Source organism: Prunus mume, linkage group LG3 (assembly GCF_029339155.1).
Source record: "Prunus mume cultivar Tortuosa linkage group LG3, ASM2933915v1, whole genome shotgun sequence".
NCBI lineage: Eukaryota > Viridiplantae > Streptophyta > Magnoliopsida > Rosales > Rosaceae > Prunus > Prunus mume.
The window spans coordinates 22,137,340-22,209,428 of NC_142700.1; the positions used below are offsets into that span (position 1 = coordinate 22,137,340).

A 72,089-nucleotide genomic window follows, 5' to 3' on the forward strand; every position below is an offset into this window, starting at 1 on the left:
CAAACGAAAACCTCAAATTATCTCAGAGAAGACAAGGTATAGTTTTTTATCCTCACCAAACTATCAGTTACGTAGCACTAACTAATTTAGTTTGATGATATTTGTCTCCACTTAATTGAACAAAATTTCATGTTCGTTATATATTTAATTGTGGCAAGTTCATTGTGGTGTTTTTGTAACTTTATTTCGGGTATGAGGAATTCTCAAATTATCACTCTCTTTTATTTCAATCTTTATTTCGGGTATGAAGAATTCTAAAAAAAAGTTAATTTTGTTGTTTTCATTTAATATATCATCCTCTTTAAAATAAATTCTTCAAATTTTAAATTTTTAAATAAAATAAATAAAAAAGAACAAAGGATACTTTAGAGTTTTCACAAATTTCACTAAAACCTGAAGTTGTTGCTCTTTATCGGCGCAGATAAGATGACGTGAGCCATGTCATGTGCCATCTTGTTAAAACGGCAAACATTGTCGCAATCTTACAAGAAAGCAGAAGAATTCTTTCGAAATTGCATTATGTCCTGAAAACCAATATCAATTGAAACTGCAAATAGCTAATGCCCCACTGCAACTGCTTATAAATACCACCACCTTCCTTCGTAACTCCACACAACTCTCTCTCTCTCTCTCTCTCTCTCTCTCATCAGCTCAACCTGCGCTTTTGAACTTCAATCCAAATTTCAAGACAAAGAAAATGGCTTTTAAGTTAAGCATTTTCATGCTCTGTGTAGCAGCTTTGATGCTTGTTTTACTACAAGCAAACCAGGTAACCCACCACTGCAGCTCTCTCTCTCTCTCTCTCTCTCTCTCTCTCTCTCTCTCTCTCTCTCCTTGCTATAATGTGTTTTCCATTGAATTTTGCAGGCCTCTACTGTGGAAACATCAGCATTGCAACAACAGGAGAATTACCAACCAGTGAGACCCTTTATATATATAAATATTATTTTTCTTTGTCATCAGTTCAGAATAAGTTGAAGCTTAATTTCTATGGTTAATTAAAAAAATATTAATTATTCTTTGTAATTTTGCAGTATGGTACTACCCAAGGCAGCCTTCGTCCTCAAGGTGGGTTATACATTTATTTAACTCTTATATTCTAATTTTGGAAAAAGAGGAGCTATTACAATTTACAAGGCCAAAAAAGTCTATACAAAATATATTCAACCATAAGTAATTAAGAAGGTATAACGTGGGCTTAAATTGGCCATGGGAATAAAATGTTTAAAATGTTACATTTTTTTTCTCTGGCCTTTACTATTTATCTGACAACCCAGCTCCCATGGTGGCCCACAAAATTAAAATAAGAAGGGCAATCTTATGACAAAAAAAATGGGAATTGGGGACAGGTTTGGGAGAGTAGGGACGGAGATGGTATTGTCATACTCAGTCTTAAACCGGCCGTTGCCATCATCATTGCTGGTTTTTTTTTCCTTTCCCTAAAATACTTTATTATTTTTATCACTACACTAATATATACCTATAAAATATGTGAATATATTCATAATTTAATCTTAATATCTACCTGCATATGCATGTTCATAACTTAACTACAAATGTATAATGTCAAAACAGTAAAATAAACATTCAATCTAGCATGCTTTTGAGTAATAGAAAAATCAAATCGTATTAAAAAATGACAATCTGATTTTCCAAATGATGTTTTTGTTTCCGTTGAGCTTTGAAGGCTTAATGTGACTAATTAACCTTAAACTTACGTGTTTAGAGTGCGGACCGCGGTGCACTACTCGGTGCTCGGCCACAGCATACAAGAAGCCTTGTCTGTTTTTCTGCCAAAAGTGTTGTGCAAAGTGCTTGTGTGTGCCTCCTGGAACATATGGAAACAAGCAAGTTTGCCCTTGCTACAACAACTGGAAGACCAAGAGAGGAGGACCAAAATGCCCCTAATTAAAATGATACCTACTCCAATTTCTGCATTATATTGATAATATATATATATAGTTATAGCCAAGTTTTCTTAATATGTAATGACCTTCGAAAGCAATGATCAAAAGGTCAAGGTTTAGGGGTTCAACTTATGTAGCTATGCTATAAATTTATAGTATCTTATATTTGGATAATGCAAGGAATAATTATAAATGCAGACGTGGGTTAGATTATTTCATCGGTGTAGTAAGCGTTGCACTCAAGTTCAAGCTCTGCTATCTATAAATTATGTTAATTTAAAGTAGTTTAGAGTTTTACTTTCAATTAAAAAAAAGAGATTATGAATTGATGAGCTAACCTATTGTACACGCATCCAAACTGAAAGCAATCATTTCAATCTATTGTACACACACAAGGACACAATAACCAACCATGTTACACTAAACTTTGTCTATCTTGAGGTGGCCATGATTTCAATCTTGAGTGGCCCTCCCAAAAATATAAAACTTTTCTCGGTGCCCTCTCAATATTCTTCCCAAGGAAACAATTATTTTTTTATAACACAAACGATATATTGTTTCCATATGTTCTAGGGACACTGCTTCCCTTCTTGTCTGGAAGGAGGCATTTCTACTTTTTGCAAATCAAGCATTGACACATATACAAAACTAATTTATCAAAAATACAAAAAGAAGAATCTCAACACACATGTCACTATTTATAAAGAGTCTGATTGCTATTTTTTTTTTTATATATAAAGGAAAATGCTAGGCGTATTGGTGGGCTCCACTCTATAGAAGATGTGATACATAATGTGATATATAAATGTGATAAGCCTAGTATTACCCAAAAAATAATTGAGGGGGCAAAGTTTAAAGGGAAACCGCAATACCCTTTTCTTAAATAAATTTATAAAAATAAAAAACATGGTGACATAATTATTTATTTATTTGTTTAGGGGCTGTTCAGTGACATTTTCAAGGCCCTATTTTCATTTTCTACCAAAAACGCGTTTGGTATATCGTTTTCATTTTGATATGCTTTTTGAAAACAAATTCAAACTGATGTACAAAAACTAAAAAAACCAAATTATCGTTTTCTTTTTCTACCCAATGTATTGGTCTGATTGCTTTTTTTTTTTCTTTCTTTTTTTTTTGGTTGGTATGATTTTTCTTTTTACAAATTTATAAATAAACCCAACCCTAGACATGTATTTATAAAAAAACCTAAACACTATTTAAACATAGAAACACACCCAAAATCAACCCCAAAGTCAACAATTGTATATTTTTTGGGTGTGTTTATAAATGAGTTTTGAATGTGTGTAATGATGGGCTTTTGGTGTGTTTATAAAGTGTTTTGGGTGTTGGGTTTTTTTATAATTTCAGCTCCCATTTTGGGTGTTTTAGTGAAACTCCCTTTTCTTTTTTCTTTTTCATGTCATTTTTTTTTCAATTTTCAATTTTTTTGGTTCCAATTCATTATTTTATTTTGCTACACTAGTATATATTAATTTTATGATAAAACTATCATACGTTATTCAATTTCATATTTATTTTAAACTAAAGATAATATTATTTTATTATCTGGGGTTTTCTAATATTAGGCTTTTATTATTATTTTCATTATACATGATTATTCTCAAAGTATACATTTTTCATTGTTTGTAATAATTTTAACCTTTAAAATATCATAATTTAAAAATATATATTTTTAGGACATAAATTAGCAAAACATATACTTGAAAAATAACTCACAAATTATTATTCACAAATTGTCCTACCGGACACATTTTCACTATTTTTGTTTTCTGAATATGTTTTCTAATTAATCTACCAGACGCATTTTCGAATCTTAAAAATGCAAATTCGTTTTTTTATTTTCATTCTCATAAAATATTCTCAGAAAACATTCTTCGAAAACCTTATCGAATGGGCCCTTAATTTTTGGTATAAGGTTGGGCCTAAAAATGAAAGCCTGTTCCTCCAAATTACTACCCTCTACCGAACCAAACGGCCCACACCACAACGATGGGAAGGTGGGTTTCCGAGAAGAGGACTTAGGTCCCAATTATTCAACTTTAATCTTATATTGACCAAACACCAGACCACATCTTTATGTCACATGGCGATTCAACATTTCTTTTTCTCTCCCTTTCGTTCTCACTTTTGTCCTTTTGGTCAATTTATTTCTCAAGTTGCATACCTTTTTTCAATTCAAGCTACATCCTCTATTGCATTAAAGTACTTCCACCCCTATGGACAAAGACAAGATAAGAACACGGTAAGGGCTGTCATTATTTATGTGAATAGTGGCAACCTTTACAATTTTATTTCCACCTCCTATGTAGAAGGGCAATTACTATTCATATGAGTATGAGGAGATGAATTTGTATAGAGTTTTTGGTGTGAGAAGTACAGAATATGGCTAGGTATTTATTTTTATAAATAATAAAAAATATGAAATTTTTGGTATTTTTTCAATTTTTTGTAGTTGTTGACATCATTAGGACACCAGCATTGTGTCATTTTGCCCAAGCAGCAACTCGGTCTGAACTTGCCTATGGGTTTGCCCAAGTTGCTGGGACCCACTGTTTGCTAGGGTGGACTCTTGCACTGGAGTTGCCTTTAGTTACTTAGGCCCCATTTTGCTAGGGCACCCCCTCAGCGGTGGAAGTGCTCTTATTGATATTAATTGGCATTATCTCTTAATTAGTTAATTATATATGCCTTCCACGACAGATTGATATAAACACATAGGTTTACATTTCATATATCTACATGTACTGAACCTTTTTTACTCCAACTGCATATAGAGTTTGTTTGTATAAAATGTCGTAAAAGAAAGAATTTATGGCATGTTTACTAGTTTGTAATTGGATTATGATGAATTGAATTGAGGAGGAATTGGATTGAGAAGAATTAGATTCCAGATTCCTATTGAAGTTGTTTACTAAACCATATGGATTGAGGACAATTAGATTCCGAATTCCTATTGGAGTTGTTTACTAAACCATGTGGAATTGGAGTAGGAGTGGTAATAATAACTAAAATGTTCTCGTTGTTGGGTTAAAGTAGATGATAAATTTATAAATTTTAAAATTGTGTGATGATAAAATAGGTAAAAAAGATGAATTCCTAATGATTTAGTTCTTTAAGAATTAGAATACCACCTCCCACCTAAGAATTGAATTCCTCCAAAATCAGGAATTCAATTCCTAATTTTTTTATGGGCCCCACTTGCATTTTAATTCTTTCATGTGAAGTAAACACAGGAATCCTCCATAAATGAATTTAATTCCTAATGAAAATTCCAATTGCTGATTAGTAAGGACACCATTAGATTTGATCACACATAAAACATTAGATAGAATGTATGCACTTAAAATACAACATTAGATAGAATGTATGCACTTAAAATACATAGTACTGTATTCTTCCATATAGGTATAATAATAGTCGAATTAAGCAATTTAATTATACAATGTTCTTTTGTTACAAAGAATGCCATATGGAAAAGGAGATTCGAACCATAGTCTTAAATGTGAAGCTAAGTATCCTCACTCTCGCTAGAGCTATAAGGACTCGTTTGTTACACATGACTGCCTTGGCATAGACTATGCTTAGGGACTGTCTTGACTTGGTGTAATGTATATGTGTATATATGTGTGTATATGTATATTATATACATGGGTATAATATATATACACATATAAGTATTATAATATATAATATATGATATATATTACATATATACATGTATACTATTATTATAATATTAATATGTATATGTATATATGTCTATATGGTATATAATTATAATAATCATAATAATAATAATATACGTATATATAAATTAAAGTTTGACACATATACTAAAATAATTAGACAAAAATAAGAATCTCAACACACATGTCAAACTATGATTAGCAGAAAAGTAGGAGTTCCTACTTTTAGGGAAGGAGGCAAGTAATTTCCACAGTGAAAAGTGTGAGGTAAAACACCACTATTGGCAGAAAAACAAACAAGATGACATTGTGTACCATCTCTTTAATAGAGGTGCGTCCCATTGTATTGGTGAGCTCTGCCTCTATAAAAGATGTGATACACAATATGATATATAAATGTAGTAAGTCTAGTATTATTCAAAAAATAATTAAGGGTGATTTACTCTTTTCTTAAATAAATAATTTTAAAAAAAAGGCATGGTGACAGAATTATTTATTTATTTGTTTAGTTTTTGGTACAAGGTTGGGCCTAATAATGAAAGCATGTCCCTCCAAATATAATGCTGTACCAAACCAAACGGCCCACACTACAAAGGTGGGAGGGTGGGAAGGTGGGTTTCCAAGAAGAAGACGTAGGTCCCACTTATTCAACTTTAATCTTATATTGACCAAACACTAGATCATGTCTTTATGTCCTATGGCGATTCAGCCTTTCTTTTTCTCTCTTTCGTTCTCACTTTTGTCCTTTTTGTCAATTTATTTCTTAAGTTTTATACCTTTTTTCAATTCAAGTCACATCCTCTATTGCATTATTGATATTAATTGGCATATGCTTTCCACGACAGATTGATATAGACAGACACGTAGGTTTGCATTTTATATATCCAACATGTATTGAACCTTTTTTACTCCGACTGCATGTAGGGTTTGTTTGTATGAAATGCCGTAAAAGAAAGAATTTAGATTTGATAATATATAAAACATTAGATAGATTGTATGCACTTAAAATATATAGGACTATATGTTATATTTTTCTAAATTAAGTGTCTATGATCTTTCACACAATTTGAAATATATAAAAGACATACCTCGTGTCATTTTACTTGAGTACACGATCTTTGAAGACATGAACTGCTCAAAACTTCTGCTCTTTCTTAAAAATGGTTTCAGCTCTTTCTTTATGATGAGATTAGGGCTAGAAAACATGTCTGACGAGAACAGGATCTTAAGCTTATATAGGACTAAGTTAAGTTGTCTCACTCTCGCTATAGCCTTCACTGTAAAGCTATAAATTCGCCAAACTAAAAAGGAGATTCGAACTATATAGCCTTAACTGTAAAGCTGAGTATCCTCACTCTCGCTAGAGCTATAAATTTCCTAGAGGATACGGTTTAGGACATCGTGACTTCGGCCATTTTTTATTTCCCATGTGCATGCATCAGTCATGAGGACACAGTGAAAGTACACAGGACAAGAGCTGCTGCCTTTTGAATATAAATTTGGTATTTTCTCCAAATCCAATTCCGTGAATGTGATTTTGGACAATTGCATTTGTCTTCTTGTTTATATATTCCACCATGTTGCCTTCCTTTTGACCTGCTTTTCCTTGGTGTGTGTCTACTAGGCATAATTTTTCTTAACAAAAGATAAGATATTTACAGGAAGTATAGTATACAAGCATTGATTTGTACTGGATTAGGTGAATGTTTTTGTTGCTTTGCTTGGATGATTGCCCCAAAATTAAAAACCAGAAGGATCAAAGAATAAAGAAAGAAAAGTAGCCAGGCCTAATATATATCAAGTTGCAGTATGTACTAGTCTTGTCAACTTCTGCCTCAGAATTCAAGTCCTATAAATATAAGCACTCACTCCATTACACTCTCAGCATCTCAGAGTTCACTACAATAATGGAGCACTTTCGTTTAATTTTCCTTTCTTCTTTCCTCTATGTAAGTTTTCAATGCAATAAGGTCCACAAACAAAATCTTAAATAGTAATTAGTCTCGTGTGTGTTTCTGTGTGTACTTAACCTAAGTTAACGGTTGATGCAGGTCATATTGCTGGTTGGAGTCTTTGCTTCTGAAGATGTATCCTGGGAGACTTACTGGCAGTCAGCTTTGCCAAAAACTCCAATACCCCAAGCTGTGCAGGAACTTTTACACCCTGGTTAGCTTCAAATACACCCCAAAAAAAAAACCCATTCTTTTTTGTAGCTATATATTTTCGTCACAGTTGGTAAGGATGTAATTTATGGCACAAGTTTGAGCTTCGTAGTTTCATTATTCCAGGCTAGGCTCATTGGTAAACTTTAGCTATTGCAAACAAGTAATAAACCAGAGCTCCTGTCCTCTGTGTGTGTGTGGGTGCTTTCTTTTTAATTTTCTGGTTCTTTTTGTTTTTGGGTTTTTAACATATGCTCCTGTATTAAGGAAATCAACCAGAAGTTCTGGTCCAGAACTGATACTGGCTACACAAAATTTATAGACTTCCAGTAGCTTTGAGCAAGCTTTTCTACTAATTGTACCATGTAGTTTACAAGCAAGACTTATAGCAATCAGACAACAGACAGAAGAATCAACTTAAAATTATGTACAACTTTTGTAGCTGCATATTTAAACTTTTTTAAATGTTTCTTATTGCTTATACAGAGAACTGGCCAGGGACAGAAGGCAAAAGCACATACACTGGGATCAGCAAGGATGCTTTGAACATCAATACCATTCAATCCGGGTCTGCATTTACAACTGCAGGTCCAGAAAGCTATGCCAAAGCCGCCACAGGAAAAATCCCAGTTGAGCAAGGTGTTACTACTTTCTTCTTTGAAAAAGATCTGCATTTGGGGAAGAAAATGACCTTACACTTTCCCAAAACCACAAACAACGCTAAACTTTTGCCGCTTCGAGTTGCAAAGTCCCTACCCTTTTCAAGCAGCAAGCTACCCGAGATTCTAAACCGCTTTTTGCTGAAACCTGAATCAGCAGAAGCAGAGATAGTGAAACAAACAATCGAAGAATGCGAGGAACCAAGCATAGAAGGGGAAGACAAGTACTGCGCGACGTCCTTAGAATCTTTAGTCGATTTCAGTGTTTCGAAGCTCGGGAAATATGCTGAGGTGTTCTCAACAAAAGTGGACGTAGAAAACAAGCAGGAATATAGGATTGCGAGGAGAGTGGAGAAAATTGGAGAGAGGTCGGTGGTCTGCCATAAGCAGAAGTATGTGTATGCTGTGTTTTACTGCCATGAAATCCGTTCAACAAGGGCTTACAAGGTTTCTTTGGTGGGAGCTGATGGAACAAAAGCAGAAGCGGTTGCTGTTTGCCACAGCGATACAAGAAAATGGAACATTAAGCTTTTGGCTTTCCAGCTTCTCAAAATTAAGCCAGGAACTGTCCCTGTCTGCCATTTCTTGCCTAGTGGGAACCTTCTTTGGGTTCCAAACTAGAAAAGATTAGAACCTCATCTTGTGAAAACAATCATGTTTCTCAATCATGTTTGTGGCAGAAACAAATGTGAGGGAATTATATATATGTATGTGTACTTAACCTAAGTTAACGGTTGATGTAGCTAATTATATATATATATGTATGTGTGTGTACTTAAGTTAACGGTTGATGTAGCTAATTATGCTTGGATAATGTGTAACGTGTTGTTGGGCGATTAAAACATGGCGTCAATCACATTTCATGTCTGCCTGCCTACAATAGTGCTAGCTATGTGGAGTTTGATAGTCCATGTGTGTATAAGCAGAAGAAAACATGGCGTCAATCACATTTCATCTCTCTGTCTGTCTCTGTTTAGTTTTTTTTTTTTTCCGGTTGGCTAAGCCCCCTGACTGGACGAAAATGGTTACTAAAATCGAAACACTTGAGATAAAAATTTCCAGGCCAAGATAGACTTTTTCAACTCAAATATTCTAGACATAAACTCACCTATTTTTCAACTTCGTCTAAACATAACCCAAAATTTGAATAGGATGTCATGTAGGATAAAAGTTGTCCTAATATTATCAAATATTTACATTCTTTGCCATCACACCTCAAATGTCAACGTTTTTTCCCTTCCAAATTTTATGGGTTTTAGTCTTTCATCGTGTTGCATTCTCATACAATATATATGTACCTAAATTATGCAATATGAGTAAATTATAGATAATAGGTAGATTATCCACTATGCCAAAAAAGGCCTTTAGCAACGGATAAAAAATCCATTGCCTATTACCCATAAATATTGTGGTATTCAAGCCTGTTGCCTATTACTATGTAATAGGCAACGGATATTATCCGTGGCCTTTTTATAGTTACAACATCGGATATTTGGTAAAATCCAATGCATAAATGATTTTCGTGTGCCAAAAAAAGGTTGACTTCTGATGCCGAAACCTGAAACAACATCAGTAGTTTCAAAAGGGAGGAGGCTAAAGAGGTATTTGTTGGGGTCTTTTTCGTCTGAAGCCTCATCCAGGTTTTGTTGATTCTTGAATCGCTGTAGAGTAATGAATGAAGACTTCGTTGCCCCTTTGTCTGAGTTAGCGAGAACTAGGCTCAAAGTATCCCGAGGGAGAAGCAAGTCCTGGGGGAGTACTTTGTTCTTCTTCCAGCGGCTGCGTGTTTTGTGTTGATATTTCCAGCAGCTCGACGAAGAGTTGAAGATGACTTGCTGATGTTGATATGAGATTATATGGGTTTGGCATGAGAGCTTGGAGTGTGGGAGATAAAGACCCACAAGTTTAGCAAATGAGAATGCATGTGCTTGGCTTGGTGTTGGATATATTTGAGTTTGGTATTGATAATTTGTTGTATGTGGCTATAGCTATGGGGATTTAAGAGTTTCAAGAGAATGAGGATGGAAGGAAAAACTGGAGGTTTGAAGGCTATGGTGTCTAAAGCTTGGAAGGAATGAAAAGCTTGGAGTTATGCTTGGTGAGGCTTTATGGAGAAGATAATGGATTTCAAGGGTGAGAAAGTAGAAGACATGGTTGTGATGGCTGAGGAATGACTATGAAGGCTACTGGAATACTTGCAACAACTAAGGAAAGGTGAGTTCTCACGGTTGCTGAGAAACTTGCAACAACTAAGATGGGTTGATGGCTGTTGGGATGCTTGCAGCAGCCAAGTGAGGAGTGTTGGCTGAAGAAAAATTGGTGCCCTTTGCTTGAGCCATGAATGCCAATTTATAGAGGGTGAGGGTTTTCTTTTATTTCCAATAGGTAAAGGGAGGTGCTGGAACCAGCCTATTTCCAGTGGTTAAAAGGGAGCACTGGGGCATACTATTTTCCAGCATGTAAATCTAGGTACCATAAACTGATTATTTCCTATGGGTAAAAGGAAGCACTGGAAACTGCTTGTTTCCAGTGGGTAATAGGAAGTGCTGGAAAATGCTTGTTTCCAATGGGTAAAGCTAGGTATTTGGAAAATGACTATTTCCTATGGGTAAAAGGAAGTGCTTAAAAAATATCTCATTTGCTCACCCATATTGGAGAACTCTAAGTAATGGGCTTAGACTTTGGTGCTCCCAAGTAGCTAGCCCAAAGTCTTCATTATCCGAGAGCTTCCGTGGCCTTTGTGGACCTCTGAAACCTTCCACACCACAATCCCTCATGCAAGCCCCGTAAACCACATTACATGGGTTCATGTGAGCTTGAAGGTGATCGGCATGGAAAAATGTATTATTAGTTTGGCATGGCATGTACGCTATTTCTATATTTATTTAATGAATTAAATCCCAAAATACAACTTGGATTAACACATGACTGACATTATATGTTATATTGGGCTTTAAATGTCTTTGGGCTTCCCGTGACTTTTTTGGGCCTTAACATTAGCCCCTTGATTATTCGGGCTAAGAAGTGGCAGCGAGATGGGCCAAATAATCAATTTCAGCCCAAAATAATTGGCAGTGGCATGACATGGCTGGTTCTTCAATATGCATGAAATATCCATGCTTGCTTGCTTGACCATAGTTGTTTTGTTTTTCTTGGCATGAAGATTAGCATGGTTTTGGCAACTATTAACTTGGTCATATATATATATATATATATGAGTTTAACTAGTTTGACTCATCTTACAGTAAACTGAGAAACTAAAATGAATTAAAAACCTTAACTAAAGAGAAATGGGTAAAAACACATCAATCCGAAGTTGTCTCTAGTCACCCCCCGGTAGAAACTATTCTTATTAACCATGGAACGTCAAAAGTTATTGCAAGTCCTTTTAAAATTGTTGACCAAACAGATGATAAGAATAAGAAATTGATTGACCAAAATAATTATGCCAATTAAAGTCTAGTTGTCATAGGAAAACAATTAGATAAAATAGAAACCAAAATTGACAAGCTTCTTCCTTCTGAACCTAAACTTAATTCAAAAGAAAAACCTTTAGTTTAGTTTCAAGAATTACAGCCCAATCACTCACTAAAGACTTCATCTACTATGAAAGAGATAGAAGGTATGCTTGAGCAGTTAACTCCAGTCAAACCTGAGAAATCTGGTCTTAAAGTCTTAGGATCTTCCTCAGCCTTAGTTGTCCAGTCAGGTACTAATTCTGACGAAAGTATGGAAACCATTGAGTCTAGTAATATTTCAAAAATTGAAAATGCGTTCAAAAATTTAGAATTAGAATCTGAGTTAAAAGTAAAAAGATTAACTAATAGAGTTAACCCCACTAGTTTAACTAAAAATTGGTATCCTAAGCCTACACCACCTGATATCCAGTTTGAAGAAAGAAATAATTTGACCAAGTTTTATGTTTCCTCTGATAAGTTGTATGAGTGGAATATAGATGGTTTGTCTAAGCAAGAAATAATGAACAAATTAACTCATATGTCTATGATAGCCAATAGTTATATCACTAATCATAATTCGTCAATCTGAGATAGTCCCTTTATTAGAAACCGGTTTTACTGGAACCTTACGTTCCTGGTGGGCTAAACACTTAACTGATGAGTCTAGAAGAAATATAATACATGCAATCAAACTTAATGAAGAAGGTGTCCCCATATTTGATGAGAATATAGGCCGCAGTGTAGAAGACGGAGTCAATACCCTCCTTTACACAATAGTCGATCATTTCATAGGAACCCCTAGTCATACCCAAGCCAGAATACATGATCAACTGAGTAATTTAAGATGTCCTCAATTAAGTGATTTTAGATTGTATAAAGATGTTTTTATTTCCCGAGTAATGCTACGAGAAGATAGTAATCAAGCTTTTTGGAAAGAAAAATTTATTAATTGATTACCCAATTTATTCGCCCACATAATTCAAACAGTTTTAAGTAATAAGTTAGGGCATATAGATTATGACAATTTAACCTATGGTAATATAATTAGTACGATTAATCAAGAAGGTATGAAAATGTGTATCGATATGAAAATTAGTAGACAAATTCAATCTAAAAGAAAATCTGCTAAATATGAGTTAGGTAATTTCTGTGAACAATATGGTTTAATTGCTATCCCTCCTTCCAGGAAAAACAAGCCCAAATTCCCTAGTCTTATCCGTAAGAAAAGACATTATGATAGAAAGAGACAATCCTTCCAACGTAATAACGAGCATAATGAATTCTATAAGAAAAGAAAGTTTCACTCTAGGAAAAATTGGTCAAAAGTGCCAAAAGATAATAATCACTTTAAGAAAAGTACTGATAAAAGAAAAGTAAGATGCTATAAATGTCAAAAGTTCGGTCACTATGCTAATAAGTGTAAAGTAAAAGATGCTATCCGACAATTAAAAATAACAGATGAGGAAAAAGCCAATTTAATTAAAGTTCTTGAGATACGCAATTCTGAGTCTAGTGAAATTGAAACATCGGTTAATGACCCTGAGTCAACTAACTATGAGTCGTCAGATTCCCAATTAAGTTCACCTAGAATCCAATTAGGATGGAGAGATAAATGCTGCAATACTTTAAAATCTATTTCTGTTTTAACTAAGCTAAGCAAGAAGAAAAGGAAGAATTATTAATAGATTTGATTAGCAAGATAGAAAATCTTGAATTAAAATATGAGTATTTAAAGAAACTTAGAAAGATCATCACTCAAGAAACTAATAGAAGTCATCCGAGTCCTCCAACAATAAGTCTTAATACTACTCTAGAAAGATTTCATAAGAAAAAAGAAGTTTCTTTACAAGATCTACATTCTTAAGTAAAAATAATCAAAGAAGAAATAATTGAGTTAAAACAATTAAGTCACAAGTTACAAACTGAGAATTATGAAATTAAGCAAGATTTTTATTCCCTTCTAGAAAAAGAATCTTCTGAGTCTGATAGTCAACCCAGCAGTCCCGCTAATTCTGAGACAGCTTTACAGGAAGAACAAACTATTAATTTAATCAAACAAGTCCATTTTAGGAAATGGTATTCTAAAATTACTATAGTTGTTAAAAATTTTGAATTCAACACGATTGCCTTATTTGATTCAGAAGCTGATCTTAATTGTATAAATGAAGGTTTAATTCCCACTAATTGTTATAAGAAATTTAGAGAATCCTTAAGCACCGCTTCAGGAAAGTTACTTCAATTAAGCTATGAGATCCCAAGAGCCCATGTCTGTTAGAAGAAAATTTGTTTTAAAACTTCTTTTGTTTTAGTAAAAAATATAACTGATGAAGTCATTCTAGGTTTACCTTTTATAAGCCTTCTTTACCCTTTTCAAGTTGAGTTTGATGGTGTGGTATCAAGTCATTTAGATGAGAAAGTTAAATTTGAATTTTTAACCAAACCCGGGTTACATAAGTTAAAATCTTTACAAAAAAATGATATTGCCAAGACAATTACTTTAATAAAAGACAAAAGTCACCAAGTCTGCCACCTTCAAGAAGAAGTAAAAACTAAGAGAATTGAGTCTTAACTAATTAGCCAGTCTTTCCAACAACAGGTCTTAGAATTTGAGAAAAAATTAGTATCTGAAATATGTTCAGATCTACCCATTGCTTTTTGGCATAGAAAAAATCATGTTGTAAGTTTGCCTTATGTTAAGAATTTTTCTGAGAAAACTATCCCTACTAAAGCTAGACCAATCCAGATGAGTCAAGAAATGATGGAATTTTGCAAAACTGAGATTAATGAGTTATTACAAAAAAATATAATTAGAAAAAGCAAGTCACCATGGTCGTGTCCTGCTTTTTATGTCCAAAAGAATGTTGAATTAGAACGAGGATCTCCAAGATTAGTCATTAATTATAAACCACTTAATACTGTGCTAGAATGGATTAGATACCCTATTCCTAATAAGAGAGATTTAATTAATCGCTTAAGCAAAGCTGTTATTTTTTCCAAATTTGATATGAAGAGTGAATTCTGGCAAATCCAAATCACTGAGTCTGATAGATACAAGACTGCTTTTTTCATTCCCTTTGGCCATTATGAATGGAATGTTATGCCTTTTGGTCTTAAAAATGCGCCTAATGAGTTTCAAAATATAATGAATGAGATTTTTAATCCTTATAGTCATTTCTCTATTGTTTATATTGATGATGTTCTTATTTCCTCCCAATCTATAGAACAACATTGGAAGCCCTTGTGTAAAATTTTTCAAATAGTCAAGTCAAATGGATTAGTTGTCTCTGCCCCTAAGATTAAGTTATTCCAAACCAATATTAGATTCCTTGGCTTTAATATTAACCAGTCGCAAATCCGTCCAATCGATAGAGTTATCCAATTTGCAGATAAGTTTCTTGATCAAATAATTGACAAAAATCAGTTGCAGAGATTTTTAGGTTCTCTTAATTATGTTTCTGACTTCTATCAAAATCTGAGAAAACTGTGTAAGCCTTTGTTTGACAGATTACAGAGTAATCCTCCTCCTTGGTCATCCATTCATATCGAGATCGTCAAACAAATCAAGAGTTATGTTAAGACACTTCCTTGTCTTGGCATTCGTACAATAGATTCCTTTAAAATAGTTGAAACAGATGCTTCTGAGATAGGATATGGTGGGATCCTTAAACAAAAAATTACTTCTTGAAGGTGGCAGACTTGGTTACTTTTGTCTTTTATTAAAGTAATTGTCTTGGCAATATCATTTTTTTTTTTTGTAAAGATTTTAACTTATGTAACTCGGGTTTGGTTAAAAATTCAAATTTAACTTTCTCACCTAAATGACTTGATACCACACCATCAAACTCAACTTGAAAAGGGTAAAGAAGGCTTATAAAAGGTAAACCTAGAATGACTTCATCAGTTATATTTTTTTATTAAAACAAAAGAAGTTTTAAAACAAATTTTATTCTGACAAACATGGGCTCTTGGGACCTCATAGCTTAATTGAAGTAACTTTCCTGAAGCGGGGAATTAAACCTTCTTTTATACAATTAAGATCAGCTCCTGAATCAAATAAGGCAATCGTGTTGAATTCAAAATTTTTAACAACTATAGTAATTTTAGAATACCATTTCCTAAAATGGACTTGTTTGATTAAATTAATAGTTTGTTCTTCCTGTAAAGCTGTCTCAGAATTAGCGGGACTGCTGGAAAAATCCTAAAAATATACTATTTCTATATTTATTTAATGAATTAAATCCTAAAATGTATTATTAGTTTGGCATGGCATGTACGCTATTTCTATATTTATTTAATGAATTAAATCCTAAAATACAGCTTGGATTAACGCATGACCGACATTATATGTTATATTGGGCTTTAAATGTCTCTGGGCTTACTATGACTTTTTTGGGCCTCAACAGATGGTAATATACAAACTTTTTTTTTTTGGTCGAAGTATATACGAAACTATGGTCTAACATGAATCTTGCCAATGTTGGGTTGGTTTTTTATTTTTTCGCCAAAGTTAGAAAGGGGGAGGGGGGAAACTCACACACACGGATACTACGGGGATTTGAATCTATGACCAGTTGGGAGCACACAAAAGGTCTGGGTCAATCCAACTAACACCCCATTGGTCGATGTTGGGTTGGTTTAGTGTCAATGAATCTGGTCATGAGAAGAAGTCACTTAATTATAGATTGCCTCTCACAAAACCACAAAAAGTCCAAAAATTTAATTCAATCAAGCTATCAAAATATAAACTGCAAAATTCATCATTATTTACCTCAATTTGTCTTCACATAAAATGGGAATGAATGGTCTAGGGATTTTATTCAAGAGCCGCCATTGGCTCTTAGTCATACTGAATGGTTTCGAGTGTTTACCTTGGCCATACCTTAGTTCTAGTAATGAATTTATTCTTATGTGAATTTAATTTAGCATTGGGATTTTATTTAATTTACCAATTTATAGTAGCATTGTTTGCAATGTGCTCAAGCTTTCCTTGATGGGTGAAGGCTTTTTTCTCCCTTACCTAGGAAACTTATTATTGTATGTTCAAATTTCAAAACTTTCTCAGGTGCAACCAAAACTTCCTTGATGGCTCACAGAGATCTTTTTGTTTTTGTTGAAGAAAAATATGAACCTCCCAACATAAGCTCACCACCACTAATTAATTAATGGGGTTTTATTATTTTATGTTTGACCCATTCGAGACATAGTGTCTTTTGATTACAATCCCTTACTTTAAGAGAACACCCTTTGATTCAATAATAAAGAAACAGAACGTGTGTATTTGGTTTTGCGGCTGCCCCTAAGTCGAACCTCAGGGTGCCTACGTATCCCCTGCGGGAATCAAGCCACTCATAGTTCAAAGAATCGCAATGAATGAATGACTTATTGTGAGGGAAGTTTGATTTGAATTGTATTGAGAAGTGTTTGAGTGAACTTAGTTTTAAAAAAACTAGGGATTCGATATGGAATTGTGTTTTGGACAGTTGCATCTAGATTGCCTATGTAACCTTTCAAAGGGATCAAACCAACGTAGTTCAGATTTATGATTTGGAAATTAGCGGGTAAGTGTGGCCCACTAATTAAGAATTCGTGTATTTGAGACAATTTTGGAGATTTTAAGATTTTCACAGATAAATAACCCAATCGAAAAATTGGAAATTAATAGGTAAGTGTGACCCACTAATTGAGAATTTGTGTTTGAGAGATTTGGATATAATTTCATTGAAATTTGCATGGGTAGATGACCCATGAAAAATTGGATGGTTTTGAACCACTTTTCTTGTTGTCAATGTCCAAGAAAAACAATGAGTAATTTTGATTGTCCTATTAATTTTTCTAAAAATTGACAATTGCACTTGGGAAAGTGTACTGGCAAAATTTGGTTAAGACAAACCATGGATTTAAATTTGGTTGCAGTTGAGTCTATTGGGATGTTAGACTGCCTACGTACTCTTGACGGAATCAAACTGACGTAGTTCCAAGAAAATTGTTTAATTTGTGTGGTTTTGTACCACTCGGGTATTTGATGTGATTTTGTACCACTTGGAGTTTTGGCGTGGTTTTGTACAACTTGAGTCTTCATTGGGAATTAATGGGACTTTTGTTATTTGAGTCCATTAATCCACAACTTGTGAATTTGAGACTTTCAACCAATTGTTCGTCAATTGGATTTTTAAAGGCAATTCCATTAAACTTGAGTCCTGCAATAGAATGATCCCGTTGTACAGGGGAGCTGTAGACCATGGGGTCGTGGATTGTGCAGCGGCTTCTAACCAGTCTTCTTAGTCCCAATTCATTTTAAATTGGGGTAATGACTTGCAAGTGGTGTGGAACAAAAACTAAGCCTCTTTGGCTTTCACATGATGGTTCCCCACAACAATGCATTTTTTTATCAGAAGCTTCATGCAATAGAATTCGGACATAATTCAAGTTCCTTGCTTTGCTGCATGTAGAGTTGCAACCCTCTCTTTTTCTTTTTCTTTTTTTTTTTTTTTTTTTGGGGGTAAAACAACCCATCTTTTTTCATAATCTTGGATTCAAGTCCGTGAAGTCCAAGACTTCTTTTTTCCTTACTCTGCTGCAAGTCAAAGAGGAAGAAGTCCTCTTCCTTTTGAATTTCGCAGGCGGTGGGCTCACCGCCACACTTACTCTTCATTTTGTTTTGCTTCTTCAGCATGGCTGATTTTTTTCACGTGGTGGGCTCACCCTCGCCAGGCTTTTTCCGTTGATGTGCAAACAACAAATTTTTTTTTTTTTTTCTACTGCATATATTGTGAAGCTTTCATTTAAAAGACAATTAACTTGTCTTGTTGTCATTGGAGGCAGTGGCGGAGCCACTCTAGACCTGGAGTACATATTTTTATCATTCCTCTATTATATTATATATAATATATAGAATTTATAATAAACAACTTAGAATTTAAGTTAAAATGTCCTCTAAAACAAATTAGATATGACTTAATTAGAAATATTTAGCTCTAAACATGTAAGTATTGAATATTTAGGTGTTTTATATACTTATTTTTTCTATTTCGGACCCCCCAACTTTACAATTCTAGCTCCGCCCCTGATTGGAGGACAAAAAGCAGTCGGTAAACTTTATGTTCAATTTTAGGAAACTTCCTTGATGGCTCACAGAGATCTTTTTGTTTTGTTTTGAAAATGGCAGTGATAGATAAAGAAGATGGTATCATTAGCTAGGCAATTGAAGGTGAAAGATAAACCGCGTGGGCCACCTGGGAAGAGGAAGAGCTTTTCCACCACACCGATTTTCCAAGAAGCTCTCCTTTTCTCTTGATTCCATTATTGCCTTTGCTAAAACCTCTACTCCACTAATCCCATAACAGTATTATAGCATCTTCTTCTCATTGTTTTCACTTTGGGCGGGATGGAAATCAGATAATTAAAGAAAGAAAGCAGAGGATCCGTCTTGGAAAGTTCCTTTCTTTTTCTATGTAAATTCCTCCGTTTTCTCAGTAAACCAACAGAGGTATTTATGTCTCAAAGAAGAGCACTTGCTTATTAGCTCTGGAAATTGAGAGAGCAACAACTGGTTTACTGATTTGCAAATACTTGTCATGGAGATCAATCTTCTTTTGAGCCATCTTTAACACCTACTAGTGACGGATCTAGAAATCTTACCTCATAGGGTCATAGTATAAAAGTTAGTGAATGCGGTGGCTGGTTTTGGCAGTGACCGCAATGGAAGAGATGGGGGGTTAAGGGTTTTGGGGGGAGATTGAGGGGTTTAAGGTTGAGGAGAAATAGAAATGGGGTTTGGAGTAGATGGATTTCGTGATTTTATCCGATAATCCTATTATGTTCCGAATTTATTAGAGGAACAAATCTGAATGTGGCTATATCTGATCCGATAATAATCCGTTCTGTTTTGATATAATATAGTATTTATTTAATTTTTGTAATAAAATATATTGACAGATTAATTTGTTTACTTTCTTATATTTTAAATCCAATGTTTTAATAGCCCAATTGATCTTCAAATCCATAAACCCAACTTTACCCCTAAGTCTAAAGCCCAACTTCGCAGCCCGAATAAGAACCCTACCTCTCTTCCACTAAATCCTATCGTTCTTCTCTCACTTCAGCCGCCTCCATCTTGAAAAAAAAAACACCTCTCTCTCTCTCTCAACGTTCATCTTCTTCATGGCTCTACCTCTTTCTTCTCTATCTTTTTCTTGACAGAGTTTGAAATGAAAAGTAAGAGTGAAGGAACACAAGAAGCGTGCTCTTCTTCTTCTTCCTCAGGTGCGCAGCGCTGCTTCTTCTTCCTCTCAGGCAAACCAGTGAGCAGTTGGAGGTCATTCCCGTGTGGTCGTTCGACCCCAGTGACCCCACTGTAGATCCGGTCAGTAGTAATCTTTACAGGCCCTCCTTGAGTTTCAGGGATGAGGTCGTACAACTATGATGTCTACGACGAGCCCATAAAGGTAGTGGTCACTCAAAACTTGATCATAACCATATCCATAGCTAGCCTAACAGTTTTTTGTTGTTGCATATATTTCTTGATTGGTATCTTTAATTTTTAATTGAATTTTTAATTAGCTAGTTTCTTTTCTTCTATAGGCTACTTCAGAATCAGCAGAGTGGATATTTTTAGCCACTGACCTTGGCCTAAAGATGTTGTCAGCTGCTTGTGATCAGGTTCCTCCCCAAGAAAACCCCACTATGCACTATTTGGTATTCTGTTGGCTATTGCAGCTGTGCTCATTTCCATATGGGAGCTAACAGCATACCAAATAGTGCATAGTGGGGTTTTTTTGGTACTCTTCCTGACATTTATGGACTAGTTGCTGACATCTCACAGTGCATTTGCTGTATAGGTCAGTATGTTTACTGCCTTCGGCATGCTGATAATCCTTTCAAAGCATCCCTTTTGCCTGCCATATTTCTTCTCTGTTTAGGTGGTTCAAAACTAAGTAATAACCGAAGGAACGCCAATACCACTGATAACAACATCTTGAGAAAGCCTTTGGATAGTAATTCCTCTACCTCGACCTCTACAATTACTAGCACTTCACGTTCAAGCCCGCTATTTCAGGCTCAACAGGGTCTTCTTCGATCCAGGTGGAGAGCCCCTCGGATGCGCTGGACTACCAATCTACACGCTCGCTTTGTTCATGCTGTTTACCTTTTGGGTGGCCATGAAAGTGAGAACTAGTCCCTGCTTTCTTCTTTAATTATCCTTTGTTTATACGTTGTCTTCAACAACTTACAGGTAAAAACAAAAATAAAATGAAAAAGAAGAGGACTTGTTATGATTTTTTCTCCTGTTAAATCCTTTTCTTTTTCTGTTAAATTAATAATGTTGTGGGTTTATACATTAGGGGCTACACCAGAGTCACTTCTTGAGCTTATGGATTTCAAAATTATTAATGTGCAGATTTATCGGATGGTTTTCACCGCCAATAGAGCAGCGGCCTTTTCAGGACAATCTACTTTTTCCAGTTTTTTATTTTGTAATTTATTTGAAAAACAATTTATAAATGAAACATGTGCAATACGACACAACGTTATGACTTTATTGTACAGGGCAATATGATGTCCATGAAAATCCTTCTTCTGGGGATGCCACTGAAGACATAATTTTTGATCTTCAGAACCAAAGAAAGTCCGGTGATCAGCTCTCATCAGCGCAGACTGTTCATGTTCAAGATAACAAGGACTCCTTTGGAAAATTCTTCAAGGTAAACACAAATTAAACTGCTCATCTGCTGCTTAATTAATTTGCATATTAAGGGCCCGTTCGGTGGCATTTTCGGAGGCTGTTTTCCATTTTCATTCTCAGAAAATGCTTGTAATTCTCAGAAAACATTTTCTAAAAACAGATTCAAAGTTTTAGTTATAATTATGAAAACGTCAAAATGATGTTTTCATCATTTTCACACAATATGGATTCAACATCTCCAAAGACAGCATTACCACCACTGCCAAACAGAGCACAACCACCACCATTAAACCCAATCACTCGACCATAATCACCACTACAGACCACCCACCAGCCACTCGAACCCAATCGACTCCCATCCTTTTTCGTTGCACTCTATTTAGTTAAACCATTACATATGATATAATTTCATATTTATTTAAAATAAAGATTATAAGAATACATGAGATTTTTTAATTTTAATTTTATTTATTTTACATTAGAATTTTATTTTATTTTTTAAAATTATGTGTGTGTGTATATATATATATATTCTAGATGAGAAATTAATAAAAATGCTTGTGAAAAATAGTTCAAATATTGATTACATGATGCAACATTCTTTATTTCTCTTATCCTCAAATTGTACTACCAGACACATTTTCACTGTTTTTGTTTTCTAAAATTGTTTCAAATTAACTTACCAGATGCATTGTTGAATCTTGAAAATGCAAATTTGTTTTCTCGCTTTCATTTTATGAAAATATTCTCTGAAATCATTCTCCGAAAACGTTACCAAACGAGCCCGAAATCTTTTCGCGGCTTTTTAGTCTTAGATAATACATTCGGAAGGCTTCTTCTTCTTTATTTATTCATTTATTTAGTTTTGGAAGGAGACGAGATGGAAATTTTAAGAAATAATTAAGGGGGATTTTAATGGATATCATGAGAGGACCCGACTTGAATTCTCCCTCGGAACTCGTGTCGAACTCGGTTACATATTTTGGCACCTGAACAATGCCGGACTCACTACTAACTTTACACCTCTTACCCAAACTTTAAGAAAAACGGGTCAAGACTTCTATTGAAATTTCAGCAGTCTCCCTTGTAAATTGAACTTTTCCCAAATTTACACCTGCAAATAACGACAATCTAATAATCCCAACTAGCAGCATACACAAGATAACGTGCACAAATTTCACATGGCTTCCGGCCTCAAATTCAGTCCTAAGTGGAAAATATCAGAGCAACTACTAGAGTTAGAAAGGGGGAGGAAGAATACCACGGGGGTTTGAACCCAGGACCGCTTGGGAGGACACAAAAGGTCTGGGCCAATCTAACTAACACCCCATTAGTCGATGTTGGGTTGGTTTAGTGTCAATGAATCTTGTCATGAGAAGAAGTCACTTAATTATAGATTGCCTCGCACAAAACCGCAAAAAGTCCAAAAATTTAATTCAATCAAGCTATCAAAATATAAACTGCAAAATTCATCATTATTTACCTCAATTTGTCTTTGCCTAAAATGAGAATGAATGGTCTAGGGATTTTCTTCAAGAGCCGCCATTGGCCCTTAGTCATACTGAATGGTTTAGAGTGTTTACCTTGGCCATACCTTAATTCTGGTAATGAATTTATTCTTATGTGAATTTAGTGTTGGGATTTTATTTAATTTACCAATTTATAGCAGCATTGTTTGCAATGTGCTCAAGCTTTCCTTGATGGGTGAAGGCTTTTTTCTCCCCTACCTAGGAAACTTGCTTTTGTGTGTTCAAATTTCAAAAATTTATCGGGTGCAACCAAACCATGCATCTTGTAAACTTTATGTTCAATTTTAGGAAACTTCCTTGATGGCTCACAGAGATCTTTTTGTTTTGTTTTGAAAATGGCAGTGACAGATAAAGAAGATGATATCATTAGCTAGGCACCTGAAAGTGAAAGATAAACCGTGTGGGCCACCTGGGAAGAGCTTTTCCACCACACTGCGATTTTCCAAGAAGCTCGCCTTTTCTCTTTATTCCATTATTGCCTTTACTAAAACCTCTTCTCCACTAATCCCATAACACTATAGCATCTTCTTCTCATTGTTTTCAGTTTGGGCAGGATGGAAATCAGATAATTAAAGAAGGAAAGCAGAGGATCCATCTTGGAAAGTTCCTTTCTTTTTCTATGTAAATTCCTCCGTTTTCTCAGTAACCAAACAGAGGTATTTATGTCTCAAAGGAAAGCATTTGCTTATTAGCTGTGGAAATTGAGAGCAACAACTGGTTTCCCGGTTTGCAAATACTCGTCATGGAGATCAATCTTCTACTGAGCCATCTTTAACACCTAATAGTAATCTTTACAGGCCCTCCTTGAGTTTCAGGGATGATGAGCCCTTAAAGGTAGTGGTCACTCAAAACTTGATCATAACCATATCCATAGCTAGCCAGCCAAGCTAGCCTAACAGTTTTTTTTGTTGCATATATTTCTTGATTGGTATCTTTAATTTTTAATTGAATTTTTAATTAGCTAGTTTCTTTTCGTCTATAGGCTACTTCAGAATCAGCAGAGTGCATATTTTTAGCCACTAACCTTGGCCTAGAGATGTTGTCAGCTGCTTGTGATCAGGTTCCTCCCCAAGCCCACTATGCACTATTTGGAATGCTGTTGGCTATTGCAGCTGTGATCATTTCCATCTGGGAGCTAACAGCATACCAAATAGTGCATAGTGGAGATGGGGAATGCTCCGGCGGTTTTATCATCCACCTCCTCGTAATAAGCTTTTTGGTACTCTTCCTGACATTTATGGACAAGTTGCTGGCATCTCACAGTGCATTTGCTGTATTGTTCAGTATGTTTACTGCCTTCGGCATGCTGATAATCCTTTCAAAGCATCCCTTTTGCCTGCCATATTTCTTCTCTGTTTAGGTGGTTCAAAACTAAGTAATAACCGAAGGAACGTCAATACCATTGATAACAACATCTTGAGAAAGCCTTTGGATAGTAATTCCTCTACCTCTACCTCTACAATTACTAGCATTTCAAGTTCAAGCCCGCTATTTCAGGCTCAACGGGGTCTTCTTCGATCCAGGTGGAGAGCCCCTCGGATGTGCTGGACTACCACTCTACACACTTGCTTTGTTCATGCTGTTTACCTTTTGGGTGGCCATGAAAGTGAGTACTAGTCCCTACTTTCTTCTTTAATTATCCTTTGTTTTTTTTTTTTTTTGGGGTCAAATTAAATGAATGTATCCTTTGTTTATACGTTGTCTTCAACAACTTACAGGTAAAAAGAAAAAGAAAAAGAAAAAGAAGAGGACTTGTTATGATTTTTTCTCCTGTTAAATCCTTTTCTTTTTCTGTTAAATTAATAATGTTGTGGGTTTATACATTAGGGGCTACACCAGAGTCACTTCTTGAGCTTATGGATGTCAAAGATCTCACCTTGGCACATGTCAGATCTCATTTACAGGTGAGCTAATCATTTAACACTGGCTAGTTTTCCTAACCATCATCATGTCTTTAATTAAATGTGTGTTCTTCTTGTACCTTTGACTATATGGATTATAGCTATCTTGCATGTTTGGCTTTTCTTCTAGCTCCCATCTTTCCTTTTCATCTTAGTGTGGCTGTTGAAGTTGAGACACTAATATTACGTACTAAAGAAGCTTAAGTAAAGATGCAGTGTACGAAATTTGCAATTTCAGGGGTATTACACATCATTCATATAAAATATTTGAGCTATTTAGTTATATACCAATTCTTAGCACGAGTGATATGGATAAATCCTATATCATTTAATTTTTATAAACAAACCCAAAAAATGACAGATGACCCTATTGAATTTAATTTTGATTATTAAAATACTCTGATGCCCTCTTGAGTGTTTTGGGGTTAATCTTGTTTTAAAAAATCGATGACAGTTTTGTAATTTATAGGAAGTTCGAAGCCAGTTATGTTGTAAATGAGTTTTGGGTGTTTTTAAAATCTATTTCATGTACTTTTTTTATTTATAATGTAGGCCCAGATATTGAGTATAATAGTGAATCTCCCTAAATGTTTCTGTATGTACTTGCACTGTCTTTCAGACATGCCTAGACCCAAAAAAAATTGTAAATTTTTTGTAATCACTCCTCTCCTCACTCTAATTTTTTTTTTAATGAACTAGGGGAGGGGGTGTAAAACCCCGAGAAACAACTGGTCAAATTATTATTGTAATGCCAATGCTCTATTATCCATTCTAATATGCATCAAAATTATTAATGTGTGCAGATTTATCGGACGGTTTTCATCGCCAATAGAGCAGCGGCCTTTTCAGGACAATCTACTTTTTCGAGTTTTTTATTTTTTAATTGATTTGAAAAACAATTTATAAATAAAACATGAGCAATACGACAGAGTGTTATGACTTTATTGTACAGGACAATCTGATGTCCATGAAAATCCTTCGTCTTGGGATGCCACTGAAGACATAATTTTTGATCTTCAGAACCCAAGAAAGTCTGGTGATCAGCTCTCATCAGCGCAGACTATTCATGTTCAAGATAACAAGGACTCCTTGGGAAAATTCTTGAAGGTCAACACGAATTAAATTGCTCATTTGCTGCTTAATTAATTTGCATATTAAATCTTTTTGCAGCTTTTTAGTCTTAGATATTCGGAAGGCTTCTTCTTCTTTATTTATTTATTTATTTATTTAGTTTTCAAAGGAGACGAGATGGAAATTTGAAGAAATAATTAAGGGGAATTTTAATGGATATCATGACAGGACTCTACTCAAATTCTCTCGGAACTCGTGTGGAATCCTGTTACATATTATGGCACATGAATGATGCTGGACCCACTACTAACTTTACATCTCTCACCCAAACTTTGAGAAAAATGAGTCGAGACTTCTACCGAAATTTCGACAGTCTCTCTTGTAAAATAGATTTTTCCCGAATTAAAACATGCAAATAACAACAATCTAATAATCCCAATTGATGGCATACACAAGATAATGCGCACACAAATTTCACATGGCATTCGGCCTCAAATTCAATCCTAAATGGAAAATAGCATAGAAACTACTGGAGTTAAATTTACAAATTTAGTTTCCAAATAAACAACGAAAAGGGAAAATGAAGTTTCTTACAAGGTAGAACCATAGTCTGAAATATCGATAATATCGACGAAATATTGAGGATATTTTGGTTTTTTCGAATCATGGATATTTCGGAACATATCGTATATCACTTATGTTTTAGTGATAATATGCTAAAATATTTATATTTATATAGGTGGCATGTTAACAATTACATGCAAAACTATTTTGGGGATTTAACATTTGATGAATACTCTTCACAATACACTTACTCTACACATAGAGATGATGAAGATAGTGAAAAATTTGAACCTCATAGGAACTCTATTTGGTACTAAATCACTTATGTATCTTACCATACAATGTATAAAGTATAAAATATTGTAGTAAATCATTGTATATAAATGATTATGGTGTGTTTAATCTTTTTTTCATTAATTACTACATATTTTCTACACTCACAGTGTTTGCCAGCTCGCTGTATAATCAACTTAAATCAATTCAATTCATCATGTAATGTATTTCCTTCTAATTTTTTTTTTGATAAACTAATAGATAATTGACTAAATAAACATTCTCAAAAGTTTCAATAAAATTTTTCAAGTTTTTTTTACAATTTCCGTGGTTTTTATTCAATTTTATCTTAGCAAATCTCACCTTTCAAGCTTCAGACATGTCATGCCTACCAAAATAATGATCCATGTAAGCTAACTAGTCGATGAGTGCTTTAGGATTTAGCTCACCATCAAAATAAGGAGCGTCAACTTTCACTAATCTCATCACCCTTTCATCAGGGTCTTGCTCATCGCCACAATGAAAATTGTGTTTCTCCGAGTCTTGATAATTTCTTCTTCATGATGTCTCTCACCGTCTTGATCATTCCTTCTACCATGATGTTGTCAATCATGATTCCTTTCTTCTCCATTCACACTGCTTCGTCATGTTGATTAGCGCTTCTAAGTCTGCAACGCGACGTTCCATGAGTCTCGAGTCGATAGGACCCGCCAATTCCTCGGAATCCATGACGAACCCTGTGCCTTTTTTGACATCAAACCGATGCTGGGCCCACTTACAAACAACATCCTCTTCTCCAAAAACAAAGGAAAAATCGAAATTTCAGTAGAGTCTCTCCTGAAAAACAGACTTTTCCCAAAATTTCAACCTATCAAAACACTGTAATACTAAATTCCCAACTAGCAACACGCACAATACAAAGGCACACAGTTTACAAAATAGGCCTCCGGCCTTACATCGAACCCTACATGGGCAATAACAGAGCAATTTTAAGGAATTTCAGTTTACAACTGAAAACAAATATTCAACAGAAATAAAAACAATTAGAAATTTCCCTACAGAAGTTCAGGCCGTGGAAATACGAATCTTGGCTCAATTGCTCGACTCAGATCAAGCTATTGCCTGGAGGGCGCAAACCAAAGAATTGTGAGTGGACAAAAACAAAGTTTTATCATAATTGAAAACAACATACTAACCCCACTGTTTGGAAAACGATGCTAAAAACATGCAATTGAAACCATTCATACGTAATTAAAACTGAGGTACTTCCATAATCCCGATTTAGTATAATACTACCCAAGTTCAATTCTTTTGATTCTAACCAAACCCCTTCCCTAGATATAGGCTTACAAGACGTAATATGTAAAAAAAGATTTTAAAATAATTAAACGTATACATATATATAAATATATACAAGTAGACCACGAAAACTCTCATGACTGTATAGGGTATATACCCCAAAGTTCATAAGTACAAATATAATATCTATATACGACAACCTCACACCATCACAAGTACCGAGGGAGAACAATCCAACACGGGGATCATTTGACTAGCCCGCAAGGTTTCAACTTTCTACCCTGTGTCTAGAGATAAGTTGTCCAACCGAGGGACTACCACTCTATAAAACACACGTAGGAAAATCGAACGCCATGTATGGCCAAATCAAACCATGTTTTACACGCACAGACCTCCCTTCAGGGCTTACGGCACACCCGACTAAAGGTGTCCAGATCTTTACCACACGCAGGAAAATCCAACACCATGTGTGATAAAGTACTAACAAACAAATGAGCCCACAATCTGGAAAATCCAGCGCCACGTTCGGGTAAAGTAATCAGGGGAGGGTACATATCATGGTACAAATACGAAAGTCATAATGTAAATAACTTCTCAAAAGCATATAAACCATACCCGAAATAATCATAAACTTCAAATATAAAAAATAACAGCTAATTTCATAATTGAAACAATATATAAACTCCATAGTCCAGTCACAGATAATCCCATGCAGCTTGACCCTAAGAGGGTCCCGGCTGTTGAGCTCATGAGTACCTATTTTGAAGAACATGAGGACCAAGTTAATAAAACGCCTTGAACGAGCACTTTAAAACAAACTCCTAACTTTCCCGGGACTCAAAGTGTGTGTACGACTGACGCGGAGTTTCTAAGATCCAACTACATTTTTTGAAAAGTGGAATAATCTCGGAAGACTCCCAGTCAACTGAGTAGTCAAACTTTCCAAATTTGGTCAACCGGGCCTGCGGGACCCACGACCTTCGATTTCCTATCCGAAATTTCTTACGGGTTCAACAAAGTCCGCTAAACACGTTCTGCAAGTTTGGTCTTGATCGAGCGGTCGGATTGCTCTCGATCGCACGATTAGACGGTCACTAGTTTACCTAACCTTAGAATCATTGAATCGGAGTATCCGGGACTCCGTTTCTTGATCCGTGAGTTCCTACAAGATCCTAGAGGTATAGAGAACATCATACTTGGAATTGGAGCCGATTCAATGGTCCTAACATATCGAACCAAGATATCACCTAATAGGCGTAAATCAGCTCGACTGTCATACGATAACCAAATTCAAATTCGAGCATACCGTCATGATCGGGACTACATGGGGATCAAAACATAAGACAATGGGCCACCACCCCATGGCCCACGCAGCTCAACAAGCATTGGCAGTGCGTGGGTGGCTTGAGAAATTTTCGACAACAAAAATTTCTCAAATTACCCAACAATACCTATACATTCAGACTAACAAGAGGAGCATTTTTGGTTCTTGGACCACGACCAAAAAGTGGCCGGAGTTAGCTGGATCGAAGGCGGAACCGTATGTGTTTGACCGGAACTTCCCGGCCTCAAAACGGCTGTGGTAGCCCATAATGATGTCTCGCAACCTAGGGAAAGCATGGGGAGGAGAGAGCTACCTGATCCAAGCGGTGGCGTGACTGAGGTGGCCGGAAAAGTCACCGACGTCGATGGCGCTTTCTACTGCTTTCTTCCAATGACACAGTTGCCAAACACCGGGTTTTTTATCGTAGAAAAGGCGTGGGCTAGGTAGAAAAGAGAGATGAAGAGTTTGGACGTTGTTTCGCATACGAAATGGTGGCCGGTCGGGGAGGAGAGGGAAAGGATAGAGAGAAATGCGTGGGGAAGCGAAAATAGATCAGGTTTTTAAAAATCCAACTTTGAAAAATTACTTGTGTAACTGTGCTTTCGTTAACTACAATTTCTTCATTAAAATTCCGATTTGGGCCCACTACATGTCTATGAACTCATATCGACGAGCTCTACACTGTCACTCAAATCCAAAAAATATACGGATCGAAATGTAATTAACGTGACACTACCCCAAGGGCAAAATTGTAATTTCACAATTAAATAAATTGAATAAACAATTAATTTAGGTCGGGGGCGTTACAAAGTCAGTTTTCGGATCTAATGTTTGAATCTGCCATTTGCTTTGATAGGTTTTCCATCATTTGAACAAGACGTTCAATGTCCCTCTCTAAAATTTTGAACCCAAGGAAAACGAAAAGTAGGTTTTGATGCCAAATTTAATGTAGGACATGGGTGAATTGAGTATTTGGGTAATTTAGTGAAAGTGAAAACAATGAAAAAACAAAAAAATAGATGGTAAAAGATGCCTTGGCTTCACACCAAGGAACCAATCTAAATAAAATAGGAAACTTGAATAAAATCCTGCTAAAACTTGAAAACTAAAATACCTAATGAAATCTGAAAAATCTAGAAATCCTAGTGAAATATAGAATCTAGAAATTTAATTTTCCTATTAAAATCTGGAAGCTAAGATTTCACCCAAACCATAACGATAATGTTGGATTGACTGATCGATTCTTCTTTCTTTGATAAAAGGTTTGTCATAGATGTCCTCATGAGAAAGCACCAGACAACCACATATTCCTTCACATGCCAATTCCACCTTAATGCATTAAATAATGTCAATAAAAGCCATGGCAATTGTGAGAGCAAATATTTCCGTCTCCAATCAGGGCACGCCATGTGGAAAAGAAGATTATCTCTTAAATTAATTAATTGAACCAGTTTATCTGGCCAATTAATTAATTGGGATAAATATTTTAATTAATGAGATATTATCTTTATTTAATAAGATAATACTATTAATTTAGATATTATCCTAATAAAGAGAAGATAATATCATTAATTCAGATATTATCTTCATAAAAAGAGATAATATCATTTAATTCAGATATTATCTTCAATAAAGAGAAGATAATATCATTAAATCAGATATTATCTAAGTCCGACTCAATCCCTACGAATTTGGGTAAAGAATAAACTTAGCATATTCTCTACAAAACCCTAGCCCCGAGACTCCTATAAATAGACGACCTCATTCATCATTCAAGGTACATCTAAACCTACTCCTAATACCCGAAAAAAATACCCGAAGCTCTCTCTTTCTCCCTCTCCACTCTCCATATTTTCTCAACACGGCTCCGGCCACCACACACGGCTCCGCCGCCCGGTTCACACCCTACATAAACACTACTCCGTACCCTTTGCTTAGATGTTGTTTTCCTACAAACACTCGAACTAACTTAGACATCAGAGGGCCTTTGGCCAACACCCCCCGGGTGTGGTCTATTTACTCCAATCTGTTTTACAGGAATCGAGGAAGAGAGAGAAGGAAGATCGAAGGTTGAAAGATCTAGAAGCGAATATTCTCCCGTGAGATTATTTGCACAAACATTTGGTGCTTTCATTGAGAGCACGAGTTATACTCAATGCGTGCTCAAGGAATCCGTTCTTTATATTTTCCGATCCACCGAAGCCTTCCAAACAACCATGGTTGGAAGCAAGTGCACGAGGAGCAAAACCGCCGTGATGACTAAATCCGCGACGGCCCAAAGCCACTCTACCCACGATCCCGCGATCGACATGGTGGCACCACCACCTCTCACCAGTTTGCCACCTACTAGACCCGCAACCCGATCCAGCAACATCCATGGCATCGCCACCGAGCATGGTGGAACCTCCCATCAAGGTGGGCTCGTTACCACTACCGACTTAGGCCCGGTCTTGGAGAAACTTCAAGCGTTCCCTCCATTGCCTCCTTGCTCGACACACGCTCTTGCATACACCTCCAATAAAACCCTAGCCCGTGTGCAATTGGGCTCCACACGCTTCTCTCCTCCCAATCCACAAAGTCAAGTAGATCTTAATCTAAGAGTTGACCAGCTAGCTCAGAGAATGGACTACCAAAGCGCTCTGATGAGGCAGCTCCTCAACGAAATAAACTTGGTTCAAAACCTTAGCCTTGGACAGCCGGGCGATGAGAGAAGGATGGATGAATGCGTCAGTCGGCAACTCGATGGGTACCAAGCAGGTCGAGCAAGAGTAAGCAAACAAGGAGATAGACAACAACGTGATTAGCTTGTCGGCATGTCACAAGCACCAGCAAGCCACACACAAAGCAACGTGCGAGAAAGGCTCGGCCCACGACTTGACGTCCGCGCTTGCATTGGCCCGTAAGGAAATGTTCATGAAAGGCTAGGCTCCCATGGAGGTCAAACTGACAATCGCCGCAATGAGGATCGTGAAGAGAGACACTCCACTACCCACTCTCGGAGAACCAATTCTCGTCGCCAAGTTGCAGAAAATCCATCGCAAGCGCAGTCCACCAACACGCCTCTTAGGCAGCATAGACGAGAGGGTCGACCCTCGCAGACCAACAAAGAGGTCAATCAGCGTCGCTCGAATGACGAAGGTCGCCAATGTGATCGACCAACAATGTGTGCGGAAGACGTTGAGAAGCTTGTGAACGACCGACTTCGAGACTTAAAGACTGGTGGGAACCTCGAGGATGCACTACGTAAGGAGATGGACCAGACGATCTATACTCCTTTCACCCCTGAAATCGAGTAGGCTGCTCCCGGCGATTCTCAACATCTTCGTTTATACATTTCAAAAGGAATTCTGATCCCGAGAGCCACCTAAAACACTTCAAAAGTGTCATGATCCTCCACAAAGTCGACGACGCACTGATGTGCAAGATGCTTACAATGACCTTGCGAGGAGCAGCTCAAGACTGGTTCCACACCCTACCATCCGGATCGATCAGCAGCTTGAAGGAGTTGACTTACGTCTTCACCAAAGAGTACACCTCTTACCGGATGATCAAGAAGAATTTGACCACCTGTATAACTGTGCAAGAAGTCCGACGAATCCCTTCGAAATTACATCAAGACATTCAAAGCGAAAATGGCCAACATTGTAAGATGTGATGACCGGATCGCGTCATCGCCTTTAAGAAAGGTCTTCCAGGTGAACACGACTTATCTGCGGTGACTATCACTCCCGGCCGGACTTTGATAGAAGTCTACGCGACTGCGGAATGTTACGCGCTCTGGGATGACGATCGAATCACCGCAAAAAGGTCTACAAAGCATGAAGATCAATCGACTAAACGGGCACGCCAAAGAAACGATGGATTTAGCAACAATAATAAGGACAAGCGCAGGTCACGCCCACAAGGGGACGCTAAGGCAGGAGAGAACTACACCAAGTTCACCATCCCTATACATCGAATCCTAGCCTAAGTGAAAAACAAACCTTGGGTAAGAAGACCGCCACCCTTGAAAGGAGATCCGGACAAAAGGGATACTAGCAAATACTGTGCCTTCCATGGGACGTATGGACACGCTACGAAGAACTACTTCGCTTGGAAAGCATACCTTGAAGAACTCGTGAGAGAAGGTCAATGCACGGAATTCATTGCGAAGCGAGCCATCCAGCGAATTGAAGATCGTGACACGCCAAGGAGCCGCCCCAAAAGGTTATAAGGATTAACACAATCTTAGCCGACTCAGGAAACGGGCTGACCAGAAGGGAAAGAAGAGGAAGATCGGATAAGCCACCGATCTCCCAAGTCTCGACCGACCTTCCGCTAGCGAAGACGATCCTGTAATCGGCTTCCAAAAGAAAGATTTGATCAGCCTCGGCGTGCCACATAACGACACCTTTGTCATCGGCATTCAAATTGCTCGGGCCATGGTCTACCGAATCCATACGAGCGAGGCGGTGCAGCCAACATCCTACAATCGGCAGTCATCCAATGATGAGCTTAGAGACAAAGATCAATAAATCAGCCAAGTCGCGATGGCTTCAATGGCGCAGAACGGTTACCGTGGGCACAATAGATCTCGATGTCTACTCTTTACCGAGTCACCGCAAACGCTTCATGGTCATTGATGAAACCTCACCTTACAATGGCATTATGGGCAGACCATGGATCAGCAAGATCAACGCCGTCACCTCCGCCACACATCAAGATTAGTTACCTAATCCCTAGGGCGGTATCGGTCAAATCAATGATCGAGCAATGGCGAGGAAATGCTTAGCTCAATGGCTGAAAAATGGCAAGCAAACACAATTCCTCCCTGTGAATCAGGCAGATCTAAAGGGAGTGGAACAAGCAGAGGAGAAAGCGAATCCCGTTTCTAACGATCGAGCATACCAAAAAGGAAAGAGAATAGCTACTCCCCAATAGCAATCAAAGAATCATGACCAAGTCGAGGGAATCCTTCTAGAGGTTTATCCGAAAAAGGATGGAAGCCCGAGGAGGACGTTGAGCTAGTACCCCTTGATCCTGACAAGCCAGAGAGAATAGTGCGGATCGGCTCGCGCTTAAGCTAGGAGGAAAAAGGAGAGCTTGTAGCCTTCCTCCAAAACAACAAAGATGTATTTGCATGGTCACCATCCGACATGCCTGGCATTGATCCCCAGATCATCTGCCATCGGCTGCACGTCCAACTCGGCTATCAAGCCTATAGCGCGGAAGAGACGCAACTTCGCCCCGAGCGGGTTGCCATCATTGAAATCGAGATCGACAAGCTTCTAGCTGCGGTTTTATTGAAGAGGTCTCTTACAATGGCTGGAACGTTGTTCTAGTAGCAAAGAAAGATAAAGGCCTGTGGAGAGTGTGCGTCGACTACACCGACCTCAACAAAGCATGTCCTAAAGACAACTTTCCACTACCAAAAATTGATCAGCTTGTCGATTCAACTTCTGGCAATCAACTACTAAGCTTCATGGACGCCTACTCCGGTTACAACCAAATCATGATGTATGAAGACGACAAGGCAAAAACCTCATTCATCATCGAAAGAGGTACATACTGCTATAATGTCATGCCCTTTGGGCTGAAGAACGCCGAGGCAACCTACCAAAGGCTGGTGAACAAAATTTTCAAAGAGCAAATCGGCAAGACTATGGAGGGCTACGTAGATGACATGCTAGTCAAAGCTCCCAAAAGAGCAGACCACATCAAGAATCTTGCCGAGGCGTTGAGCTTACTCCAAAATACAACATGAAGTTGAACCCGAGCAAATGCACATTTGGAGTCTCGTCCGGCCGATTCCTTAGATACTTAGTTACCTAAAGAGGAATTGAGGCACATCCAAATCAAATCAAGGCTATACTCAACATAAAGTCACCTGCCACAACAAAAAAGATACAAAGTATAACAGGTAGGGCGGCAGCTCTCACTCGACTCCTTCAGGGATCTACCGACAAGTGCAGGCCATTTTTCAAAGCCTTGAAAAAAGGACACAAAGACAAGTAGGATGACGAGCATGAAGCAGCCTTTCAAAACTTGAAAACTTACCTCACTTCACCTCTATTACTCTCAAAACCGATACCAGGCGAAGACTTGTACATCTACCCGACGGTGTTCGACTCAAATGTCACTCTCATCCGAGAAGAGTTGGGGGCACAACATCCTGTATTCTACATTTCAAAAGCTCTCCTCGATGCAGAGACTCGCTACCGAAGATGGAGAAGCTTATTTTTTCGCTTGTAGTTTCTGCGAGAAAACTAAGGCCCTACTATCAAGCACACCGGATTATTGTCATAATAGAATTTCCTTTAAGATCGATCCTTCACAGCCCCGACGCTTCTCAGCGACTCATGAAATGGGCTATCGAACTCAGTCAATACGACCTCCTCTATTGGCCGAAGATCTGCTATAAAAGTGAAGCTTTAGCAGATTTTGTTGTAGAGTTTACTCGACAAAAAAGAGAATATGGTCACGAAAAGCAAGGAAAAAGCAGACGACACCTCCCCTACCGATTCAAACCTACCTAAATGACAAGTGGCAGTTGCATGTAGATGGAGCATCAAATCACAAAGGAGCGAGAGCAGGAGTTGTCATAATCACCCCAGACGGAACCTTGTTGGAACAAGCTATCACACTAGGCTTTTCTGCTTCAAACAATGAGGCAGAATATGAGGCATTGCTTGCATGACTACGCCTAACGAAAGAACTATCGATCAAGAGATTGGCCATCTACTCAGACTCCCAGCTGATCACGAATCAAGCCTCAGGCGAGTACATGGCAAAGCATCCAAGAATGGTCTAGTAATTCGACAAAGTCCAAGACTTTTGAAAGAATTCCCTATTTTCACCATCCAACAAGTTCTACGGGCAGAGAACACTTATGCAAATGCGTTGACGAGCCTAGGATCAACACTGGACACCCAGTTCAGACGCTCCATCCCAGTTGAACACCTTGACCGGCCAAGAATCGAAGACATAAAGCCAATCAACTTAATGCAGATTGATGAGGACCCCAGCTGGCAAGACCCTATCATCGACTACTTAGTGAATGGAAACCTGCCAATGATAAGTCCGAAGTAGGAAGGTCCAGAGAAGGCGCGAGATACTATATGCACAACAGAAGCTCATCCGTAGATCATACTCCGGCCCTCATCTCACCTGTATAAAGTACCCTCAAACACTTGAAGTCCTCTGTAAAATTCACGATGGCGAGTATGACAACTATTTTGGAGGCATATCACTCGCCTAGAAGGCTTTAAGCAGCAATGTAGTCACACAGACATCAATACAAGTTCAGAGCTTTTCTTTCCAATGGAGTGTTCATAAAAGCAATCGACACGTCTCCGGACGAAGGCTAAACGGGCCACTATCATCGACATGTCTCTGGACGTAGGCCAAACGGGCCACTATCATCGACACGTCTCGGACGTAGGCTAAACGGGTCACACATCGACATGTCTCTGGGCGTAGGCCAAACGGGCCACTATCATCGACATGTCTCCGGACGTAGGCCAAACGGGTCACTCTTATCAACACGTCTCCGGACGTAGACCAAACGGGTCACACTCATCGACGCGTCTCTAGACGTAAGCCAAACGGGACACTATCATCGACATGTCTCCGGACGTAGACCAAACGGGTCACACTCATCGACACGTCTCTAGACGTAAGCCAAACGGGCCACTATCATCGATATGTCTCCGGACGTAGGCCAAACGGGCCACACACATCGACATGTCTCGGGACATTGGCCAAAGGGCCACTCTAATCGACACGTCCTCGGGCGTAGGCCAAACGGGCCACTATCATCGACAAGTCTCCTGGACGCAGCCAAACAGGCCACATATCGCCGACATGTCTCCGGGCGTAGGCCAAATGGGCCACTCTAATCGACACATCTCGGGCGTAGGCCAAACGGGTCACTATCATTGACACGTCTCCGGACGTAGGCTAAACGGGCCACACACATCGATACATCTCCGGACGTAAGCCAAACGGGCCACTCTCATCTACAAGTCTCGGACGTAAGCTATACATGCCACAACCCAAAGAACACTCCTTTGATCCAAAGAGTGATCATTAGGATCCGGACCATTCGCTTTCATCCCTCGACATTCTCGGCAGGGCGACCATCGTATTTGGCAATACTCGCCAAGAACTAGCGACCACCGTCGCTCTAACCTTTTCGATCCACGATGTCACCCAGCTGGTCCTTGCCTCGAAAAAGAGAAGACGAAGAAAAATATACGTGCTCGACTTACCTTGGGATGCACAGCAACTCCTCTCTTCGACAAGCAGTACAAATTCTCCAAGATCTTTCTCAAGCTAGAAAGTAGAGAAGTTAAGTTTACAATGTAAGACAGAGTGAAGAGAAGCCCTGTATTTGTACAAGTTGGACAACTCAGGTCAAGAAGGAATCGCAAGCTCATTCCCACTGGGAATCCAACTCCAAGAACAGTCAGAAGCCTATGCCAATTAGTAATCCGATCTACAAAAAGCCCAGACGCTTGGAGAGCCCAAAAAATAATTTCATCTCCTACATGCCACACAAGCGCCATGCGAAGTGGGGGCATTTGTGAGAGCAAATATTTCTGTCTCCAATCAGGGCACGCCACGTGAAAAAGAAGATTATCTCTTAAATTAATTAATTGAACAAGTTTATCTGGCCAATTAATTAATTGGGATAAATATCTTAATTAATGGAATATTATCTTTATTTAATAAGATAATACCATTAATTTAGATATTATCCTAATAAAGAGAAGATGATATCATTAATTCAGATATTATCTTCATAAAAAGAGATAATATCATTTAATTCAGATATTATCTTCAATAAAGAGAAGATAATATCATTAAATCAGATATTATCTAAGTCCGACTCAATCCCTACGAATTTGGGTAGAGAATAAACTCAGCAAATTCTCTACAAAACCCTAGCCCCGAGGCTCCTATAAATAGATGACCTCATTCATCATTCAATGTACATTTAAACCTACTCCTAATACCCGAGAAAAATACCCGAAGCTCTCTCTTTCTCCCTCTCCACTCTCCATATTTTCTCCACACGGCTCCGGCCGCCCGGTTCACACCCTATATAAACACTACTCCGTACCCTTTGCTTAGCTATTGTTTTCCTACAAACACTCGAACTAACTTAGGTATCGGAGGGCCTTTGGCCAACACCCCCCGGGTGTGGTCTATTTACTCCAATCTGTTTTACAGGAATCAAGGAAGAGAGAGAAGGAAGATCGAAGTTTGAAGGATCTAGAAGCGAATATTCTCCCGTGAGATTATTTGCACAAATAGCAATTTCCACAGTTGCTGACAAGCATACCTTAAGAATATTTTATCAATGCAATGAACAAGAAGGTGGCTGCCACCAATTAAGCCATCCATAAAGCTGATTGATATTGTCAATCACAACAGCAGATAGAGAAGAATTATTGCTGCCAATCGAACACCATTTACATCTTTTCACTCCAGTAGCGATGGATTTCCAACAAATTTGACAAACTGAAAACATGTTTCTCACTCTCAAATGGGAAATAAATGTACTTTGGAGGTTTACATTATTTACAATGTGAATAACATATGTTGATGCGAAAAAATGGTTCGGTAACTTTCCCGCTCAACTTAATGATGTTGGGCCTTCGGTATGTTTTGCGCCTCGGTAGAGCATGATTTGCAAGATAGCAAACGCTCGGTAAGACCTAGGGCACCAGTGTGGTACCGGCCGAAGGCTCTCTGATGCTTAAGTAAGTACGGATTTAGTAAGCTTAAACCGACAGATCAATAGGCGGTATGCCGTAAGTTCTGATTACCTCTTTTTTGGGGAGTTGTGCTTCCTTTATAGACCTTGGGAGGTGTGCAAGTTGTGTAGAATTTCAATGTAGGACTGTAGACATCGATTGTGGACCTGCCACGTATCCTGGAGAAAAAGGTTGCCCTAATTAGTTGAATCAGTAGGCTGGGTGCCGAAGGTTATCATGGTCACGCTCAATCTTGTCCACGTGTCTAGTTCCCATAGGCTGTTCATTTTGGTATAAACAACATACTCATGAGTAATTCATCTAGTGAATTTGACATAACTATCCAAGGATCTACCAAAAAATAATTGTAGGCAGCACAGAATCAAATGACATAATTTACCTACCCTAACAATGATACCCAACAGCATAGAAAGCCAGATTCGCAAAAAAAATGTGAATTGGACATAACTATAATCCAAGAATATACTAAAATATGAAGCGTTTTATCATTAGTCTGAAGCATTTACATCAAAAACAACATATTAGGCGTAATTTTTTGTTCAGGCTTGAAAATACAATTGGTTTGAAATATGCCTGACTAGCTTCAGCATTTGATTAGCCATACTCCTAAATTGGTGCTAAGAATCAAATGACTACGCATGAAAAAAAAAAAAGAAAAAAAAAAGCATCAAGTAACTCCTTTAGTAGTAACACATATAAAAGAATGATACCCAACATCACATAATTGAAGCACGTAATTTACCTACCCCTCAAGCATGACCCCGTCATGTACTCACCCATACCCATTTGTAGAAACTACTGGGACCTTATCTACTTACATCTCCTCTATGTATGGAAAAACAACATCAAAATTCACTTGTGCGCTCATAACTCATATTGGAATTTCGTCAAGCACTTGATGTGCACAACTTAAAATAGACCCGACTTTTTGCTGGAAAAACAACCGACTATGCAAGATAGAAAACAACATTTAGCAATGTGAAAATGAAAACATAACTGGAAAAAAAAATTGAAACTGATTGCTACACAAATTTATACCAATCTAGATAATGAATGGTACTGATAAGAACACATGATTTGGGGTAGATGAAAATGCATAATTTGGGATAGATAGATGAAAAGTTGATAAGAAAAGAGACAATAACACATAAATTACATGTGTTATGCAGGCATACCACTCAAAGTTGACATCAACACTGGAATCGTTCACAGTCAATGTCGTCTTCGCTTTGTGACTAATTTGAAAAATTGAATGTACCTGTGGACCGTAATTTTGAATGGTAGAGACATTGGAGGGAATCTAACCTTAGCGAATATGTGGTTTTCAATGATGGACATGAAGCAAGGCTGAAATGGAGGTAAACTGTTTTGAAGAGAATGTAATAGTCGGACTGAGTGATCTTTTGTAACGATGTAAAAACATAGGAATATTATGACCTCTTATATCCTACGGGGCATTTAAGTGTGAAATTGAGTTTAACATAGATTTATAAAGTGATAGGTATATATATAGGAAATAGAAAATGTATTGGACAAACCCTTGATTCAATTCCAATTCCTTAGTTCCCGTCCTGTTAGGGAACTTATGGTAGCCCTACTCTTTTAAAGACGCAATACAAAGACAAAATAATTAGGTCTGTCTACCGTAGAAATTGTTGTGAGGAGCTCTATTCAATAATAAATAAGTGTCGAGTTTCCTAACCAGTTTTTTTGGCACACATTAATTAGACGGAAATATTCCTTAGATTATTAATAGCTACTAGGTCGCAGAGATAGGAATAAAACATTTAAGGGCCTAAAAACAAAGAGAAGGATTCGTAAGAGGGCCAACATAATGGAGAAATCAAAGTTATTGGAGGTGGAGTGAAGCATAATGGAGTTTAGGGAGGAAGGAGAAGGAGAGCCAGTGAGCCCCACTGGCCAATACTTCAACAGTTCTATCTTATCTGTTGCAATTCTTGCAGTTTTGGAATTTGAGGTTCCAATCAATGATTCCCAAGCTCTCTCTTTGCTTCAAGATGTCTTCCTCCCTATCAACCCTCGCTTCTCTTCTATCATGGTTTGTCCTCTCTCTCTCTCTCTCTAGATCTCTTCCTTTCTCTCTCTTGTCATTTTATTGGAAACCGAAACGATTTTCGCACTCTTATTTTGTTCATTAATTTTTCACTTCCCCTCTTGTTTTTATACTCTCGTTACCATTTGACATACTCAAATACATGCAGACCGATAAAATGAGAGTGAAAACCACCACCTTACTGCAAAAAAAAAAAAAAAAAAAAAAAAAAAACTAAAACTAAAACTAAAAACTAAAGATTTGGTATTAATTATCTGAAATTATTGAACAGGTACGTGACAACCCAGGTCAAAAGAAACAATGGAAGAGGGTTGAAGTGAAGCTTGAAGACCATGTTCATGTCCCCATTTTCCCTTCTAAAATGTCACAAGAATCCTATGATGAATATTTTGATGACTACATATCAAATATAGCAGCAGAAAAACTCCCACAAAACAGGCCATTATGGGAAATTCACATTCTCAAGTACCCAACAAGCCACGCAGCTGGTACCCTGATTTTCAAGCTTCACCATGCCCTAGGTGATGGCTACTCTCTAATGGGTGCTCTTCTTTCTTGTCTGCAAACTGCTCAAAACCCTTCTGTTCCTCTAACATTTCCTTCCCTGAATAGCTCATCAGGACCAAAAACTAATTACATGACTAAAACTGTGTCTCAGTTTTTCTCTTCAGTTTTCCAAACTGTATCGGATTTCAGTTGGAGCATTTTGAAGAGCAGTTTCGTAGAAGATGATCGAACTCCGATTAGGTCTGGGGAAGATGGAGTTGAGTTTCGGCCAATAACACTATCAACATTGACGTTCTCCATTGATGAAATCAAACTGATCAAGAACAAACTTGGAGTGGTAAGATTATGCACCAATTTTTATTTATTTATTATAATGATTTCTGTTTATATTAAACATACTACGACAAAAAAACTGCTATGAATTATGAAATTATTTACCAGAAACAAGGATTAAACAAATACGCAATACAAATAACTAAAAAGTTCATAACTTACATTATATATATCAAAAGAAGTTTCAAAACTTTCATTATTATGAAAAGAAAAGAAGCTCTCCCCTTAGGTTGTGGCCATAGAGCTCATTAGGCTTATGTGTTATATTAGAATTTCAGTTATGTTGGGTAATTTTGTGAACTTGACTTAAGATCATGCTTAATTTTGGTAATGTGGGTTTGTGCGGCTTTTCGCCCATTTTATTTCGGATGTTTGGGGCGGTGTACTTTGTTGCCCTTTTGTAGGCATGGGTCGCCCTATCAAAATTTTTCTAATGAAATTTGCTCTGATCAAAATTGGATTATTATTTGCATTCAAAACATTTTTTTCCACACCCAATTGAGCTTTCTAGTTGTGCCCCAGCATAAATTCAAAATTCCCGACACAATTATTATTAATTTTAAAATAAAATAAGTCTTTTTTGGGGCAATAATTACACATAATTAATCACATCCAACTTAATTTTACGGGCTCGCAATAGGTTGTATCATGTCAAGTTCATGTCTTGTCAGTATCATATATGTGTCAAAAATGTTCAACCCAAACACGACTCGTTTAATAAAAGTGTCTTGTCGTGTCATGTTGAGTTGATCCGCTATTTTTTTGTGCGGATTTCTCGTCCTGTATTGAGTTGACACACTAAATGGTAGCAACTAAAAGATATTAAAAAAAAAAAAGAAGAGAAAAAAAAATAATAAACAAAGAAAGGGTTAGCGGGTTGGCGAGTCACACCGGTATTTTAGCTGGTTGGCGGGTTGATCAGCGATGACCCGTTTTGTTAAATTGGTTACATAAGTATTTTAATGAGTTGGCAGTTTGACCTAAAACCCACCTGTATATTAAACGGGTCATGACAGGTTGACCCGAAAATGAGTCGAAAATTTAATTGTGCGGGTTTTGAGTCGTGTATTGGATTTTGTCGAAAATCTCCACCCACCCCTTCGATGTCATTCATGATCCAACTATTTGGGCCTAATAGGATTATACATAATCCAATCCATGTGATTTTTTTAGGACATCAAACATTTGCCTAGGTTTATAACAAGTACTATACAGGCCCTTTCTTTTCTTTGTTTCTTTTTAGGGTTAATTACAGTTTAATACCTTGTGGTTACACCCTTAAGACATGTTAATCCCTATTTTCTCAATTTTTACAATCACATATCTTTTAAATTTGTTACAATGTGGTTCCGCTGTTATGGTTTCTGTCAGATCTCTCTGTTAGCTGCCTACTTGGCACTATGGGTCCCACATTTCTTTTAAATTTTAAATTGATTAAAATATGAATAAAATTAAAAACCAAAAAAATGTAGATAATTTTTTTTTTAAAACTCTCTTTTTCTCCCCTCTACGCTCTCCCTCTCCCCCATTCCCCCACAACCCACTACCTTTCTCCCTACCCCGCATGGATGGTGGTGTGGCAGCGCTCCAAGCCCACCATCGCTGCCCTATATATATATTGTGCTGTGATGGTGGATGTGGCTGAGAATGGTGGTTAGGGAAGAGAAGGGGAGCTTGGGTTTGATCCGGAAGAAGGGAGAAAGAGGTTCAGAGAGAGAAAAGAGAAAAGGTTTTTGTTTGTTTTTTAATCATTTATTAATATTTTATTCAATTTAAGAAAATAATGTGGATCCTACATGTGCCATGTCATCACTTAACATATTTTCTAACGGCCAATCTAACGGCAGAGTCACGTTGCAAAAAATTTACAAAATAAGGGTATGTAATTGTTAAAATTGAGAATGCGGGGACAAACATGCCTTAAGGTAGGGTACAAACTGAAATTACTTCTTTTTAATGAAATTGGCATGAACAATTGCAGACGATAAATGATGTGATTGCTGGAATAATCTTCTTGGGCAGCAGAATATACATGCAAGAGGTTACCCAAAAATCAAGCAATGAACATTGTACGGCATTGGTGCTTCTCAGAACCAGAAACATCGAGCGTTGCACGTCAACTAAAGAGATGATCGAACACAATAATGCTAATATGTCATGGGGAAACCAATTTGCCTTCTTACACTTGCCAGTGCCCAAGTCAACTGAAACTTCAAACCCACTCGACTTTGTTTGGGAAGCACAAAAAATGATCAAGAAAAAAAGAAATTCTGCGACTAGCTACCTCACCAGTTGGCTATTGGATGTTTTGAAGAAATTTAGAGGCCCTGAGGTACGTAATTAACAAGGAAAATTGACATAAACATAATTTTTATTAATAACCACTTAAACTTAATATAGGAATTTACCAACTTCTCCTTTTTTATTATTATAAGTATTAGTGTCAAATATCTAATATGTTATGTTGCTAAAATCTCATTTTATACTCAAATGTACGTACTCTAACAAGATATAGAATGTTTTGTAGGAAATATAATTTGGGCATGATGACCTCATAAGTCAAGTTTGTGTAATCCATTCAAAACACTTTAAATGTACTTATCAACGAACTAGTTCTTAACAGGGCGGCTTTGAAATTTTAGGGTATCACAGGGGTTTGAACCCAAAACAATTTGGGAGCACACAAAAGGTCAGGGCCAATCCAACTAATACACTGTTGGCCAATGTTAGATTGATTTAGTGTCAATGAATCTTATCATGAGAAAAAGTTACTTAATTATAGATTGTCTCTCACAAAACCACAAAATATAAACTACAAAATTCATCATTATTTATCTCAATTTGTCTTCGCCTAATGAGAATGATGATCAAGGGATTTTCTTCAAGAGCCGCCGTTTGCTCTTAGTAAATTGGTATCTATCTTTTTAACGCCGGAAGAAATCCTAATTTCTAAATTCGAATCTAACTCGTTAATATACTAAAAATTTGTAAGTCTTTCGTAGAACTTTAGAATATTATTTTTGAAAAAGAAAAACTTTAGAGTGTTTTATAAGGTGTTGTGTTTGCAGGGAGCAGCTAGATACATTCATGGCACGCTCAAGAACTCAAGCATGACAATCTCGAATATGATTGGGCCAGTTGAAAAAATGGCTTTGGACAATCAGCCCGTTGGTGGCTTATACTTTATGGTGGTTGGTCCACCTCAGGTACCTTTTTTTATTTTATTGAGGACCTCACGTACTTAATTATTCTGCAGTTACTTTATTTCTTATAATTAATATTCAGACCTCAGGTTTAAAAACTTTTCGGAGTGCTAATAACAGCCCTTTTAATATTACGTTTAAAAGATATTAATTACCGTCTTGGAGACATTTTGGTGGTTCTTGTTATGAATATTAAAATTATGTGGCCTTTTTTTCCTATTAATTATATATATATATATATGTATGTATGTATAATTAGATGGTGTTTCATACATGCAGTGTCTTACTGTGACTGCACTTAGTTATATGGGAAAGCTGAGGGTTGCCTTCGGAGCTGAAAAAGGCTTCATAGATTCCCAGAAATTGAAGGCGTCCATGCAAAATGCCTTTGGAGTAATACTCGAAGCCTCTAACGCAATTCCTCCTGCAAAGACAGCGTAGAAAACCAAAGAAAAAGCCACTTGTTTCAACAATTAAAAAATATAAGGGTGAACGAATCTTGATCCCCAATGGTTAGGGTTTTGTTTACTCTTTTTAAATTTGAGTCTGTTGTAAGCTAAGTAAAATTCCTCATTGATTTCTTTATTGGAAAATTTGGTTGAAGATGCTACTTTTCCTGCAAAACAACATATGAAATAATTATTAGAAATTTGTAATTTTTATTGATAGAGTAGATTAAATAAAACCAATGAAATTACGGCAAAATACTTATATATATTTTGGGATGTGTAAAGTTGGTCTCCATTGATACTTGAGTAGAATAATAGTTTTAGGTTGAGGCATGTAGTCACTATCCTTAAGAGTAGATTTCATTTATCGGAGAAAATTTATCAGTGTAGTAAGGTTGTGTAGTGTCCTACCCTCCAGGATACAACAACGAACACTCAAAAACAAAAAAACAAAAAAAAATAGCAATAGTCACCAAATAATAATGATTGTTGCCACTTTTGTTTATTTTTTTTTGGTAGTGACTCACAAATTGGAACACAAACTCAAAAATGTGAAGGAGAAAATAATGAAGAAAGGTGCCAATGTTGCTCTAACGTTTTTGTCATACTCCAAAACAAGGCTTTTTAAAGTCGGTTGGTTCTCAAAGGCATTAAACCAATTGTAATAAAACACATTAAAAGTTCTGCCCATTTTTCAGAAATTAATAGCTGTAAAATTCTAACAGTAGTTGGCAAAACCAATATAGCAAATGCAAAATAGAAATTGGTCAACCAAAATAGGCTCAAATAATTTTTGGACTCAAATTTTTTATTTTTTATTTATATTAAAAGTGACAGTAATTTTATTGATAACACAGAAATAAAAAAAAAGTACAGAGTAGCCGCAATGCCAAATATGAGTACAACATCTCCAGTAACCAAACACAAAATTAAATTTTGATCTAGAAAGAATTACGCATTCCAAAAAAACCTAAAACCTCCAATTCGGAAGACAAAAGAACCTATACTCAGACCTACAATACAGATCCACCGCGCAATGACAGTAACAACAAATCCGCATTGAAAAGTCGAACGCTAAATACAAACATCAACAAACTCCTATTGAGTTTTTGAGAATTATTAGTTTGAAATAAACACAGAAATAAGGACACTGCACCGCATTCTAACTAGCAAACCAAAGAGACTCGTAGCACCAACACGGCTAAACCTCTTATTTTACACAGGTAAAACTCGATCCCACACAAAATGGCAACAATAACTTTTCCAACTTCAAACACTGAACTGGAACAAAATCCATGTGAGCGGACCAAAAGCTGCAACAAAATCATGGCGTCTACGGTGGATTGCAGTACTAATTGCTAATGCTATGCCTAAAAGTAAGATAATTTTCCCGAAGAGAAGGAAGTCACTCTTGCTAAAAGCTCTTGTGACTATGCTTTCCTTGGTATGGCTCGTGGTCCAAGAATTGCTCTTCTTTCATCAGCCGAGAGTTGTTGACAACACCACACTGCAACCATTCGAGCGACAGCAAGACACATCCAAGAACAACAAAAGTCACCAAGGACCTACAATAGCAAACACACAAACAAACAAAAAAAGATAAGATCCAAATAGATCTAGGCAAGATGACCCAAAATCTAAACGAATTTGGGGAAATAATAGGAGAGGGGAAGAAAACTAAGAAAGGAGAAAGGGAGAAGATGAGAGAAAGATGGAGATGGGGAAGCCACCCATGTCACAACCCGATTCGAAAATAAGGAATATTCCCGAATCATGGTGTGAGTCATACCATAGTCATAAAAATAAAATCCTACAACCATGATATGATGAGAAATAGAGCGACAAAAAATACAAATTTACTTAACAATACAGAATCAGAGTCACAGTAGCTCGTAGTTAAATACACACTAGGATCTTTAACAAACAGTTGACTACTTACAAACATTAATTACACAAACCAACAACAAAAGCCTAGCAACTAAGTTGAAACCCGCTTCTTCAAACTTCGTTTTGTATCAAACAACACAAGATATATACAATTTTCAATCAGACCAAATAAATAAATTTGCATATGCGATGATGCCATGAACTCACTCCCTTCTAGTCCCACTAATTCATATCTTAGGGCAACAAACATGCATGTCCCATATCATGCGTTTTACCACTGTAGCTCCGAATACCCTAAAATATAAACCAGCGCCCATCCATCCCTTAACCAATTTTTCTTTTGTTTACGAATTTCTCAACTTTCACTTTTCAATAGAGGCCCTGCTCTCATCACCTCAATATATTCAAACCCTGCTCCCATCACCTTAATATATTCCAGATATATCTAATGCCTTCTCTCACCCCTTAGATATACCTCAAACGACGTACACACCCCAAACACCACTATATTTATGATGCACATGTAATGCAGCGCAAACATCATTTATCTCTGCTGAATAATAATACAGATAATAACAATAATATTTCATATTTAATCACATGAATAATAATATTCACCCGACGTCAAATAATATCCACAAAGAAACATCAATAATAATATTCACATAACATCAAATAATATTCAACGAGTAAAGAAACAATAAAATTCATATCTATAGTACTATATATAAGCACCAAGATTAAAAGTGGCATAGCCTAATAATCGGGAAATCAAGAAACCCTACCTCATGCCCAGCTAACTAAAGTACCAAATTTACCCTTCGGAAGTTCTCGGAGTTGTCGAATCTACACTTTTGATCCAATTCTTGAACAAATTCAAATCCAACTTATTATTGAGTAGTCTTCACTCTATTTCACCCAAGACCAGTAAACCTCACCCTTAACCTTATGCATTTCAAAGATTTTGTGAGAAAATGACGAAAATGCCAATAGGACCAACCCGGGGTCCAAAGCGGCCAAATCTCGTCCTAAACAATCTAAAACTTTGTCCTATGCCATGTTAACACCAAAACATGGCCAACGACACCCGTTATCCAAAAGTTACCATTTGGTTCCTGTGGGCTGCGTAACAACCGATACTTCGCACATTCTCAAATTGACTCAAAACATATACCATCGGACACGGATCAAGAAATCGAGTTGAATGGACTAAAAATATGGCGTAAGAGGTTGTCAGAACAGCCGCCACACGTCGAAGATACGAGTGGGCTTGGCTACGGTTACTGTTCATCATCTTCTCAAAAAAATCTGCAAATTTCCCGTTTTTCCAGACTAAAACTCAAATTTTGTGAGACCTTTTGACCAAGCTAAATTTGACGAAAGTGGGCAAACATGCATTGATTTTGAAGGTTATTCCCTCTAGTTTCTAACCCAACAAACCACACTCAAAACGGAGCTAAAATGGATGAGAAAACTAGCTCCAGAGTTGGGCTCGTGGCTGGTTTTCTGCAAAAAACTTATTTTTGTCCAAATTTTGCACATGTATTTGATGTATCTAAATTCAATGAAACCAATTATCTTTTGTTCCTTGACAAGTCTAGCTTAAAACCCATCAAATGGCTTCCTCAAATAGGCAAAAGATTAGGAGTAAAAGAGAGTCAAAGTGAGGCTCTCGAACTGCAAATTCCCAGAAAATGAAATTTCCCAGTTTTGGTTCTAAGTCGTTTTCAATCAATCTATCACTCCCAGGTTGTTCCTGAGGCTTTTAAAACTCTTCTAAACTTCATACATATAATTAGAACTCATCAAAAACTCAAAATGGAACCAAAATCATAAACACCCACACTTGAAAAATTGCTCTATCCACTCAACCTGAAAATGAAAAAGCAAACTCTTCCAATTCAATTTCCTTATAACTCAAGTGACTCAAAATACTCTTTAAGGGACTAGAATCACACAAACACAAAAAATAAAAAATCACAAATTCGAAAATCGACTCACCCTTAGAGATTTCTCCTTTCTTCCTTCTATTCTTCCTTCTCCTCCTCACCCTACTTTCATCTCCTTCTACCCACAATATTATCTTAGCTTAAACAATCATTACACTTAGCCTAGACTAGGTGATTCATCGCTAATAGGTGAACAACTCACCTCTAATTGAAGATCACAATCCGATTTTGGAAGAGAAAAATAAGGGAAGGGGGGAAGAATGAAGGGAAAGGAAGGGTTTGCCTACATGTTGCAAATTCCTCTTTATTTTTATTTTTATTTTTTCTTTTGAATACAAAGAGTATTTTGGTAATTTTCAAACATAGGGATAATTTGGTCATTTTGACCCAAAATTCATAAATGATTTCCTACGTGTTTTTTGAGTCGACTACTATCGTACTACCTAAGAATCATAATGGTCTCACCTCAATTTCTTAAACGTCCTTTGAAAAAATTCACAAAATGTTACGTAAGGGCATTTTTGTCAAACTTGAAATCAAACACGCTTAATCTAATAGTCTCGATCCAAAATCACGTGATAAAATACCCATATTTATTCTTCACCATAATATTATTTATTTATTTTTTCACTGAAATATGAAAGTCCACTTTTTTTTTTTTTTTGGGGTATTACATCCCACCCCCAGAGAGGGGGCAGCGGCTGCAGTGCAAGCTCACAGTTTCTCCTTCAGAGAGAGTTTAGGGTTTGTTTAGAAAAAAATCTAAGGCATGTCCCTAGAAGAAATTTTTAAAATGGGAGGGAGAGCGAGAGGGCATTATTACTCTTTTCCAAAAATTCTTAAATGAGATCAATTATGGGTAATGTCCTCGTTAAACTCTACTCAAATCTTTAAATGCCAACGTCGTGGAAATGATATTGAAAGCAATTATAAGACCACAACAATACGAAATTAAAACCCAATCAAGTGGATATTAACAATTATATAATATAATTAATTCATAAATGTACAATTCATATATATATATATAATAAATACACAAAACAATTACAGGTTAAACCATACAATCTGGAAAATTGAATTCAACATAATTAAATTATGAAATTTATTTTTATATTGAAATACTCACAGTCCAATCGAGGAACGCATGAGACATTTACCTAAGATGTTGGTCTCTAACTAGAAAAGTAAATGCTTGAGCTTGAGTGGGTTTTATTAACGTTGTTTGGAAAAGAAAGAGACAAATCGGGTTTACTTGTTTGGGTTGAACTGGATCAAGTTGGAAATCGTAAACAAGTTACATAAGTCCAAATAATTATAGCTATTATCCCGAACATTAAGTGAACTTGCGTTTACCTCAAAAGAATAGTAAATTTATGCTTTTTATGTAGAAGCAATGATCAGTGCATAATTGTATATAACTTTGTACCCTTCTAACTTATGATTTCATTATGTTTTTTAGTTAAACTTGTACTTTTAATCTCTTTTGTGTTTGTTTCAGTGTATTAATCTTTTAAGGCATTTTGGAGTCAAGTTAGCTCAAAATTGTGTATATAGATCAGTCAACTTCACAGATTGAACAGTACGTGCTCAAGAAGAACCAGCTAATGAGCCATACAACATTGGTAAGATGTGGAAGTCTAACATCTGGAACATTTTACGGTTCATAATCCCGAGTCTTCTAGAAGAAGTTATGCAAGTTTTGGCAACTTCAGGTGAAATTCGGCAGCATCTGCGTTACTGTGCCAAAAATGATAAAGGCCCTTCTGATTTGTCCTTAAGCTGGGCTATATATGGTTGAAAAGATAAAACAAAGAGCTTCAAGATCCATATTTTTCCATTAGTTTCTGAATGGAGAAACAAGCCCAACATGACCCTACAAGCAGACTGCAGTACATTGTCATGCATGACATATACATGAGCTAATTGTTTTTGGTGGGGAAGTTAGGTGAAGTTGGTAAAGTGGGTGTTGTAGGTAGGGGCAATACTCAAATCAGATTTTTACTTCCCTTAGGCCTATAAATAGTGATTTTCTCCAAGCTTACAAACACACCCCTGGGACGGGGCGCTCTCAAACACCTCTCTAGAGCTCCTTTCCCTTTTCTTTCTCTAATTCTCTGCGTTCTCAAACACCTCCCCATTCTCTTCATCAAATTCTCTAAGTTCTCAAACACACCCCAAGAGGTGGAGCTCTCAAACACCTCTCTAGAGCTCCTCTCCCTTCTCTTTCTCAAATTCTCTAAGTTCTCAAATGCCATCAAATTCTCTAAGTTCTCAAACACACCCCCCTTCTCTTCCTTAAAAATTCTCTTAGATTTTCTTTAAAGTTCTCAATTGTTGTAACAAAACCCTTTTGCTTCTTTGTTGAAATTTATTTTCATTGTCATGTAAATTCTTTTCTTAAGTTTTCAAGTTTGATTAGTTTCCAAGTTTCAATTACAATTCTTATTCTTATTCATTATACTTATAAGTTAATATGTTTGTTTGAATGATTGATCACCATTAAAACTTGTATCTTAGCTATTTTTGTTGGAATTAAGAGTAGACACCATATGTTTTAATTCAAATTGAACTACGAATAGGAAGAGTATGTGTGGACATTCGACAACAGGGATTAGATACATGCTTGGTTGTTTAAAAAATTCTTCTATGCTTAATGGATTTCTAATTTTTCATTTAGGTTCGACAATAAGGATCAAATTAGACAGTTAGGAATACAAGGTATGGACCAAACACCATGGTTTAATCATATACTTTAGCCAGAATCAATCTAAGAATCTAAATTGAACTTGTCAACTTATTTTCTTGAGTTAGTTTCTTTTCTTTCTTTCTTGTTTTATGTTATTTTCTTTCTTATTTTCTATTTTGTGCACGGAATCAAATTGAATCAATCTATCATCAATCCTTGTGGGATCGACCTCGCACTTACACATGTTATACTACCGAACGGCTCGTGCACGTGCGAGTATCACAAGTTGAGGATGCCGTTGAATCAATTTTAGCGCAACTGATCCGACAAAAACAAGCAACCTAATACTTTAAACAGTTTAATGAAAAAGAATACATTAGGATCTAGTGAAAATGGGTATCAAACAGGGTGTGCAAACTAGATGATTCAAATTGTGGAATGAGTGATTTCAACATGAATGAAATCCAAACTTGACCTTGCCACTCTTAGAATTAATCTAGTATTATGTGGCGAACCAAACACATTAAAGCCAAGTTCCAATTAATATGCCAAACCCGAACTAGTGATGAGTTGAGTCACCATCCACTTGGAATGTACAACATTATTCACAAACCAAATACACTAGTTAAGACAATGTCCAATAGTAAAAAAAAACCATGAAAGATTGGATCTTCTTTACAAACTTGTTATTCTAAATATTATCATGTTCTTTCTCCCGCCAAAGACACTACTCAATACAAGGTCCACATGCCACTGAAGACAACGACCACGTTATATATGCTCATGTCATGTGTGTTAAAGCACAAATCATTATAATAAGATTAAATAATAATTGGAATATACTACCAGAAAATAAATAATACCCAATTGAAACCCAACATTCTCAATTTCGCAAGACACATTCTATATAAATTGGCCAACATTGTGGGATATAATTAGGCATTTGTGTCACGCCCCGGACCCAGGGGTGGTGCGTGAGAAAATAAAATAACTAAAATAAAATAAAAAGATGCCGAAACATGAGTTTAAAATAAACTTCTCTTATAAAAATAGCTCCAAAATCTTACAACTTTACAATTAATAAATAAAGCTCTACTACTTTCATCTAATTTAGCCTCAATTGATTTAGTCATCGTCTTGCCCACTAATTCATCTGAAAAATTAAATAGGGTGAAGGGTGAGCAACCACAGCTCAGTAGGGATATGAGACCTTACCACAGTAGATTGATATAACTAAATTAGGTGATATGCAATCATATAGCCAAATATCACATTAATAATAATAATGCATGAATGCACATCGTCTACTCCCGTTAATTCATATAATTGGACAAGCAGACCTGCATGTCCCATACCATGCTTATACCACTTGGTCCCGAATGCCCATTTATATGAACTAACACCCATTTCAACCATCCCATAATTCCCCTTTTGTTAGTCATCTTGTCTAACTCCCTTTCGCCAGTCCCGAATCACCCAATAAAACCATGTGCACTGTGGGATCCCTGAGACCTGGTACCTGCCAAAAGTTAGACTCAACTACACAAAAGACTATATCCATTACCCTATTTTCCATTATTATCTTCTCCACCTAACAACTCCAACCAATTACCATGACATGATAGAATTATGCCAACATCATTCAAATAGTTCACAATATGTAAATATAGTATATCAAGAACATTATACAATATCAAGAACACCAATTACAATAGCACACATAATATAGAGCTCACGAAATTTAATTAAATCAATCTTCTATAAAGAACCTCAAGAAATCCCTTCCTCGATTCCAAAGCATTGCTCCAAGTTAAGAAAATACAAGCTAAGCCTTATATCTCTTCCAAGAATTTCATCATCATCATCATCTCTCTCTCTCTCTCTCTCTCTCTCTCTCTCTCTCTCTCTCTCTCTCTCTCTCTCTCTCTCTCTCGTTGCATGATATCTCTTCCTTATTAACACTCTATAGGCGGTGAGATGGCGGTAAATAATCGAGAGGATAGTAACAAAAGCCACTATCCATACAAAAAGATAACATGGTTGCCACTCTTTTATAGAAGCTGATATGTGCCAACGCCAGGAGATATATTTCCAAAGGCCATGCCACCTGTTGAACTTATAAACTCCTCCTCAAGCTAAGATAAAGCCTAGTCACCAAATTGTAAGCATGAGTTGTCCAAATGCATGGTAATGCATCAACTAATTTAATGGAAAAAGCCACCTCCAACATACTAATTTAAATATATCTCCAAATTAAGATAAGAGAGAACAATCTTTCACTCCAAGAAAACAATGTAAGAATGCCACGTCTAAACTCTTAATCCATGTTATTAATATATATGCATACAAAGCACCCAATAACCATCTAATAGCATCCAAGGAATAATGAACAAATATATAATTTAAACAAACCCTTTTTTGTATTCGAAAGAACATATGTATATAATAGAATAATATATATAACTATTGAAATGGTATTATAAAAGTAAAACAACTATAAAGAAAACGGACTCTCACAATCTACCCTCCTTAAAGAAATTTCGTCCTTGAAATTTAAAAAGAAAAACTTACTGGAATCAGAGAAAAATTTATGGGTACTTCTTACGCATTTCAGTTTCTAATTCCCATGTAGCTTCCTTTGTATTTCCATGTAACCAAAGAACTTTGACCAATGGTTTTGTTTTCTTACATAAGACTTGTTCCTTGTGATCCCAAAATCTGTATTGGTCTTTCCTAAAATGACAGTTCTTCATCTAAATTGAGCTCTCCCCAATCTAGAACGTGAGTTGGATCAGGCTCATACTTTAGAAGCACAGAAACATGGGAAACACTATGTACATTCGGTCAAAAGTTGAGATGGTAATGCTAACTTATAAGCTACTTCACCAATCCTTTCTAAGATTTCAAATGATCCAACAAACTTTGGTGATAATTTTCCAGTCTTCCCAAACCCCCTTCTTTTTTTTTTTTTTTTTTTGTTACTCCTCTTTGTGGTGAGACTTTAAGAAACACATAATCACCAACGTCAAAACTTAATGGTTTCCTCCTTCGGTCTGCATAGTTCTTTCGTCGACTTTGAGTAGTTAAGAGACGTTGCTTGATAACTTTAATCTTTGCAGTTGTCTCTTGTACCAAATCAGGTCCTAGCAATATAGTTTCTCTTACTTCAGTCTAAAACACAGGTGATCAACAAGGTCTTCCATATAAAGCTTCATAATGTGGTATCTGAATGCTAGACTGATAGATGTTGTTGTAGGCAAACCCTACTAACACTAAATGATCTTCCCAATTTCCACCAAAATCTAAACTACATGCTCTCAACATGTCCCCCAAAATTTGAATAGTTCTCTCTGATTGTCCATCAGTTTGGGGGATAAAAAGTAGTACTGAAATTTAGTTGCATACCCAACGCTTTCTGTAAGCTTCCCTAACATTTAGAAGTAAACTTGGAATCTTTATATGATACAATCAAAAATAGGAATTTCATGTTATCTTACTATCTCTCAAAAAGCTTTCGAAGACTTTCAGTGGAATCTGTTGTTTTGACAGGTAGGAAATGTGCAAATTTGGTCAAACGATTCACAATAACCCATACGGCATCTCGTCCCTTTGGAGATCTAGGTAAACCTGTAACAAAATCCATGGTTATATGATCTCATTTCCACTCTGCTACTGGTAATGGTTGTAATGGACTTGACGGCTTCTGATCTTCAGCTTTCACTTGCTGACATGTAAGATACTTTGGTACAAATTTTTCTATATCTCCCTTCATGCCACTCCACCAAAAGTTACGTTTCAGGTCATGATACATCTTTGTCCCTCCAGGATCAATTGTATAGGACGAATGATGTCCTCCTTTCAAAACTTCCTTTCTTAGACCAGAAATTTCTTAAACATACAATCTAAATATCTTAATCTACTATCTGTGTAGACATTCCATCCATGTGGTGTCTCTCTAGTTATAATCTTAGTTCGAATGTCTTTAGACACAGAATCAGATTCTTGTGCCTGTTGATTAACAGGACCAACAATGATAACAAAATCCTGAGTTTTGAGTTGCCTAAAATGATTTTGGATTTTGGTACCGAGAATGAGAGGGAAAAAAAAAATCTTTGGCGTTTACTATTTTGTCTCCCATTACGATTCTTAGGTTCCGAAATTCTCTTAGAACTAAGTATCATTTGTTCAGTTGTTAAGGCACGATCAACAACTTCAGCATACTTCTTCAACTTAAAAAGTTCCTCTATCTCCTTGACCTCCAGTCTCAAATTTCTTTGCTCTTGCAGACTCAACAGGAATCATGTAAGGAGCAAAACGCATCAGTTCTTCAAACTTAGCTTGATATTGTCCCACAGTCATATCACCTTGATAAAGATTAGTGAATGGATTTCATTGTTTCAAAAAAATATTTCTCCAGAAATATTGTCTCAAAGGCAACCCAAGTTGTATTCTCAACATCAGCCATAGTCAAGATAGATTCTAACTAATGATAAGCTTGTCCTTCCAAATAGGTAGAAGCAATGACTACTCTCATATTTCTAAGAACTCTTTGTTCATTCATATTTCTCCTCATTTATCTTAACCATACTTCTACTGTCATGGGGTTTGGATCACCCTTGAACATAGGTGGCCGTGTCTTACGAAATTCTCCTTGAATCCTCACTAGTTAATTGTCCTAAGTTTCCTAATGGGGCTCATAGTTATTTGGATTTGTTTCACGAATAGCATAGGTCATATCCTGAATGGCTAGTATTACCCTCATACTACCATTTTCATCATTGTCATGTTGCCTACACTTAATAATAAAAATAAGTGTGCCCCTGAAAAGCCATCTCATTAACTTACTTCACCATTTCAAACTTATTTTGTAGTAATACTATACCACAGTTCCCAAGGGTATCTAATCCCTAAAGCTCTGATATCATTCTGTCATGCCCCGGACCCGGGGGTCGATGGAAACCCCTACGCCCGGTGTGTGAGAAGATAAAATAACTAAAATAAAATAAAAAGATGCCGAAACATGAGTTTAAAATAAACTTCTCTTATAAAAATAGCTCCAAAATCTTACAACTTTACAATTCATAAATAAAGCTCTACTACTTTCATCTAATTTAGCCTCAATTGATTTACTCATCGTCTTACCCACTAATTCATCTGAAAAATTAAATAGGGGAGGGGTGAGCAACCACAGCTCAGTAGGGACATGAGACCTTACCACAGTAGATTGATATAACTAAATTAGGTGATATGCAATCACAATAAGGGAGTTTCACTAAAACACCCAAAATGAGGGCTGAAATTATAAAAAAACCCAACACCCAAAACACTTTATAAACACACCCAAAACCCATCATTACACACACTCAAAACTCATTTATAAACACACCCAAAAAATATACAATTGTTGATTTTGGGTGTATTTCTATGTTTAAATAGTGTTTGGGTTATAAATACATGTATAGGATTGGATTTATTTATAAATTTGTATAATAATAATGCATGAATGCTCTTCATCTACTCCCGTTAATTCATATAATTGGACAAGCAGACCTGCACGTCCTATACCATGCTTATACCACTTGGTCCCAAATGCCCATTTATATGAACTAACACCCATTTCAACCATCCCATAATTCCCCTTTTGTTAGTCATCTTGTCTAACTCCCTTTCGTCAGTCCCGAATCACCCAATAAAACCATATGCACTGTGGGATCCCTGAGACCTGGTACCTGCCAAGAGTTAGACTCAACTACACAAAAGACTATATCCATTACCCTATTTTCCATTATTATCTTCTCCACCTAACAACTCCAACCAATTACCATGACATGGTAGAATTATGCCAACATCATTCAAATAGTTCACAATACGTAAATATAGTATATCAAGAAAATTATACAATATCAAGAACACCAATTATAATAGCACACATAATATAGAGCTCACGAAATTTAATTAAATCAATCTTCTGTAAAGAACCTCAAGAAATCCCTACCTCGATTCCAAAGCATTGCTCCAAGTTAAACAATACAAGCTAAGCCTTATATCTCTTCCAAGAATTTCATCATCATCATCTCTCTCTCTCTCTCTCTCTCTCGTTGCATGATATCTCTTCCTTATTAACACTCCTATTTATAGGCGGTGAGATGGCGGTAATAATCAAGAGGATAATAACAAAAGCCACTATCTTATTTTATACAAAAAGATAACTTGGTTGCCACTCTTTTATAGAAGCTAATATGTGCCAACGCCAGGAGATATATTTCCAAAGGCCATGCCACCTGTTGAACTTATAAACTCCTCCTCAAGCTAAGATAAAGCATAGTCACCAAATTGTAAGCATGAGCTGTCCAAATGCATGGTAATGCATCAACTAATTTAATGGAAAAAGCTACCTCCAGCATACTAATTTAAATATATCTCCAAATTAAGATAAGAGAGAACAATCTTTCTCTCCAAGAAAACAATGTAAGAATGCCACGTCTAAACTCTTAATCCATGTTATTAATATATATGCATACAAAGCACCCAATAACCATCTAATAGCATCCAAGGAATAATGAACAAATATATAATTTAAACAAACCCTTTTTTTTATTCGAAAGAACATATGTATGTAATAGAATAATATATATAACTATTGAAATGGTATTATAAAAGTAAAACAACTATAAAGAAAACGGACTCTCACAATTTGCTAGAACAACAAATTAATTTTTATTTTGTAGTTAAAGAAGTACCTAAGAAAAAAAATGGCAACTGTTGCTTCTAGGTTTCAATTTTGGCCTTAGCAATGTTGGTTATTGTTGATGTCTAGCAACAAAGTGATGGCACTAGCAGCAAAGTGATGGCACAAAGTTGCAACGACACAAGCATTTGTAGATATTGTTGGAAGTTTGAAAGCAAATGTCCCACATCATAGGAAACAAAAGGTTTTACAAGCTTTATAAGCATGAGACCTTAACACCAATTAAATAAGATTGGTGGGCTGATGAGCTTGGTAGTGAAGGCTATACATGATTGGCTTGCTTGATTAATTAATCAAGCCTTGGGCCTGAAAAATAAAAGAAAGACACGTAGTCAAAAAATTAAATTAAATTAAATTATTTTATTTTTTGGATTTCTGTTATCATAAGTCAAATTCAAGTTATCCGTCTGATGGTCATTAGAAAGCTTTGATTAGAGTGCTACAATTTATAAAAGGCACAATAAATTATGGATTATATTACACAAGTTATCCACTAGTTTTAGAAGGATATAGTGATGCAAACTGGATTTCTGGTGAAAGTGAAACGAAATCCACTAGTGATTATGTTTTTGAGTGTGGAGGGGCAGTAGTAGCTTGGAAATCAACCAAGCAAACGTGTATAACACAGTCGACTATGGAATCTGAATTCATAACTTTGGACAAGGCTGCTGAAGAAGCAGAATGGCTTCGAAACTTTGTGGAAGATATACTGTTATTGCCTAAACCAATAACTGCACTATTTATTCATTTTGATAACATGGCAGCTATTGCAAGAGCCAAAAATAAGATATACAATGGCACGACAAGGCATATAAGGCAAAGGCATAGCACTACTAGACAGTTGCTCAGAGATGGAATAATCTCATTAGATTTTGGAAGTCAAAGTAAAACATGGCTGATCCTTTGACAAAAGGCCTATCTAGCGAGCAAATTAAATATGCGTCGAGGGGAATAGGTTTAATGTCAATTTCACATTGAGCTAACCTAATGAAACCCCAAACTAGCTTATTGGAGACCCCATGGTCTAGGTTTAATAGGCAAACTGGTGGGAAACGGCTCAAGGTATGAACTCGCTATTTACTCATTCCTATGACCAAAGTGTGTTGTTTGCAGAAGTTTTTAGGGTATGTTGTGTACAAAACATTTAATGACTTATTTGATACTCAAAAGAAGTATGGCAGAATACTTTAATTGACATTACCTATATAGGAGTAAATGTGAGGTCACATTTGTGAGAATTACATGGCTACATTCTCTAAAGCTCCTATGAAACTGGGATCTGTTCAGGACCAAAATGAACACAACCACATGAACTTAAGTGTGTATAGATTTAATGCATGTGTGGCTTATGTCTCGGTTTACTACAAAACAATGAACATTTCAAGGTTATGAATTCCACTAATTCATTAAGTAGATCTGATACGTCTATATGTTGTCTCAATTCCTAACAACTAAAATGAGTTATTAAAAACAGCAACTTTAATTCTCGCAAGTGCACGAACCGTTTATAGTATAGCTTATGTAAATACGAGGTCGATCCCACGGAGAATGGTAACTTGGTTCCAAGTTAAATTACTTAGAATGCTAGAAAAACATAGAACAAGGAAACTGACTAACTAGCTAAAGGCAAGGTCGAATTCAACAATGCCTCTTGCTAATTACTCAAGGTCTAGGACAGAATCCTAGCACCACACACGCACTCGAAGTGGGGGGTTTTGTTGTTTGAAATGAAAAGAAGAACGTAAAATGAAAGTGCTCGAAAGTAAACACTGGCAGCAATCAACAAGTTGTGAAACAAAGATTGAGAGGTGTTAGAGCCTTGGAATCTACCACTAGTCTTCCTATCCAAGTTATGAATGCATAGAAATTGACTCAAGCTTCATCAACAATAGATTATCGCATACAAGCCTATGGTATCTAGGTGCAGGATGCATGATTCTCCTAAGGCATGTGATTATGCATGGTATCTACACAACACGTGATCTCTAATATGCAACCTAAGCATGGTATCTACTTAGAATAAAGCATACAAGAGTCATTAAGCTCCTTGAAAATATGATAATCACACAAGTCCTAGAATATGGTATCTGTCCTAGTCAACCTATGGTTATTAACCCCTTGAATGATTCTTAGGCCATTCATGTGTTGCTTGTGAAAGGAGAGTAGAATTGGTGAATCTAAACCCCTTCCCAACCTGTGCTAGATGCATAAAATCCTAGTTAGCTACTCTAAGAAAACATACATCAAACACATAATAAATTGGAGATTAACAACTTGATAATGAAAGCAAGAAAATCAATTAACTATAAAATCATCCATAACATTGAATATTCATGACTAGGGCTTCATCCTAAGCCCTAACTAAATGGATTAGTTAAACATAACTATGAATACAGAAAATAAGAAATACATAGATAGGATAAAGAGAGGAGAAGAACTAGATGATGGCAGCAAGGAATTCCCAGGACAGCTCCAATCTCTCTTCTCTCTTTATGGTGAATCTGAATTTGTGTATGAGAGTAATGGGTGAAGTGAAATTGTGTATCTGACTCTCTATTGAATGAGTGAGCAGCTCTCTATTTATAGAGAGAAATTTCTTCCTCCCCTTTGGCTGCTGAAGCACACCTCTCTTAGCTGCTCCCAGCTGCTCCCTTCTGCCCATGCTTGCCACTTGCTCCAGCTGCCCATACTTGCCAACTGCTCCAGCTTCCAAATACATGCTTTGGTATGGTTTCTTTATGGAAAGCTTGACTTTTGTTCATCTTTCTGAGTTCCTGAGCTGATTTGACTCCCATGTATGGCTGCCCATGCTGAGCACATGGCTCTAGGGATGTAGATGTGATGGCAGCCAATCATGACATTTCTGTGACCATGGTTCAGTCTTTGACGTGCTGAGGGGTCCAGATTTATCCAATTGGGCTAAAATTTGGATATGTTATAATAGACACCCATTGGAACAACTTCTATCAAGGATGTCTCCTCATCCGACCTGTGTAAGTTGCTGAAATGGGGCGTCCAAAATGACCTACGAAACTGGACTGACAAGGAGTGTGGCCCAAATTGGGTTTGTCTTTAAGCCCATATTCCTCTTATCCCAATCAGCCCTTAACAAGCATGGATTGCATCAAATGTGATCTCTTGCTGTCTTAACCTACAAAACACACAAACATAGGTAAGAGACTCAAAATAGAGAGAAGCTAAACAAAATTACTAAGCAAAGAAGGCATGCAAATGTGTGAAATTATGACCTTATCACTATACTAGGGAAAGTTCAAGTCCAAAAGACACTTATCCTGATGTGTGTTTTATCTAATTTCCTCTCCAATTTTTTGAGTAAGCATATATTTTTTTTAAACAAATTTGCGTTTCAAATGTGGTGTATTGTTAGAAGTTTGAAAGCAAATGTCCCACATCGGAGGAAACAAAAGGTTTTACATGCTTTATAAGCATGAAACCTTAACACCAATTAAATAAGATTGATGGGTTGTTGGGCTTCGTAATGAAGGCTATACATGGTTGGCTTCTTGATTAATAATATTTAATTAATCAAGACTTGGGTCTTGGGGCTCTTGGGGTCTCTAAAAAATAAAAGAGAGACACCCAGTCCAAAAATAAAATAAAATTGTTCTTATCTTTTCGCCTATTGAACTTCAAGCACTAAGGAAAGTCGAAATTCTGTCTTTAGGACATTGCAAATCTGCAAGCCTTTATCTTCAATAAAAGTCAATATTCTGTACTTAATTTCAACTTACACATTTATATAATTTTGTATTTTGCTATTGTCTACATATTATAATCGTGTATTAATCGTGTATTAATATATTGATTTTTCATAACAGATTTGGCATCCAAATACGCAGAATATGTTAGAAAATTGGGGCCAGAGGTTGATCCATCACCGGCATGCTGCGTCGTGTTGAAGAAAACGAATGTGAAATGCGTGTGCAAGCTTGTGTTGAAGGAGATAGAAGATGTGATTGACATGGAGAAGGTGGGCTTTGTGGCTAGCTCCTATGGCAAGAAAGTAGCACTAGGAACCAAATGTGGAAGCAAGTTCACCCTTCTTTGGGAGATTCACTATAATACCCAATATAGGAGCCCAAATTATTATAAAAATAAAAATAAAAACCGATATGAAATGGACTTTAGAAACACCCCGAAAGCCCATTTACAACATAACAAAAAGACTTTTAACTTCTTTTAAATTACAAAATTGCCATTGATTTCTTAAATCAAACCCAACCCAAAAACCACATAAAAAAGCCCAAAAGACTTAATGGGGCATCAAATTAATTTAATAATTAAATGGTGTAGAGTTTATTTATAATTTTAGTGCTAAAAATGGATGTATGACTAAATATCTTTTTTTTTTATAATGTATTTGGGCCAGGTTATCGTTCCCAAAGCATGAGAGAGGCACGGTGTTGGTTAGTGCAACTTGTCTATTACTAATACCTAGATTTTCCATAGTGCAAACTACCTCAATGCTTCTGCCTGCCTCCCAGAAAAAAAATAAAATAAAAAAATAACAGAGACATCCAGAAATGGGTTTCCGCCATTTTCATTTAGTATATAAAAAAATAGTGGAATTTTTCTTTCTTTTTTCCTTTTAGTAAGAATAAATTATTGACGACTCATTGAGCAACCGAGTATAATATAGTAGATTTTACGGTAAGTATGTACTACTGACTTGTAAATATATATATATATATGAAATAAAAATTATAAGGGACATTTTGGAAAAAGCAAAAGGAGAGAGAAAAATTTTAAAAGAAGCAAAAATGGACAAAAATGCCCTTATTTATTTTTAGATTTCCTAAGGAATCCAATACATTTGCATGCCTTTGATTTGAAAGTTGAGTGGTTTTTTTGTCTTTTTGGGGTTTTTTCCAAAAGTGAAATTTTTTTTATGTGTAAAACCTAAAAAACCTAAATTATTTTGTGGTTTGTAAATTATAAATACACACAAAAAAAATGTACATATTTACAGTACTTACGGCTTGTTACATTGACTTTAATTTTACTGGTACTAACTGCTTTAGTGGAGAGAGCCCGGTATCCTTGCCTACTGAAAGTTGTCATAAGGATGATGTTGATGAATCATTCAAATTGCAGCAACGTAGTGTTGGCCCGAGGGTGATGCATGCGCTTTCTTATCCTCAGTGGTTGTAACATGAATTGAGTTTATATTAATGAAATATCGTTTTCTCTTCTAAAAAAACCAATTGCCAATAGATGTAGCCTATTGTCGAACCACTTACAAGATTAACACGTGAATTAAGCAGAAAATATTTATAAAAAAATTTTGAAAAAAATATTGAATGTGTTTATTGACTCAACATTTGTGAAGGATGTAGTAATAATTGATTATTTCTTAGTACAAATAACTATATCGATTGGTATTGTGAATAAACAAGTGGAAGTACTTTTTTGTGCGGAATTTACACCCAATTGAATATATAGTAGATTATGTGATTTTGGTTTAGGAGAAAGACTTCCATGAAATGGGAATGTCACTATTTTGCTATCTCAGTCAATTACGTTACAACATGCATAATAACACTGGCATATAACAGAGCATTATTGACCGGAAATAGCTTTGCAACTAAATTTTTCTCCTAATTTAAAGATAATTATTTCATGGTTTGTTCTTTTCCGGCTGCCCTGTGTAATCTCTCTGTCCAATTGATGATCATCAACCTAATTACACCGCACTTCCGTGCAATATGGGATCAAATGTCATCTTTTTTATAGTGAACCCTGCTCCAGGGACCTATCTAATTCACCTAATAAAGGGAGGTTAGGTGGCCAAAAGCAATAGGCTTCACATTGAAGTTGGATCACTAAAACTGCGCTAAACGGAGGTTAGGTTGCCAATAGCAATAGGGCTTGTATATAAATGTTAAAATATACAATTTTAGTCAATGACTATTTGACCTTGTGCAATTTAATCTTCATAAGGTTCTGAATTCAAAAATAAAATAAACAAAAAAACTTTGGCACTGCACTTGCCTCTCTCGCATTTATGCATCACATGTTGTGTAAGTAGCAATTATCCTTTATTAGGATTCACGTCGTTTTCCCTCACATTTACTCATCACGTATTGTGTGATGTGGTGATTGCGAACCGACAGACTCTGATAGTTTTTGTCACATTTCGGATTGGCTCTGCCGTAGTACGATATTATCCACTTTAGGCTCCCCTTGCCCTCAAGGTTTTGTTTTTGGGAACTCACCAGCAACTTCCCAATGGGTCACCCATTCTGGGATTGCTCTAGCCCAAACTAGCTTAACTTTGGACTTTTCATGACTCCGAAGCCAGTGAGCTTCCAAAAAGCCTCGTGCTAGATGAAGGCGGGCATGTACATATAAGGCACATCACCCCGTCTCCGCTGGTCGATGTGGAATGTTACAATTTTCATCACATATATATTGGAATTATTCTATTTTTTTTTCTTTTTTTCTTTTCATGCTAAAATATTTAACCTAATATGAGAATATTTGTTCGTGGGAATTTTTTGTGTATTCTCCTCCTTGTAGGAGGTCATATTTATAATACAACAGAACTTTAATAGGCAAGTAAATAATAAATCCATACTTCTATTTACAGTAGGAAATCAAGAACTAAAGTAAATCAAATATAATTATAATAGAAATCCTTGGCGTGTAAGAAAAGAAAATCAATGGTCCACAAGTCACGCCAACACTCCCCCTCACTTTGGTAGATAGATGTCACCAATACCCAACTAGCCCAGTGAATTGTGGAATGCTTTATTGGAAATTGTCTTTGTCAAAATATCTGCCAATTGATCCTCGAACTTTACGAAAGGAAACTGAAGCTTTGAGCTTCAGTTTGATATAGTGTCAATCTACCTTAATATGTTTGGTGGGATCATGTTAAACTGGATTCTGTGCAATAGCTATTGTAGCCTTGTTGTCACAAAGAGATTCATTACAGATGTAGGTCTATTCCTAAGTTCAGTAAGCAACCTCTTTAACCAAATGAGTTTGCAAATTCCCTTGGTCATACCACCTTCTGTTTCTTGCTTCTCCATGTAACCAAAACCTCTCACGAATATGAAGTAACCGGATGTGGATTTCCTATATGTTATACTTCCTACCCAATCTACATCTGTGTAACCATCAATATTCAAATGACCATGTTTTAAGAACGTAAGTCCTTTTTCGGGTGTAGACTTCAAATATCTAAGTATTCGAATAACTGCATTCATGTGGTCTTCACTCGGAGAATGCATAAATTGACTAACAACGCTCACCACATAAGCAATATCTGGCCTAGTATGAGACAAGTAGATCAATCTTCCCACTAACCTTTGGTATCTTTCTTTGTTAGTTGGAACTTGATCAAGGTATTCTCCAAAGTGATGATTCTAAACAATAAAAGTGTCTGCAGGTTTGCTATCTAGCGTTCCTGTGTCTGTCAATAAGTCCAAGACATATTTCCTTTGAGGGAGAAATATGCTTTGTTGTGATCGGGCCACCTCAATCCCCAAGAAACATTTGAGTCCGCCTAGATTCTTCATCTCAAATTCAATAGCCAAATAGTCTTGTAGCTGAGATATTTCATGTTTATCATTCCCAATAATAATCATGTCATCAACATAGATTATTAAAGCTGTTACCTTCCCTTTCTGATGTTTCAAGAACAAAGTATAATCTGAGTTACTCTGTCTGAAACCATTATTCTTTATTGTCATGGTGAACCATCTAAACCATGCACGTGGTGACTGTTTCAATTCATACAACACCTTTTGTAATTTGCATATTGTTCCAATATTAGTAGTATTATATCCAGGAGGAATATCCATATACACCTCTTCCGTGAGTTCCCCATGTAGGAGTGCTTTCTTTACATCAAACTGGTGTAGTGGCCAATCCAAATTAGCTGCGAGGGATATTAAGACTCTGACTGTGTTCAATTTTGCAACTGGTGCAAAGGTTTCTTCATAATCTACACCATAAGTCTGTGTGTACCCTTTTGCCACAAGTCTTGCCTTGTATTGCTCAATAGATCCATCAGTGTTGTGTTTTATGATAAACACCCATCTACATCTGACACTCTTTTTTCCTCGTGGTAAAATTTCTAGTGTCCAAGTCTGATTCTTCTTAAGAGCTTTCCTCTCTTCCTTTATAGCTTGAACCCACTTAGGATCTTTAAATGCTTCAGCAACCTTGGTTAGCATATGAATAGCAGACAATTGATGCACAAATGCCTTGAGTGGTTTAGACAACTTCTCAGTGGATACATGATTCGCAATTAGATACTTTGATGTCTTACAAATATCAGGTGAATAACGATTTGGTGGCTTTCCACGATTCTGCCTGAAAGGTAATTGGTATCTAATAAATTTATCCTCTAAATTCACAAATGTAGTAGAAGTAGTTACCTCACGGATATTCTCAGGAGATTAGTCTATTAGTACTGTTGAGTTAGGGGGGTTTTCATCTTGTTGTTCTGTATTGTCTGTAGGTGTGAGACTCGAATCAGAAACATCTTCACAGGGATCAGCAAGCGATTGATCGCTATGAATAGGTGATTGATCGCTTTTCGACAGAGAGTAATCTTGTGGTCCAAACTCGGGACGATATATCATTTCTGTACATAGGAGAATTTCTTCATTTTCCAAGTTGCTCCAATTCTGCTCTTCACTTCGTATCTCTCCCTGAAGCGTAGAATTGGATGATGGGTCATGGAAGAACATCTCAGATTCTAGAAAGGTCACATCCAAATTGACATATGTACACTGGATAAGAGGGTGATAACAGCGGTAGCATTTCTGATGAATGGCATAACCCACAAAAACACAACAAAGGGCACAAAGATCAAGTGTGTGAGTACCAAAACAGAGGGCAGGGGCTGTGTTGCATAAGCACTTGTAAGGGAGTTTTAAAGATCAATGCAATAGAAGGCATGCGATTGATCAGGTGAACTGTGGTAACAATAGCATCATCCTAGTGATGGCTAGGAACATGAGCGCCAATCAAAAGTGCTCGGGCAGTTTCAAGAAGATGTCAATTCTTTCATTCAGCAACACCATTTTGTTGTGGTGTCTGAGAACAAGTCGTCTTATGGATAATTTTATGTGTTGGAAGTAAGCCTAAAAGTCATCATTGACAAATTCTCCACCATTGTCTGAGTGAAGAATTTGTATTTGAGCATTGAACTGAGTTTTCATTTGTTTGTGGAAGAACTGAAAAAGGAAAAATACTTCGTGAGCAAATAAAGTCATGTCATCCGTGTACAATCATCTACAAATGTGACAAACCACCGAACGCCAGAAGGAGCAATGATAGGTGAAGGTCCCCAGACATCAGAGTGAATTAACGTAAACGGAGTAGTACACTTGTTCATACTCAACGGATAGGGCACACGGTGACTCTTGGCTAAAATACAAGTGTCACATGTGAAGTCAGAGTCCTTGAAACCCAAGAATAAATATGGTATAAGATGCTTGATATAAATAAAATACGGATGTCCCAATCGACGGTGCCACAACCAGATTTTCTTTTGTTTGCTATTAGAGGGATGCATCACACTGTTAGCCATGCCTAGACTGAAGTCATCTATATAATATAGCCTCCCTCTCTTAGTACCACGACCAAGAATCTCCTTACTGTGAATATCCTGAAGCAAACAAAAACTCGGGTAAATGAGTACACAACAATTCAATTGTCCAGTAAGCTGATTAACGAACATCTATTTATTAGATAGAGATAGAATAAGTAAAGTATTAGACAGTGAAAGAAAGGATGAGAGTGCAACAGTGCCAGCCCCTCCCACAGGATAAGTAACTCCATTGGCGTTAGCATTACAAATTCGTTGGGGGTGGTGTAGTATTCATAAAATCATCAGGATCAAACGTCAAATGATCAGTTGCACCAAAATCAATTATCCAACTCCTGGAATCAATCTTATCCGAAGTATGAAATCCATAACTAGTACCCTTACTGGTTGTATCGCGTTGTGTTCGATCTTTGAGAGTAGCCCACCATTCGGGGTCACCATGCAATTAAAAACAAGTCACACGAGTGTGTCTCGGATCACCACAATATGCCCAATCTTGTCCATGTGTCAGGGCCGTTAGTTAGGAAGTCATAATCTGTGAAGTGGAAGATGCATAGGATACATGTTTAGTAGGAATCCAGACAGGGATTTGAGCTCTGAGTAGGGCCGATTCGAGTCAAGTCGGGATCTGGGTATGAATTAGAGACAAATTCGAGGTCGAGGTCATCATTGAGTCGGTGTCGAGGTCGAGGTCGAGGTCGCATCGGAGTCGGGTCCGGGTTGTCGTCGTCGTAGTCGGGGGTCGAGGTCGTTGAAATCATAGTCAGGGTCATCAAAATAGGATCCTGATTCAGGATAGGGTTCGAGGTCATCAAAATAGAATCTTGATTTAGGATTGAGTTCAGGGTCAAGGTCTGCATCTGTAGGAGCTCAGCCACCTGGGCACTCAACTCCGCTATGGTTGGTTGAGAAGGAGAAAATGAGTCGGTGGTGCTACTTCCATGAGGGTTGAAAAAATCATCAACCTCCATAGCGGCGGGCGGGGGTTTGAAACTAGAGTCACAAATTCCAAGATCGCCGCTTTGATACCATGAAGGAAGTTGAGGTTCTACCCCAAAACCAATTGGCAATAGGGGGAGTAGCCCAACTGCCTAAAAACCTAGGTTAGGTCCCTTCACATTTCAATATGGGACAAATACTCTCAACACGCCTCCGTACGTGTGGCGAACTTTCAAGCTTAACATGTGGACAACACCTATAGGGTGACGTGGGAGCACGTGTGGGCCCAACACATGAAGTCTTACTCTGATACCATGAAGGAAGTTGAAGTTCCACCCAAAAACCAGCTAAAATATGAAACCGAGTATGAGAATATTTCTTTGTGGGAATTTTCTGTGTATTCTTCTCTTTGTAGGAGGTCACATGTGTATTGGAATTATTCTAATTTATTCTTTTTTTCCTTTCATATGTATTGAAATGAATTTAATTTATTATTTCCCATGCTTTTACTAAAACATAAAAAATCGATATTTATGTAAATTTCATATTAAAACTCGTAATTAAATAATGTGGTCTGTCTACCATCGCTCTTGTATAAACTGTTGTGATGAGGAGCTCTATTCAATAATAAATGAGTGCCGACTTTCCTACCTAGTTTTTGCACAAATTAATTAGAAGCAGCAAATACTCAGATTATAAATATCTACTCTCTGGTTTGGTGAAAGGCAACTGGAGAAATCAAAGTTCATTGGAGGCAGAGTGAAGCATAATGGAGTTTAGGGAGGAAGGAGAAGTAGAGCCAGTGAGCCCCACTGGCCAATACTTTAACAGTTCTATCTTATCTGTTGCAATTCTTGCTGTTTTGGAATTTGAGCTTCCAATCAATGATTCCCAAGCTCTCTCTTTGCTTCAAGATGTCTTCCTCCCCATCAACCCTCGCTTCTCTTCTATCATGGTTTGTCTTCTCTCTCTCTCTCTTGTCATTTTATCGGAAACGGAAGCGATTTTCACACTCCCAATTTGTTCAATTTTCACTACTCTTCTCTTCTTTTTACTCGTTAACATTTGATTTACTCGAATACTAGCAATCAAATAACATGAGAGTGTGAAAACCACCAGCTTACTGCGAAAAAAAAAGAAAGACTAAAGATTTGATATCAATTATCTGAAATTATAAAACAGGTAAGTGACAATGTAGATCAAAAGAAACAATGGAAGAGGGTTGAAGTGAAGCTTGAAGACCATGTTCATGTCCCCATTTTCCCTTCTAAAATGTCACCAGAATCCTATGATGAGTATTTTGATGACTACATATCAAATATAGCAGCAGAAAGACTCCCACAAAACAGGCCATTATGGGAAATTCACATTCTCAAGTACCCAACAAGCCATGCAGCCGGTACCCTGATTTTCAAGCTTCACCATGCACTAGGTGATGGCTACTCTCTAATGGGCGCTCTTCTTTCTTGTCTGCAAAATGCTCAAAACCCTTCTGTTCCTCTAACATTTCCTTCCCTGAAGAGCTCAGGACCAAAAACTACTCACAAGACTAAAACTGTGTCTCAGTTTTTCTCTTCAGTTTTCCAAACTGTATCGGATTTCAGTTGGAGCATTTTGAAGAGCAATTTCGTAGAAGATGATCGTACTCCAATTAGGTCTGGGGAAGATGGAGTTGAGTTTCGGCCAATAACACTATCAACCTTGACGTTCTCCATTGATGAAATCAAACTAATCAAGAACAAACTTGGAGTGGTAAGATTATGTACCAATTTTTATTTATTTATTATAATGATTTCTGTTTATATTGAACATTCTACGACAAAAAAACTGCTATGAAGTATGAAATTATTTACCAAACACAAGGATTACACAAATACGCAATACAAATGACTAGAAAGTTGATAGATTACATAATATATATCAAAAGAAGTTTCCAACTTTCATTATTATGAAAAGAAAAGGAGCTCTCCCCTTAGTTTGTGGCCATAACGCTCATTAGGCTTATGTGTTGTATTAGGGTTTCAGTTATTTTGGGTAATTTTGTGAACTTGACTTAAGATCATGCATAATTTTGGTAATGTGGGTTTGTGCGGCTTTTCGTCCATTTTATTTTGGATGTTTGGGGCGGTGTACTTTGTTGCCCTTTCGTAGACATGGGTTGCCCTGTTAGAATTTTTCTAATGAAATTTGATATTCTGATCAAAATTGGATTATTATTTGCATTCAAAACATTTATTTCCACACCCGATTGAGCTTTCCAGTTGTACCCTAGCATAAATTCAAAATTCCCTACACAATTATAATTATTTTTAAAATAAAATAAGTCTTTTTCGAGGCAAAAATTACACATAATTAATCACATCCAACTTAATTTTACGGGCTAGCAATAGGCCGTATCATGTTAGGTTCATGTCTTGTCAGTATCATA

General features: G+C 36.8%; 5 protein-coding genes and 2 long non-coding RNA genes across 10 annotated transcripts in view; 6 read left to right on the forward strand and 1 right to left on the reverse strand.

Moving 5' to 3' along the window:
• Positions 1-593: 593 nt before the first annotated feature.
• Positions 594-2,120, forward strand: LOC103343054 (protein GAST1-like). Its single transcript, XM_008246731.2, has 4 exons — positions 594-769; positions 868-918; positions 1,035-1,068; positions 1,727-2,120. Exons 1-4 carry the CDS (start codon positions 698-700, stop codon positions 1,906-1,908), a joined length of 339 nt encoding a protein of 112 aa, XP_008244953.2. The 5' UTR covers positions 594-697; the 3' UTR covers positions 1,909-2,120.
• Positions 2,121-7,403: 5,283 nt separating this feature from the next.
• On the forward strand, positions 7,404-9,298 carry LOC103343053 (BURP domain-containing protein 6-like). The gene is made up of 3 exons (XM_008246730.3): positions 7,404-7,563; positions 7,666-7,780; positions 8,263-9,298. Exons 1-3 carry the CDS (start codon positions 7,522-7,524, stop codon positions 9,054-9,056), a joined length of 951 nt encoding a protein of 316 aa, XP_008244952.2. The 5' UTR covers positions 7,404-7,521; the 3' UTR covers positions 9,057-9,298.
• Positions 9,299-19,089: 9,791 nt separating this feature from the next.
• LOC148919106 (uncharacterized) lies at positions 19,090-20,805 on the forward strand. Its single transcript, XR_016125399.1, has 3 exons — positions 19,090-19,344; positions 19,416-20,337; positions 20,474-20,805. It is a non-coding gene; the product is annotated as an uncharacterized LOC148919106 (long non-coding RNA).
• A 109-nt stretch (positions 20,806-20,914) lies between these two features.
• On the forward strand, positions 20,915-26,174 carry LOC103343052 (uncharacterized). 4 transcript variants are annotated; one of them, XR_016125396.1, is made up of 6 exons: positions 20,915-21,057; positions 21,291-21,594; positions 23,447-23,938; positions 24,087-24,710; positions 24,932-25,008; positions 25,809-25,949. XR_016125396.1 is itself a non-coding variant. In XM_089048917.1 (5 exons), exons 3-5 carry the CDS (start codon positions 24,278-24,280, stop codon positions 25,890-25,892), a joined length of 594 nt encoding a protein of 197 aa, XP_088905043.1. In that variant the 5' UTR covers positions 21,065-21,594; positions 23,447-23,938; positions 24,087-24,277; the 3' UTR covers positions 25,893-26,174. The 4 variants fall into 4 exon arrangements, 1 of the variants encoding a protein (XP_088905043.1); XR_016125397.1 differs by having other exon boundaries at positions 20,918-21,057; positions 21,235-21,594; XR_016125398.1 differs by having other exon boundaries at positions 20,979-21,125.
• A 14,971-nt stretch (positions 26,175-41,145) lies between these two features.
• LOC103343055 (wax ester synthase/diacylglycerol acyltransferase 4-like) lies at positions 41,146-46,025 on the forward strand. Its single transcript, XM_089048539.1, has 5 exons — positions 41,146-41,356; positions 41,643-42,215; positions 44,193-44,543; positions 45,280-45,417; positions 45,694-46,025. Exons 1-5 carry the CDS (start codon positions 41,171-41,173, stop codon positions 45,853-45,855), a joined length of 1,410 nt encoding a protein of 469 aa, XP_088904665.1. The 5' UTR covers positions 41,146-41,170; the 3' UTR covers positions 45,856-46,025.
• Positions 46,026-53,407: 7,382 nt separating this feature from the next.
• Positions 53,408-58,471, reverse strand: LOC148919107 (uncharacterized). Its single transcript, XR_016125272.1, has 2 exons — positions 58,384-58,471; positions 53,408-54,535 (listed from the first exon to the last, which is right to left on the reverse strand). It is a non-coding gene; the product is annotated as an uncharacterized LOC148919107 (long non-coding RNA).
• Positions 58,472-70,371: 11,900 nt separating this feature from the next.
• The window catches only part of LOC103326780 (wax ester synthase/diacylglycerol acyltransferase 4-like), a 5,839-nt gene continuing 4,121 nt past the window's right edge, over positions 70,372-72,089 (forward strand). The window contains exons 1-2 of the mRNA XM_008229018.2: positions 70,372-70,616; positions 70,844-71,413. Of these exons, the coding sequence (XP_008227240.2) occupies positions 70,431-70,616; positions 70,844-71,413 (756 nt within the window). The 5' untranslated portion in view covers positions 70,372-70,430. The remainder of the gene's footprint in view (positions 70,617-70,843; positions 71,414-72,089) is intronic.

What these genes read in the sequence shown, in the direction of transcription:
- LOC103343053 (XM_008246730.3), top strand. Translation starts at nt 7,522, where the DNA reads ATGGAGCACTTTCGTTTAATTTTCCTTTCTTCTTTCCTCTAT. An exon ending in TCCTTTCTTCTTTCCTCTAT is followed by an intron (nt 7,564 to 7,665) that starts GTAAGTTTTCAA and finishes CGGTTGATGCAG; the next exon opens with GTCATATTGCTGGTTGGAGT. An exon ending in GCAGGAACTTTTACACCCTG is followed by an intron (nt 7,781 to 8,262) that starts GTTAGCTTCAAA and finishes TTGCTTATACAG; the next exon opens with AGAACTGGCCAGGGACAGAA.
- LOC103343054 (XM_008246731.2), top strand. Translation starts at nt 698, where the DNA reads ATGGCTTTTAAGTTAAGCATTTTCATGCTCTGTGTAGCAGCTTTGATG. An exon ending in AACAGGAGAATTACCAACCA is followed by an intron (nt 919 to 1,034) that starts GTGAGACCCTTT and finishes GTAATTTTGCAG; the next exon opens with TATGGTACTACCCAAGGCAG. An exon ending in AGGCAGCCTTCGTCCTCAAG is followed by an intron (nt 1,069 to 1,726) that starts GTGGGTTATACA and finishes TTACGTGTTTAG; the next exon opens with AGTGCGGACCGCGGTGCACT.
- LOC103343055 (XM_089048539.1), top strand. Translation starts at nt 41,171, where the DNA reads ATGGAGTTTAGGGAGGAAGGAGAAGGAGAGCCAGTGAGCCCCACTGGC. An exon ending in AGAAATTTAGAGGCCCTGAG is followed by an intron (nt 44,544 to 45,279) that starts GTACGTAATTAA and finishes TTGTGTTTGCAG; the next exon opens with GGAGCAGCTAGATACATTCA. An exon ending in TGGTGGTTGGTCCACCTCAG is followed by an intron (nt 45,418 to 45,693) that starts GTACCTTTTTTT and finishes TCATACATGCAG; the next exon opens with TGTCTTACTGTGACTGCACT.
- LOC103343052 (XM_089048917.1), top strand. Translation starts at nt 24,278, where the DNA reads ATGCTCCGGCGGTTTTATCATCCACCTCCTCGTAATAAGCTTTTTGGT. An exon ending in CCTTTTGGGTGGCCATGAAA is followed by an intron (nt 24,711 to 24,931) that starts GTGAGTACTAGT and finishes TTTATACATTAG; the next exon opens with GGGCTACACCAGAGTCACTT. An exon ending in ATGTCAGATCTCATTTACAG is followed by an intron (nt 25,009 to 25,808) that starts GTGAGCTAATCA and finishes TAATGTGTGCAG; the next exon opens with ATTTATCGGACGGTTTTCAT.